The 72,089-nt window shown below is 41.7% G+C and overlaps 3 protein-coding genes and 1 long non-coding RNA gene across 4 annotated transcripts; all 4 read left to right on the plus strand.

Annotated features, from left to right (window-relative positions):
• Window positions 1–9,068: 9,068 nt before the first annotated feature.
• On the plus strand, window positions 9,069–25,925 carry LOC138795320 (olfactory receptor 2K2-like). The gene is made up of 4 exons (XM_069974310.1): window positions 9,069–9,333; window positions 12,758–12,869; window positions 21,596–21,627; window positions 25,183–25,925. Exons 1-4 carry the CDS (start codon window positions 9,069–9,071, stop codon window positions 25,923–25,925), a joined length of 1,152 nt encoding a protein of 383 aa, XP_069830411.1.
• An 8,316-nt stretch (window positions 25,926–34,241) lies between these two features.
• On the plus strand, window positions 34,242–35,195 carry LOC138795321 (olfactory receptor 2D2-like). Its single transcript, XM_069974311.1, has one exon. The coding sequence runs from the start codon at window positions 34,242–34,244 to the stop codon at window positions 35,193–35,195; it is 954 nt and encodes a 317-aa protein (XP_069830412.1).
• Window positions 35,196–43,366: 8,171 nt separating this feature from the next.
• On the plus strand, window positions 43,367–45,869 carry LOC138795146 (uncharacterized). The gene is made up of 3 exons (XR_011363587.1): window positions 43,367–43,523; window positions 43,911–44,034; window positions 44,640–45,869. It is a non-coding gene; the product is annotated as an uncharacterized lncRNA (long non-coding RNA).
• Window positions 45,870–48,343: 2,474 nt separating this feature from the next.
• LOC138795322 (olfactory receptor 2G3-like) lies at window positions 48,344–49,288 on the plus strand. Its single transcript, XM_069974312.1, has one exon. The coding sequence runs from the start codon at window positions 48,344–48,346 to the stop codon at window positions 49,286–49,288; it is 945 nt and encodes a 314-aa protein (XP_069830413.1).
• The last annotated feature ends 22,801 nt before the right edge of the window (window positions 49,289–72,089 follow it).

A 72,089-nucleotide genomic window follows, 5' to 3' on the forward strand; every position in this document is an offset into this window, starting at 1 on the left:
GAAAAATGTATTGCTATCCCCTTCATACCTTCACCTCCTCTGGCCCCTCAGATTTACATGGGGTGGAGTAATGATCCTTTGCCTTTAAAGGGAACCTAAAAGCTGTAATTCAAATTCCAAACAGCTGACATTGTTAGATAGCTGTTTGGGCTAGGAGACACATGATATCTTTTATATATCTGTCTGTACACCTAAAATGTAGAAAATAATTTTATCATATAGTGAAGGAAAAAAAAGTCAAAGAGACTTTCCCAAGCTCCTGAAGTGCACCAAGCTGTAACACCTCCGTTCTCCCCCTCTCATCTGAGCATGCTTGGAGCTATGCTCGCTCAGTTTCATTTCATAATTTTGCAAATCTGCATGGTCTTCACAAATATGATGCATTAAAGCAAAGACATGAACTACTGCAATTAAACGATGCAGTAATGCAATGCAACTGCAATGTGTGAAGACTGCCTAAGACTTCAGGTGTCAATTAAGTGGGAAGGGGGAGAGAGGGAGGTTCCAGCTAGCAGCTTGTCAAAAGACATTACTATTCTACTAACTGATGGTGACAAAAAACACCTTACCTTCATACATACATTTACTTTTGGAATTCTTGGTGCTGACACCTGGCAGCCCACTGATCAGCATTTGGCAGGATTGTTATGGCCAGATCTACTTTATTAATGGGACCAGAAGCCATGGGCTTTGTTCACTGTGTATTGGCTATGCCTAGTTATGGCCATCCGCCTTCCATTTACTTCAACAAGCTAGGTTATGACCACTATGGTGTGAATTAAACCAACTGCTTCCATTCTATTCACAGTGGCTATCTGGCTGCTCCAGACCTGCAGAAAGTCTGATTGGTGGGGATGCCAGGTGTAGACACACTGCTGATCAGCTATTCATGGTCTATCATAAATATATGCTGTCAATCAATTTTTCTCAGAAAACTTCTATAAACCACTACTTAGCAGTTAAAATTGGATGGTTACCTTCATTGCTCTGTTAGATTGTAGTCTACAGCCCAGGCTCCTCTCGAAATTTTAAAATGAAGAACCTTATTTTCTGCAGCAGTAGGAGAGCTTTTTCACATTCAAATTATTTTTTTCCCAACTTAGATATTTAAACATCTAAGGATCCAGTGAGGATCCAGAAAAACTCATATATTGTACTTGAACTGCTCCAGAAACCCAGAAACTCAGGAGACTCAAGATACTCAGCATCAACCCTAGGGATGTAGTATCAGAAACTGGCCGGAGGGCCAGGCCCTGTTTACAACACTCTCTGGCCTAGCAGGAACTGATCTGTAACAAGTCTAGGCTAATCTGAATCTGAGCACTTGTCTCTTCCCACCGTAGCATATAGGCTTTTAGGTGGCTTCCTATTGGTGGAAAAGAGCTTGGGGTAACTTAACACAGGATTGTTAAAATCTGGAGGGAAAATTTTAACAAGGCGGCGATAGGTCCAGAGGCAGGAGTGTAGCTGAGTATTTTCTCTAAATTGTTGCCCTATTACACAGAACAATTATTGGCCGTTATGGCCGATAATCGTCCCGTGTAACAGAAGGCAACGATTAGCCGACATGAACGATGTGGGCTGATCGTTGCAGTCTTTTGTCTTTTAACATGTTGAAAGACAAACGACTCATATCGTAATGATCTGCTGCCGTCGCTCTGTGGAATAGGAGCAATCACCTGGGCGGCCCCACTCCACCCCACCACCTGGATTCATCAGCTCGCTGCTGCCGCCATTACAATCGGGGAGCGGGGAGCGAGGAGCTTGCTCCTCCAGTCGCCCCATGGGATACAGCCTTTAGGAAATCCTTAACAGGCTAATATATACAAGAGTTGTCTCAGGTCACTAGTGTGTGGCTGATATATATACAGGTGTTACCGCTGTTGGGCCATCAGTGTGTGATTAATATATACAAATGTCTCAGGCCATTTGTCCGTGTATAATAAAATAAAAATGTTGGTTCATTTAGGCAGTGCGTGGCTAAAGTATTTAGGTGTTGCCGCAGTTGGACCAATAGTATGTGTCAAAAATATATATACAGGTGTTGCCGCAGTTGGACCAATAGTGCATGGCTAATATATACAAGAGTTGTCTCCGTTAGGTCATTAGTGTGCAGTTAATATATATACAGGTGTTGCCGCAGTTAGACCATCAGGGGGTGAAAACTATATACAAGTAGTCTTGAGCAAACACTTAAGCCCCTATTCAACGGGGCGATGCAGATGAGCAAGCGAGCGATGTCAGTGCTGTTTGCGCCTTGTTCCGCGCTCGCTGTCGCAGCTATTCCACGTGTCGGCAGCGAGCGGGTGAGTACGGGAGGGGGTGCGGGGAGCTTCAGGGGGGCTGCCCGGGTGATCACTAGATTGTCCAGTCAGCCCATAGAGGATAGCGGTGGTCTGCTGCCACCGCTCCTATTCCATGGAGCGACGGCAGCAGATTGCTGTTATCCCAGTCGCTTGTTTTTCAACATGTTTGAAAAACAAGTGACGCAACGATCAGCCGACATGAACGATATCGGCTGATCATTGCCCTCTATTCCACGGGACGATTATCGTCCGTAACGGCCGATATCGGCTGAATATGGCCCATAATCATTCCATGGAATAGGGCCTTTAAATTCCCAGCTATTCATTACTTGAGCATTTTTCAATGCCTGAGTGCCTGATCGAATAACAAGCCCTATTGAAATTATTGGATGACTCGAGCATTTAACCAGGTGCCACCTAACTGGCAGAGTGGAGGGTCCTTGGTTAATCTATAACATGTACTTCATCAAAATTTCTGTACAATTCTTCCCTTAAAGGAAAAGATACAGGTGCAAGCTTTTATGGCCTTCTTCCTCCCACACCTCAGGTTCTATTGCTAATAAAGGAGGTTCCAAAGGCAACACACCCAGCCAGGTGATGGAAGCAGCCCATCATCTGTGTGGCCCCCACATAGGGTGTACTCACCGGTTCAAGGTTGTGCCTATAGCCCGGGAGGTAGTCCCTCTTAAAAGGGCTACTCTGGTATGAGAAAATTGTATCTAAATGAAACTATCACCCCAAGATATATAACTTTGTAGTATAATGTTATTACCAATAGTCCTCACTTCAGTTGCTTTTTGGGGTTTTCATCACTGTCAGAAAATGGAAAATAGAAGGACTACAAAACTTGTGCTCACCCCCAGCTTCTCTCCCCCGTGTCAACATATCATTTTGGATGTGACAGGAGGCTTGGCTGGATTTAGCAAAAATTGATTTAAAAAATAAATAAATGTAGTGTGGACCCAGCTAAAGCCTCCCCCAGTCCATAGACAGTAGACAAGGTCTCTTCTGAGGGCTCATTCTGAGGATAGAATAAAGTTATGGGACAGGGATTTTTTTTTTTTTTGTGCGAATTTCTTCACCACTTCATGTCAAACGTCTTTCTTCCAAAATATAAAACTTAAAATGAATCCAATATGGTGGCATTTAAGTTGTCCACCTCATTGATGACATGGTCTAACTGGTTTCCTCTTCCCCAACAGTTTAAAGGGGTGTTTTTTTTCTTTCAAATCAACTGGCGCAAGAAAGTGTCAGAGATTTGTAATTTACTTATATTAAAAAAAACTCAAGTCTTGCCCGTAGTTCCTGTGGCCTGTGCTTTCAGTCCTGAGAACTGCTGTGTTCCTGCTGCCTGCGGTCCCAGCCGTGAATCCTGCTGTGCTCCAGCCTGCTTGCCTACCTTTCTCCAGCTGCACCGCCGTTAGCAAGCCTAGCCAGGGGTAGCTAGCCCATCCTGCCTTGCAGTGGGCACTAATGTAGACTAATGTAGCCCCTTAGACTCCGCTGCCTGGTGCGGCTTACGTCATCACTAACAATGGTACAGCGGACCCACGACTCTAGTCTTTAGAGTCACCACCAGGTTCTCGCACAAAATGTTTACAGCGCGTGCATAAGGCCCTCCTTTATGTGTTATGCAGGGTGTATGGGACTGCCCCTTTCTTTTAAATATGGGCCAGCTTTTAAGGTGTGTATGAGGATTTTTCCCCCCTTTTTGTTTTATATACAAGTAAATGTAGAGGAAAAAGTGCTTTCTTACTTTTTCCCCACTTTAAATTGGACTTTATCTTGGTTATCTTGGGATGGGTGCACAATATTGTCAGTCTGTAAAAGTGGCATAAATCAGGGAGTCTTTAATGCATCTATGCATGCTCGCCCTGCTGTGCCAGTTCAATTGCCGTGGTGTTTCCATCACTTTCTGAGGTGTACAGGTGCATCAGCTGAATAAGAAGCTCCTAAAAAAAGCTTAAGTCTCCCATTGACTTTAAATGGGTTATCAAGTGCTACAAAAATATGGCCACTTTCTTCCAGAGACAGCACCACTCTTGTCTCCAGTTTGGGTGCAGGTTTTGTAACTTAGTTCCATTCAAGTGAGTGGAGCTTAATTGCAAACCACACTTGAACTGGAGACAAGACACGGTTCATTTTGCATCTCATATTATCCCTCCAAAACTGTAATCTCTAAAAAAAGATTATTGAGCCCCTTTAAATAGATGATATATAGAGATGAGCAAGTAGCTTAATAGTCAAAAGCTCGAAATTCAATTCGAACAGACCGAGATGCTGGACTATTCAATCGAACATCAAACCCCATTAAAGTTTATGGGGAAAAAATGTTTGTGACTTGGTGGACTCCAAGTGGTCGAATTTAGGTTGCCAAGTCCACAATGAAACCTCAGAAATTGATGCACACACCACTGAGGTGCAACTGGGAGAGCAGGGGAAGCATGCCTGGGTGCATCTAATACGCCCAAGTCGCATCATTACACCACTATTACAGCCTCTCAAAAATACACTCCAAACACAATATAACCTCAAGGACTCTGTTCTCTCTTGGTTCTCTTCCTACCTCTCTGACCGCTCCTTCAGCGTATCCTTCTCTGGCTCTACTTCTTCTCTCTTACCTCTCTCTGTTGGGGTTCCCCAGGGGTCAGTCCTGGGTCCACTCCTCTTCTCCCTCTATACAGCCCACATCGGACAGACCATCAGCAGGTTTGGTTTCCAATACCATCTTTATGCTGATGATACCCAGTTATATACCTCCTCTCGTGACATCTCCCCTGCCTTCCTGCAAAATACTAGTGACTGTCTATCCGCTCTCTCTAACACTATGACCTCTCTGTTTCTCAAACTCAATCTCTCTAAAACTGAACTTCTGGTATTTCCTCCCTCTAAAAAACCTAAACCCGACATCTCACTCTCAGTCTGTGGTACTAGCATAACTCCTGTGCATCAGGCTTGATGTCTGGGGGTTATGCTAGACTCAAATCTATCCTTCACTCCCTATATCCAAGCCCTTACACGCTCCTGTCATCTTCATCTCAAAAACATCTCCAGAATCCGTCCATTTCTCACCACTGACACTGCTCAGACTCTGACTGTCGCCCTGATCCATTCCAGGCTTGACTATTGTAACTCCCTACTAATCGGTCTTCCCTTCTATAAGCTCTTCCCTCTCCAGTCTATCCTGAACACAGCAGCCAGACTCATCTTCCTCTCCAGCCGCTATACCGACGTCTCCCCCCTGTGCCAGTCACTACACTGGTTACCCATTAAATCCAGAATCCACTTCAAGCTCCTCACCCTTACCCATAAAGCTCTCCACAACTCTGCCCCTCCATACATCTCCTCCCTCATCTCCACCTATCATCCTTCCTGTGCTCTGCGCTCTGCAAATGATCTAACCTTTAGATCTTCCATTATCAGAACCTCTCATTCCGGCCTCCAAGACTTCTCTCGTGCTGCACCATTTCTCTGGAACGCCCTACCCAAACACATCAGACTCATACCCAATACCCACAGTTTCAAGCGTTCCCTGAAGACTCATCTCTTCAGGCTCGCCTATAACATTCCCTAAACTTGTTTCCCCCTTCTGTTGTTTACCCCGCTCTATCTCTGACGGTTCCTGCACTTTATATGTTGACTTGCAGTCAGATATTGGCGTGGTTACTGACTCATCCTGTATTTCTAACTATGTACAATGGCTTAACCATGGACAAATAAAGCACTTATGCCTTGTGCCAAACCAAATTACGAAACCCAGGTCTCGTCTATACTTTGCATTTTATGTATTTTTATCTATTATGATATTTTTATTTATTCTAATTTAACTGTGTATTATGTACCTCTGTACTGTATGCATAAAGAAAAAAAAGTGTTGCGGAATCCTATTATTATTATTATTATTATTATTATTATTATTAATAACAACCACTATGTTAAGTGGAAAAAACACCAGGAAACCTTCTTTCCTCCACATTAGCATGGACAGAAAGCCACATTTTATGCAAAAGGAACATTTTCATGCACTCTTTGAAATCACGTTGCCTTTGACAACCACATATGGCTTAGGCATGGGGAGGGGGGGAACAAATAGCACCTACCGCTAACTATCATTATGTGTGTGATGTGGTCTGACACGTCCTCATTAAATTTTGAAAGCCATCTGGCACTTTCATTTGCACTTCATTACACAAAAATAGAGATTGAGTATTTTTTGGCGAGCCCTCCAAAATTAGAGTTAGAGGCCCTTGGGGGTGAGCCCTCCAAAATTGATTTTGACAAGTTAGAGTTGAGACCAGCTAAAAATTTAGTTTGACAAGTTAGAGTTGAGCCCAGCAAAAAATTAAGTTTAACAAGTTAGAGTTGAGACCAGCAAAAATATTGAGTTTGACAAGTTAGAGTTGAGACCAGCAAATTATTAAGTTTGACAAGTTAGAGATGAGACCAGCAAAAAAAAAATTTATTTGAAAAGTTAAAGTTGAGACTAATAAAGAAAACTGAGTTTGACAAGTTAGAGTTGAGACCAGCAAAAAAAAAAAGAAAAATAGAGTTTGACAAGTTAGAGTTGAGACTAGCAAAAAAATGTATTTGGATGACATCGAGGTCCTACAAACATTAATTTTTAGGCCCTTGAGGTGGCCCCACAAACATTAAATTTTTAGGCCCTTTACTTGAGCCCAACAAACATTAATTTTCAGGCCATTGAGGTAACCCCAACAAACATTTTTTAGGCACTTGTGATGAGCCCTACAGAATTTGTGTTCAAAAGTCTTGTGGTGTTCCGCCTTTACAAATAAGTTCGAATGGCCCGTTAATTTGATGGTCGAGGAGGAGGAGGCAGAGAAGGAAAAAATTAACTAAACCATGCACTTCATACACTTTGTTAGGGTGATAGGAGTGCGTGGTTATTTACTGGTAAAGCCTGTAGAGGTGTGGAGGGACAGTTCCAGCCACGTGTTCAGTTTGGAGAACCAATAAGTGTAGGGCGCAGAAGGGTCGGGAAAGACAGGATTACGATCGGCCAGGTACCCCCACAACATCCGCCAATGCTTTTCCCTCCTGCTCACAACAGGCCCCGCAGTGGTGGAAGTTTCCAGAGGGAGTGCCATGAAAGTGTCCCACACCTTGGAAAGTGTTCCCCTGATAGCTGTGGAGCTGTTGGATGTTCTTAGACTCTGGGAGGAATTCTCCTCTCTGCCCCCAGTGATGTTAGGTGGAAAGATTTCCATCATGTTCTGCAGCAGTTCCCTTTGGTATTCAGAGAATCTATTGCTCCTCTCCTCTACCACAATAAAAAAGGAGACCTTATCTTTATACCAGGGATCGAGGATTGTGAAAATCTAGTAGCGTTTGCTCTCCATTATGTGGACTACACATTTGTGTCAGGACATGAAGCTAGCCATGTGTGCCAGACTGTGAATCTGCATCACTTAGCTGCTCTCCCCCTGGAAGGATCACTCTCCATTTTCTCCTCTTCTTCCTTCACCTCCTCCTCGCTTTATCTGTGTTAAAGCAAAGTGACGCACCCAACTTTCAATATTACCCTTGCAAGTGTAGCCGACACCTATCTTGAGGCCCTTAAGGTGAGCCCTCGAAAAAATTATATGTATGGCCCTTGAGATGAGCTCTCTAAAAAATATGTGTGAGTCTGTTGTTGTCTTCAGCAGATATGGCCCTTCATGTGTTGCTGCTTTCCACCGGTGGAGAAGCAAACTCTGGGTTAATCCAATGGCTGTTCATTATAATAAGCGTCAGCGTGTCAGCACTACAGTTGGCTGCGCTTATTGGTGATAATGCGCACCTGCTACCTTCGAAAGTGTAGCCAACAGCCTCCTCAATGTTCTTATCCTCCTTTTCCTCTTGCAATTGGCACAGAGAAGCTGGCAGGAGTGTGGTCTGACTGTTTAGCTTTGTTAAGTCTCCTCCTATCCTAGCCTCCACGCAAGGCATTCTCCCTTATGGTAATGAGGGAGATGCAGAGGAGTGGGATGGTTACGCTGACTATGGTGCCGTGGCAGCTGACCCTTTTGGTTGATTTAAGGCTGGATTAAGCCTTTTTGAGGCTAGAAGTAGCTACCGTAAACTTCCGAAAGTTGCGCCGCACTTTCACCAGTATCTCTGGCAGACCTGGTCCTAGCTGCAACGGTGACAGCCACATTTTTGTCTGCTGTAATATGGCGTCCATCACCTCTGGGACGCTGTGCTTCTTATCGCCCAAGCTGATGAGCTTCAGCATGGCCTGCAGATGTCTTTCCATGCCAGTGCTGAAGCGTTTCCAGCTAGCGACTGAAGGCGATGCTAGGACGGATGAGGAGGAGGAGATGTCATAACTTGTGCTAGCGATCTTGGTCGGGAGGAAGGTAGGCCGTCCCTGGTAGTGACCGGGTCCCAGTCTCCACAGCATTCACCCAGTGTGCCATCAGGGAGATGTACAATCCCTGGTCACAGTGGCATTCGTGGTCAAGGGGACCTTTGCACTAACCACGTAACTCAAGACTCACCCGATGTTACAGGAAACGCACTGGTGCAAGGCAGGAATGACACCCTGGGAAAAGTAGTGGCAGCTAGGGACGGAATAGCTAGGTGTGGCAGTCGCCATAAGGTTGCAGAAGGCCTGTGTCTCCACAAGCCTAAATGGCAACATCTCCAGGGCCAGCAGTTTGGAGATGTGGCAGTTTAAGGTTTGGGCATGTTGAGTGAGTTGAGACTTTCACCTGTGATCAAACGCCTGGGATATTGACAACTGATGGGAAGAGGCGCATGATGGTTCAGGTGAAGGAGCCGACGCAGGCAAAGGGGAGGCTAAAGAAGAAGGCTGGTGGTCTGGACTGCAGTGCCAGCACACAAAACAAGTTGTCCTGCGATTGCTCTCTCCCACTCAACCCAATGCTTGGCTTTCAAGTGACGCCACATGCTTGTGGCTTTCAGGTTGCTCTTCTCAGAGCCACTACTCAATTTGAAATGACAGACTGTGCAAACCGTGCTCAGTTAAAAAACCTCCACACCAAAGAGGAATGTGCCCTCAATGGTAGAGCTTTGCGCCACTGGCTGCTATGGGGAAGAGCTTCAGCCTTGATGGTTCTGGCCTGTTTTCTCTGAACCAACTGTCCTCTACCTCTTGCCATCCCTCTGCCTCCTGCTGCCATTTGCGGTGCTGCGCAGACCTCCACATCTCCACATGTCCACCACTGGACATCACCCCTGGCCAGGTCGGGTCGGTCAATTCCATGATGGCAACTGTGTCTCGTCATCATCGCTCATGATCTCAGATGCAGGTTGTCAGTTCACACCACCAAAATCACCAGGAGATTGCGGATGCTCCAGTGTTTGGGCATCACTATACACAAAATCCTCAGCTAGCTCCTGGGATTCTTGCTGTACGTTACAGGAGTCAAATTCTTGAAAAAGACCCCAAAACAGCTCCTGGGAGTGGCCAAGGGTGGGATCACTAGGTTGGTGACATTGGATTAAGTCAATTGGTTGAGGCGTTCAGATGTCTATGGGCAGACAGATAGACATTCAGTTTTATCATTTAAAATATTTAAATCTCGTATTCGCAGTGTTATATGTGATAGACTTCACTTTATATTTATTTATCTGTCAAGGTCGGTGACAATCCTGATGAATCAAATATATTAGTGCAGGTGGTGCACTTTCTTCTTCTCACTGTACAGTATATCTTTTGTTTTATTAATTATGATAAGACCCATCTGTGACAACCAGGAGAATACACCCCATAAATCCCATAGGTCCTGTCAGTAACTGTTCTCTATTAGACATTATCAGGATATAATTGATCCCCGGTGATTATCATGTTATATATATTTCTCTCTCCATTGTTTGGTGACTGAAGATCGCTGCTCATTCCCGTAGAATAAGGAGAGAAGATTTCCCTATAGAAAGACCTGTCCACCAGTCGGCACTCGAGGGATACGTCAATTCGGTAAGTCTCTGCACCTTCTTTCTGTGCGGTGTAATTCTATACCGTACAGTCTAGACTGACAGATTTACAGACAAGCAGGAATCCTGATCTCTAGAGGATTGTACTCCTCCACTATACAATTTAATTCATTCAAAAGAACAAAAATGTGATATATTTTGCATTGAACATACAGAGAGGGAGGAATATCTTGTAATAAAGTAAATGTCAGTGTCCCATAATCTGCAGCCTCCACCATCAATGGAGATTCAGGACTTGGGGGCAGAGTAAATTCCTTCCCGATATTATTGCTGATACATAAGGGGTTATATATGAGTAACATGTCCTCTTAGGAAAGTCCTCTGTGATTACAATAGGGTGACAAAAAATTTTAAATTTTTTTCAGATCTGTTTCTATTTTGTAACTGTAGTTATTTAATATTAACCCCTTAATGACCATGAGTGTACATGTACATCCCGGCAGGCTAGGCCTTAGAGCAAATGGGCCTACATGTACACCCCGGGGGTACCAAGGTACGAAGCAAGTTCAGGAGCTCATCTCGCTTCATAGCAGGGCCGATTGCATTGCCTGACCGCCAGAGGGCTCTTACCTTCTCCTGTGCAGTCAGGTTTTCACTCTTCTCATCAGAAGGTCACAGATTACACTGATCAATGATTTGCTATTGTGAATACCATCTAATGCACATGTGTAAAAGTCCCCTAGGGGGACTTAAAAAGTGTAAAGATAATAATAATAATAATAATAATAATAATAATAATAATAATAATAATAATAATAATAATAATAATAATAATTTTTAAAATATATGCCTAAACCCCTCCCATTCCCATTTGATATAATAATAATAATAATAATAATAATAATAATAATAATAATAATAATAATAATAATAATACATTTAATTAATTGATGAACGTTGTGAACAAGAAGCAGTAAAAAAAATTCCAGGATTGCTGATTTTTTATTAGATTTTATATATTTAAAAAAAAATCTAAAACGTGATCAATGCGTCCAACCTACAGAAACATGATAGTAACTAGAGCTCATGGCACAAAAATGATGCCCCATACAGCCTCATAGAGGATAAAATGATATTTTCATTTTAATATACCTATTTGCAAAAACAAAAAAGTTTTACTGTTAATGAAAATAATAAAACTTTAGAAAAACTGTATAGACTGCATATCGCTGTGTTCAGACTGAATAAAAATAGCCAGTTATTTTTACCGTTAAGTGCATTACGTAAATAAAGAACCCACCAAAAATTAACGGAATTGCATTTTCCCAATTTCACCATATAAATTAAATTTTGGGGGGTTCATTATTTATTTGATGGTAGATTGAAAGGAGCCATTACAAGTTAGAGATCATGACTAAGGTTGCATGCACGAAACGCATTGATCCTGTCAAACAACATGAGTTGCACTGCTAATTCTTATATAGATATTTAATGAAAACAATTTTGGCGTGCTGGAACCACTATCTACATGGTTCATCTTGTGAATGGCCATCCACCTAAAGATCCATGCACTCTCCTGAATGAATGGTACCTCCAGACAATCAGTGCAGGTGAGCTGACTCTTACACATTTAACTATTGTTTATTACAAATTATACCTATTCCTGAAAAAAAAAGCCCTAACATGGCCCTGTAGATGGAAAAATTGAAGAGTTATTTTGTTTAGAAGGTGAGGAGGAAAAAAAAAAAAAAATGGCGCAATCATTAAGGCCATTTTAGGTTGTGTCCTTCAGGGGTTTACATTAAAAAAAATTTAAAACTATATAATTTTTATTTTTTTTTTTACATTATTATGATGTCATCTTTTCTGAACTGTTTTATTGACATTAATAGGAAACATCACAGGCCATTCTCTGTGACCTTTCAAGAGGTCATTCCCAAATGAAGAGGGAGGCCGAGCTGTGAGCTTCATCTATTGTCTGCTCTATCTACTGGTTTCACATTTTACTGTAAATTCTGTACAGATAATTTTCCAGCAGCCTCCTCCTTATCACCACAGACAAAACAAGAAGTCTCGGCTTAGTTTTTGGCCTAGTGGGGAGAATCAAAATTTCAATATTTTATGACTATTTTATCATTAAGATAATAAAAAGGGAAATTAGAACAAACCACCAAAACTTGTTAAAACATGTTTTACATAAATATTGTAACAAAAGATTATGCAGGTCAGAAGTAATCAACAGCAGAAAGCTTTTCAGATTAGTATAGTTTATCTTTGGGAAGTAGTTACATACAGATGTGTCAAGTCTCATCTTTCACTTAGATAAGTTAAAGAAACAATTGTTTTATGACTTCCTCCACCATAAAAGTGCACCCAGCTGTAAGTATGGCCAGTGAAATGGTCAGTGGTGGGATAGATGTGAGCTATGGGAATTTCTAATTTTAATGTTACCATTTTTCTACACTTACGTAACATTTTTGCACAATAGTATATGGACTAGAGATATGAACATAATAATGTCTTTTAACTTCTTTAAATTGAATATCTTCCAGATATCTTCAAGATGGAGGGACAAAACCTGACTCTGGTCACTGAAGTTACTCTACTGGGATTTTCCAAGGATCTGAGTACAAATATAATGTTATTTGCCATATTCTTCCTCATGTATTTAGTATGTATTAATGCAAATTGTCTCATTTTCTATCTGGTTCTTAGTAACTCCATCTTACATATCCCAATGTATTATTTCATCAGCATTCTATCTGTTATGGACTTGTGTATGACATCATCAATTCTACCCAAATTGTTAGTAGACCTCATATCCGGCCAGAAGATCATCTCACTAGCGGCCTGTAAATTTCAGGTCTACACTTCTCTTTTGTTGGGAGGAACTGAGGGTTTCCTTTTAACCCTAATGGCTTATGATCGATATGTCGCCATCTGCCGTCCACTCCACTATACAATTCTGATGAGGTGGAGCAATTGCTATCGAATGACGGCTGTTGCGTGGATCATAAGCTTTATATTATATGTTGCTCCATATATTTACAATCCTCTCAGGTGCTATCCTCATCAGGTGAACCATTTTATGTGTGAGGGTGTAGTAATAAGACAACTGGCTTGTGCGGATACCCGATTAAGTGAACTATCGATTTTTACCTCTATGGCTTCTTTTCTTGCACTTTTTCTCACCTTTGTGCTCATCATAGTGTCATATATTTGTATTTTATCCTCAGTGCTCAAAATTAAGTCTGCGGGAAGATCTAAGGCCTTCTCCACCTGCAGCTCCCATGTTATAGTGGTGGCCTTATTTTACGGACCAATATTTGGCATGGTCTTTGTGTCAGCATCTCACTACTCAACTGGTGATGAAAAATATTTATCTCTTCTGACTTTCATTATTTGTCCAACACTGAACCCGCTAATATACTGTCTTAATAATAAAGACATTAAAGAGGCTCAGAGAAAAATTTTCCACAAATTTGGACCATTTTCCCCTGTCAAGAACAGATGATTATTGGATCTCACTTTTCCATTGTGTCCCCTTAATACATTTACCTCCTCTGGTCTCTGAGATTTACATGGGGTGGAGTAATGATCCTTTGCCTTAAATGCCTTAAGGACCCATGACGTATCGGTATGTTATGGAATCCTGTCCCTTAAGGACCCATGACGTACCTGTACACTATACTACACTATACCTGTACACTATTAAGTGAGCTCAGGAGCTGAGCCCACTTCATAGCAAGTGGGGACCGGCTGCCATATGCAGCCAGGTACCCACTGTTAATGACGGGCCGCCATGATCATATGACCGCCCGCAATTAACCCCTTGCAGCTCCTGTCACTTTCCGATCTGGACCCTCGCAGTGTGCTGCGGGGGTTCCGATCATTCTATCTGACTTCCTTCCAGCAGTCAGATCGGTGATCGATGTATAGAGTCTGACACAGGCAGGCTCTATGCATTGATCGCAGATAACACTAATCAATGCTATGCTATGGCATAGCAGTGATCAGTCTTAGAAATCCAATGTAAAAAATGTTGAAGTACCCCAAGGGGACATAAAAAGTGTAAAGTAAAAAAAAATTTAAGTTTAAAAAAAAAACCCTAGCCCCTCCACCAGTAAAAATTTAAATACCCCTTTTCCATTTTATAAAGACAACACATAAAAATAAAAATAAAAAAATTAATCGTCCGATGTATTAAAATAAAACAAATTAGAAAAGCAAAACATTAAAAAAACATTAGAAAAACCATATACACTGCATATTACTGTATGTAGACTGATCTATAAAATAAATAGAAAAACAGTAACTGCGGTCAGCTCCCAGTGATAATCATGCTTTCCTAGTTCACGTAGAAGAATAGAGCACGGGGGATGAAGCCCCTGGATTCCGGGGTGTCAATGGCAAGAAACGAAACTTGATTCCTCCAGCTCATATAAAATTCCACTTTATTAATTCCAAAAGTCTAAAAGTCATTTTAGACTTTTGGAATTAATAAAGTGGAATTTTATATGAGCTGGAGGAATCAAGTTTCGTTTCTTCCTATAAAATAAATATATCAAGTCAGTTTCACTGTAAAGTTGATTGTGTAAACATGGAACTCCCCCAAAATTTGCCGAATTGTGACACCCCCCCCCCCCCCCAATTCCATCCCATAAATAATATTTTGGGGGTTCTGTCTTATATGATATGGTAGGTTGAAAGGTACCATTACAAAATAAACCTGTTCCTGTACAACACAAGACCTCACATGGCCCTGTAGTTTAAAAACTTAATTTAAAGCGACTCTGTACCCACAATCTGCCCCCCCCCCCCATACCACTTGTACCTTTGGATAGCTGCTTTTAATCCAAGATCTGTCCTGGAGTCCGTTTGGCAGGTGATGCAATTATTGTCCTAAAAACAACTTTTAAACTTGCAGCCCTGTGCCCATCGGCCGTGGCCTAGAGTATATGTGCCCTAACTTTGCACCACCCCTCCATCCCTCCTCCCCACCCTCTTCATTATTAGGAATGCCATTGGAACATTTACTCCTGTCTGAACACTGGACAGGTGCTTAACGATCCCGCCCATGATCAGTATTCACACAGATGAGGAATAGGAGACAATCTGCCTGGAGCATTCCTAATGATGAGGAGGGCAAGGAGGAGGGACAGAGAGGGTGTGCCAGCCTAACGCATACACACTCTAAGCCCCGGCTGTTGGGCACGGGGCTGCCAGTTTAAAAGTTGTTTTTTAGGACAATAACCGCATCACCTGCCGAACGGACAGATCTTGGATTAAAAGCAGCTATCTGAAGGTACAAGCGGTTTGGGGGGGGGTGTCATATTTTGGGTACTAACGGAACCAGAAGCCATTACCTATGTTCACTCTGTGTTGGCTATGCCTGGTTATGGCCACCCGGTTCCCGTTCACATCGATAAGCTAAGTTATGACCACTATGGTGTGAATTAAACCAACTACTTCCATTCCATTCACAGTGGAGATCTGGCTGCTCCAGACCTGGAGAAAGTCTGATTGGTGGGGATGCCAGGTGTAGACACACTGCTAATCACCTATTCATGGCCTATTATAAATATATGCTGTCAATCAATTTTTCTCCTATAAACTCCTATAAACCACTACTTAGCAGTTAAAATTGGATGGTTACCTTCATTGCTCTGTTAGATTGTAGTCTATAACCCAGGCATCTCTGGGTGGCTAATATATACAGGTGTTGCCACAGTTGGGCCATCAGTGCATGGCTAATATGTACAAGTAGTCTTGAGCAAACACTTAACACTGGTGTTCATTAGTTGAGTTAAGCATTTTTCAATGCCTGAGTGCTTGAATCGCGCAACAACCCCCATTGGAATTAATAGGTGACTCAAGCATTTAACCAGGTGCCCCCTCATTGGCAGAGTGGAGGGTACCTGGTTAACCTATAACATGCATTTTATCAAAATGTCTGTACATTTGAAAGGATGTTTAAACGAAATATACAAAAATTAGAACAGAAACTGTAATAGGTTTCTGCAAGACAGATTAGAATACAGACCCTAAAGCTTCTTTCTCCCACACGTCAGGTTCTTTTGCTGATAACAGAGGTTCCAGACAGGTGATGGAAGCAGATTATCATCCCTGTGACCTCAATATAGGGTGTACTCCATCTCCTTACCCGGTTTTGCATGTAGCCCAGGAGGTAGTACCTCTTAACGGAGTGGAAACTCACAAAAAACGAACACCCATTTTTGTCATCCTTCACATAGCCATATGCTCTCACTTTATCAAATTCCAGGAATACAGCTTGTTTTAGTTCAAGACATTGTTCTTCTGGGTTCCTTCATTTCAGACATCTCTGCCCTATATTTTCCCTACAGTGGAAAGCTAAAAGAGATATGCAGGCGCCATAGGGTGAAATCCAGGAGAAAAGGGGGTGGGAAAAAAGAGCAATTAGAATTATGAAGCTGTATTCAGAGCACAACATCTAAAAACGCTCTCAGTGAAGAGAATGATGGAGGTCGGAGCAGCCACAGGTTTCTAGGTTACTAAGATTCTGAGCCACTAGGTCCCAACAGGAGATGCAGAGTGGTAGGGTGTCGAGTCCCCGCAGTTGACAGCGGTGGATGTTGATAAAACCTTGACAGGCTCTGGCCAACAACTGCGCCTGTCAAGGTTTCATCTACATCCTTCGCTACCAACTGCGGGGACTCGACACCCCACCACTCTGCAATATTCTCCCTGAACCAGCTCCTATACTTCTCAGGTGGACCGGAGGAAGTAGGTTCTGCCACAACAGGGGGTTTCTGGTCTCTCCGTCTGCGTTTTGGGCCTAAGAATTGTTGTTTTCCAAACTACCTATCTGGGAAATGAACACAGTATAGCTCAACGGCTTCTCTGGGACAGTTGCATGCTCAGTATGACTTGATGGCCTCTCCGGGACAGTTGCATGCTCATCATGGCTTGAAGGCCTCAATGGGACTGCTGCACACTCAGGAACACTTAATGGTCTTTTTGGGACAGACTGCATGCTCAGTATGGCTTGATGGCCTCTCTGGGACTTCTACAGTACATTCCAGTCACTTACTTAAATATCCTAATCCAATTTGGCTTCCCGGTATGATGGTGGTGGACTGTTTGGAACTGTCTGCTCAACCCAGCCAGACTCGATAGCCTCCCTGTAACAGGGCAGTGGGTCAGAGGAGCCGCTTTCAATATCTTCCTTCTCCCTAGGCCGACCCATAAGCCCTTGTGGACGCCTAGGCTGCTCATCCTCCTCAGGCCACCCCATAAGCACTCATGGAAGGACAGACTCCGTAAGAACCTCGCTCGCGATCACCTGCACCTCGCTGCTCAACTGCTGCAATATTGTGGTTTGGTTTCCATGCAGGCTGGAAACACAGGGGCAGAGATGCAGATCTACAGGGGCGGAAACACAGGGATGTAGATGCAACTTTTTATTGATGTTTAGAAGGCTTTTCATCCAGTTTTGTCGTCCAGCTTATTCATTCTCCCTGATGGCCTGGGTTGTCTTCAGTGGTGCTGCATCTGAATATTGTAAAGTTTATGTGTAATAAATTTCATTTAACTGGGGAACCACTAAGGCTGGGCTCACTCTATATTTTTTTCATCTGTTTTTAAAAAAAACAAAACAGCTACAAAATTAATTGAAAAATTGATTTATTTGTATGCATCTGTTCTGATCCGTTTTTTCCATTGACTTCCATTATTAAAAAAAATAAATAAATAAAATAATAATAGATCTAAAATGCATACTTTTTTAAGGGTAGACAAAAATGTGGTCACGTTTTGAGTATGTAAAAAAAAAGTGTTTTGATCTTTTTTTTTTTTTTTTATGCAAGTCAATAAAAAAACAAGTCAAAACAGATGCACATCAGTTTTTCTACCCATTTTCCTCCCTTTTATTTTATTTTTTGGCAAAAACAGATGAAAAAACCTAATGTGAACCCAGTCTAACCCACCTCACAGTCCATAGACAGTGGACTAGGTCGACTTTAAGGGCTCATTCTGAGGACAGGATAGTTGCTGTTGCTACATTCATAACATTTATGATCCTCCACTAGAGATGAGCCAGCAGTGAAATATTCGAAAGTTCGAAATTCGATTACAGTAGATCGCAATTCTCAACTATTCAATCGGATTTCAAACCCTATTAAAGTCTATGGGAAAAATGCTTGTGACTTGGTGATCCCGAAGTGATCGAATTAGGTTTCCAAGTCCACCATGACACCTCAGAAAATGATGCAACCACTCTGGAATGCAACTGGGACAGCAGGGGAAGCATGCGCCTGGGGCATCTAACACCCCAAAGTCGCAGCATTACGCAACTATCACAGCCTCTCAACAATACACTCCAAACACTCTCAGTATACAGCCATATACCCAATGGTTAATGTTACGCACAGAATGCAAAACAGTAGTACCAAATTATTATTATTATTATTATTATTATTATTATTATTATTATTATTATTATTATTTACACACTCTCAATATACAGCTTTATACCCTATATCTGAGGTTTTCACCAACTAGAGCCTATTCCTCACAGTGCACTCCAGCTGCCTATATGACACACTGATGTGCTGCTAGCCGATGTAATAGCTGTATATATATATATATATATATATGTTAGCAATCTCTGCTATCTATAATTTTACCTCTAACAAGGGCTTTAGGGGGTCCCTCCTGCCTAAAATCACCTAACACCTGACTGTCCCTGCTACACACTGTCTCCCTGTTTAACACCTGACTGTCCCTGCTACACACAGTCTCCCTGTCTAACACCTGACTGTCCCTGCTACACACTGTCTCCCTTTCTAATACCTGACTGTCCCTGCTACACACTGTCTCCCTGTCTAACACTTGACTGTTCCTGCTACATACTGTCTCTTTGTCTAATACCTGACTGTCCCTGCTACACACTGTCTCCCTCTCTAACACCTGGCTGTCCCTGCTACACTGTCTCCCTCTCTAGCTCATCTGATAAGGAATCTGAAATCCACCATTCTAATACTCTGAAGGTCACATGGCTTAGCCAGCCAATGAATGCAGATGCTTTTCTATCACTGCCTGTGTGCCTGCCTCCTCCCCACACACACACACACACACACACACACACACACACACACACCACCCCCACCTCCCATAGTAATTGGTTTAAAAAAAAAAAAAAAAAAAAACGGCAGGAAAGATGGGGGGGTGGGATAAAAAATTTTTACTGAATTTTTGGTAGGATACTTGAATAAAAAGAAGTATTTTGAAGAGTGTACTACTAGATCGAGCAGTTCTCGCTCATCTCTATCCACCTTTCAGTTCACCAGAGCCTGTTTCTCAGTAGCTTTTTTTGTTTAATTTAACAAGTAGAGTTATGTTTACAGGAATGGATGATTTTTTTGTGAATTTCTTTACCAATTGATGTCAAACCTCTTTCTTCCTTAATATAAACCGCAGACTGAATCTGAATCCAATATGGTGACATTCAAATTGTCCATCACGTTGATGACACTGTCTAATTTGTTTCCTCTTCCTCAACAGCTTAAAGGGGTTGTTCACAATTCTTTTTTTTCTATTAAATCAACCGGAAAGTACCAGAGACTTGTAATTTACTTCTATTAAAAAAATAAAAAAAAATATTGTCTTTCAGTACTTATCAGCTGCTATATGTCCTGCAGGAAGTGGTGTATTCTTTCCAGTCTGGACAGCAGAAGGGTTTTCTATGAGAACTGGACAATTCCTGACTTACAAATTATTTGGCACTTTCTGGCACCAGTTGATTTGAAAGATTTTTTTTTTTTTTTTTGTGAACAACCCCTTTAAGTCTAACAGTTTACTTACAGTTGATAAATTCTAAAACATTACTTACTTATGAAAAGAAAGAATATGACCCAGTGAGAAAAGCGATCAATTATCACCATCGAGGGAATATGCATCATAAATCATATATATATATTACATTGTATCATTAGAATGATCCCGAGAGTTTATAATGATGATATAACCTTAGGTTCTCCTCTCATTCTTTTGTTTGGCTCCACACGTTGCTGAACATTGCAGATTATTGCAGAATTTGTCTACCTATCCTTGTGCAGCCCCGGTCATGTGACCATCCAACAGTTTTAGCTTTTATCTATGTTATTCTACTGCACTCATCTAGAAGGATCCGAAGTGACGTATTCATCAGAGAATCCAAAAACAGATCTACACCTGCATTTTCACTGCTTCCAGTTATCAAATTTTAAATGGAAAATTACCAAAAAGCTCCAACTCTGATAAACAATTAAAAATGCAATTTCTTTTTGTTGTTCATAAATTTATTGCTGTGTTAATTTATAATTTCATCCTTTTGCTTACAGCTCTTCAGAGCTTTCCCGTATGACGTGTTTAGACACCTAGGTGATAGGGACATCATCATACTCAAAAATATCCAGAGTTTTTAACAGAAGATCATCACACACCATATAGGAGAATATGTATGTATTTATCAATAGTACTATCAAAGTTGTGTTGACTATATATATATATATATATATATATATATATATATATATATATATACACATTATATATATTATATTACAGCCCACAAACTGTAACCTCCATCATTGTTGTGTAACCTTAATGGAAATTCAACATTTTTATTTATAACTGTAGATAATCACAAACATTTTTATGTTCTGCATATAAGAAATGTTACTTATTATAAAAAGATATATAGTGTCAAAAGTTAACAGCACAAAAAAGTAAATGGTAAAAACATAAAAAAATAAAATATTGTCACATTTCCATGCACAAAAAAGTAATTAGTCTTTATTATAAGTTTCCTACCATTTAGCTGCTACTTAGAAAAAGGTGAGATAAGACTTTAGTTAGACAGGCTTTCTGCTTTCTCAAAGTTAAAGAAAGCAACGTAGAGGGTTTACACATCAGCTAAGAATGTGGAGAGGAGAAAGAGAAACCTTGGAGGACAGCTGGAGAATCACACAGGCTGCGTGCAAGTGTAGAGAAAATACAACTCATACAGCAACCTGTAAAGATGTAGAAGTAGGCAAACGTGAGCAAAATTTTTATTAAAGACCTTGTTTTACACCATAAAAATCAAGAATAAAAAAGGTGTCTGTAGCCGTTAAAGGGGTTATCCATCACTATGAATAACATTGGTTTTCTTCCAGAAACAGCACCACTCTTATCCTTAGTTTATGTGTGGTATTGCAGCTCAGTTTCATTGAAGTGAAGGGAGCCAAGCTGTAACGGGGAGCTCCTGTTTCTAGAAAAAGTACTATGATGCTTTCAAAAGAGTTCGCTTCATGGTATATTATAAAAAAAAATGAAGAAAAAACAATTTTTGTATAGTAGAATGTAAGAATTGTCCTTTTTTCTTATAGGTTAAATGATTTGAAAGGCAATGATGTAAAAAGTAAGTGCACCCATGTAAAGTTTTTTTTTTTGTAATGTCTTTAAGCTTCCACTAGTAAAACTTAAGGGCTTATTTGAATTACATTTTTCTAAATACTTGTTTCCCCGTTCCTGCTCCCATTGAATATGTACAGTAGTGTATTTACTGAAGGGCCCCTGGTCTTCACTAACAGGCAAAGTATATGGATGTCAAGAGGGGGAAGATACAATAATGTCTCTGGTCATGAGTGGAGGACGGAGACTTGTTTGTAATGTATGTAAAGAATATAAGTAGACTACTCTGGTGTGAGCAGCGAGGGGGAGATGTGTACCATCACTGTAGAAAATCTCCATGGACTCTCCGATAGTGAAATCTCAAAGAAATAACACATAATAAAGTAACCATGACCACCCTGGTTCTTCTGGTGATAACTTGTCTTTGTCCCATGGTAAATTCTTTTTTCCCCTCATCTGCACTTTGTTCCAGTCCTGATGTATGTGTAAAAATGTGATGTCAAAGAAGGCAAAAACTTCCTACAGATCCTAGGATGATATTCCAGGGTCTTTAGTCTTCTTTTTGTATTCAGTCTTGTGTTCTATACGTAGGCTGCATTTGACAGGATGCTTGCACTGGTAGGTTAGATGTTACATTTGGGAAGAAATTATATGAAAAATAGCTCTCAGACCACCTTGGGCTCTTCCTTTAAGTTAGTCCCTGTTAGGGACATCAACGGTTCCCTCAGAGTATGTTGTAGAGATAAGATAACAGGTGGATCTTCTAAAGATGAGGTCTTTTTCCAAGAGGTAAACTTTGCTTATAGACGAACATACCAAGCCTATATTCCTTGTTCCAAGAGGCGTCTGTTAGCTACATGGAATATCGTACTGTTATATACCATATTATAAAAAATGGTCGCTGGATAACAATGTGGTAGATCCACCTTAACATCTCTTACTCCAACTAGGGGCTTAACCCAATCCCTAAAGCCCCTATTAACCTGTCAGATCATCGCTCGCTTGCTGCGATTTAACCAATCACTTTGCACTATTACAAGTGTCCACAGCGAGAGGGTAAGAGAGGGGGCAGCGGGGGGGATTGGGGAGGTGGGAGGGTTCTCATAGGATATAGCAGAGCCCATAGGAGATAGCAGCACGGAGCGATGGTCAGCAGATCGTGATTATGGCTAAAAAAAATTGTTCAACATGTTGAAAGACAATGATCAGTTGACGTCATGCATGCTGATCATTGCCTTTTAATAGTAACTATTACACCAAGCAATTATCGGATGTGACAGACAATAACCGGCTGAATATGGTCAATAATGATTTGGTGTAATAGGGCCTTAACCCTTTGAGGACCAGGCCCAAAATGACCCAGTGGACCGCGCAAATTTTGATCTTATTGTTTTCGTTTTTCCCTCCTCCCCTTCTAAGAGCTCCAGCACTCTCAGTTTTTTATCTACAGGCCATGTAAGTGCTTGTTTGTTACAGGAATAGTTGTACTGTGTAATGGCGTCTTTCATTTTACCATAACATGTATGATGGAATCCCAAATATATTATTTATGAAGATATAAATAGGTGAAATCGTAAAAAAGAATGCAATATGGTAACGTTTGGGGGGTTCCTGTGTCTACGTAATGCACTATATGGTAACAGCGACATGATACAATTATTCTATAGGTCAGTCCGAACACAACCATATGCAGGTTACACAGATTCTCTAATGTTATATATGTATTTTTTTTTATGAAATCCTTTTTTTTGGCAATTAAATATTAATAAAATGGGTTTATTGTGACGCTTATAACGGTTTTATTTTTTCACCTACGGGGCTGTATGGGGTGTCATTTTTTCCGCCATGATCTCTAGTTTTTATTAATACCATATTTGTGAAGATCGGACGTTTTGATAACTTTTTATTGATTTTTTAAAATATATAATGTAACATAAAATCGGTAATCTGCGCACTTTTTCCCCTTTTCGTGTACGCCGTTCACCGATCACTATGACGCTTGTTATATTTTAATAGATCGGACAATTACGCATGCTATGGTATATTATATGTTTATTTATTTTTATATGTTTTATTTATATAATAGGATAGGGGGGGTTATTGGGGTAGTGTAATAGTGTTTTGAACTTTTTTTTTTTACACATTTGAAGTCCCTTTGGGGGACTTTTACATTAACTACTTTGATTTTTACACTGACCATTGCTATGCCATAGGCATAGTATTGATCAGTGTTATCGGCGATCTGCTCACTGAGCCTGCCTGTGCAGGCTCAGTGTAGCAGATCGCCGATCGGACCGCACGGAGGCAGGTGAGAGACCTCCAGCGGTCCGTTTCAACAATCGGGACCCCCGCAGTCACCCCCGTGTCATTACCGGTGAGGTCCCGGCTGCTCACTGCAGCCGGCCCGCACCTCCTATGAAGCGCGCTCCGCTTCGGAGCGCGTTTCATAGCGGGAGAAACACCCAGGACGTAGAGTTACGTCATCAGTCGTCTGGGGACAGACTTCCATGACGTAACCCTACGTCCAGGGTCGTCTAGGGGTTAAGGATATATGTCAAGTTAAAAATCTTTTCAAAAGAAAGACAGCTATTTTGGGGTTATTGCCCAAGAGGGAGAACTACAAGTCAGGTAGAGAAGCGCTCAGCCATGCACTTCTGCTGACTGGATCCAATAAACGTAGAAGTCTGAAAACCCAGGACTGATCTCTGTGATGTGTTAATTTGTTTTATTTATTTTTTATGGCAGGAAAAATTAAGTAATTGGTTTGACCATGTTGCTCTTTGCCCCAACAAAATACTTTGTAAATTACTCAAATATTTCCAAATTCTCCGATTTTTCAAAGTCACCATGGGTCATGTCATTCCACTAGCCAAGGAATTTCCTACTTTCTCACTTGGAATAACACATATCATCATTCTAACAATATTTTTTTTTAAAGTTATGCTCTCCAGTGTTATATTTAGCCCATTTAGCCTATTTTTTCCACCTCTCTACAGCTTAGGTCTCTTCATTTTCTGTGGGCGGGTCTCAATGCAACCATGTGACCAGATAACAGCTGTATTTCTCAGGCTACCTTGCAGTCTGGCTCTTAGTAACACCCTAAGTACTTTAGCTGGTGTCTTCTGTTTCCCTCTACTGAACTATAAACAAAGTAGTCCCTCACCCACAGGTCCAGCCATCTCACTAATTCATAGTGGGGTTGGATCTAAAATGTTTCCCCAGCATTTTATCCTTCTCATTTATTGCTTGTGCTCCATTTACTTCATGTTTCTATAAGCCTGTATATGTACAGAGACAAAATGATAGCACTACATATACTGTAGATCCATTGTCTCTGAATGTCTTACAGGATTTGTCAAGATGGAAGCAAATAACCGGACTCTGGCTACTGAACTTGTTCTACTGGGTTTTTCCAGTGATCTAACTACAAACATGATGTTATTTGTGATATTTCTGATTATTTATTTAGTGTCTATTACTGCAAATTGCCTCATTTTGAGCCTCTTCATTCTAAATATAAATTTACATGTTCCTATGTACTTTTTTCTTTGTATTTTATCAGTTTTGGACTTGTTTATTGCTTCAGCTATTTTACCCAAATTGTTGGTAGACCTCATATCCGGCCAGAGGACCATCTCACTCGCCGCCTGTTCGGCACAGTTCTATATTATTCTTCTTACAGGAGGATTTGAATGCCTCCTTCTTGCCCTAATGGGTTATGACCGATATGTGGCCATCTGCCGTCCACTCCACTATCCGATTCTGATGCGATGGAGCAATTGCTATAGAATAACAGCTTTTGTATGGATTTTGAGCTTTATTATATTTATTCTTCCACCCGTTGGAAAACCCGCCAGATTGTGCTATCCCAACACGATAAACCACTTCATGTGTGAGGCTCTAGCGATCACCCAACTGGCTTGCGAGGATATCAATTCTAGTCAAGTTATCATTGTCGTCACTAGTTTCCTTGCCCTTTTTCTTCCATTTTTGTTCATCCTGGTAACATATATTTGTATACTGTTCTCAGTATTAAATATGAGGTCTGCAAAACGGTCTAAGGCCTTCTCCACCTGCACCTCCCATATTACGGTGGTGGTCTTATTTTACGGGACATCGGTTCTTTTGTACTTTCGGCCATCGTCTAAGTACTCCACAAATTACGGGAAATATTTCTCTCTTCTGACTAACGTTATCTGCCCAACACTGAACCCGCTCATTTACTGCCTTAATAATAAAGACATTAAAGAAGCTCAAAGAAAACTCTTCTCTAAATTTGAACATTCATTTTTCCTGAAGAACTGATGATCATTGGAAAAGTCTTCTATAACCAAGAGCTTTTAGGAGAAGATTGGACAATGAGGCTTATGATACTTTATTAAAGTGTTAATAGTAATTCCATCCTCTGCAGTAGGCATTTTTTCCCAGTGGGTAGATAGGTTCTCACCAGTAGGTAGTCGCTGTGCAGAAGAAAGGTGTCCCCTAAGCAGTAGAAAAGTGTTTCTAATAGTTAGCTGCCCCGTTTAGGTAGATAGGTGCCCCCAAGGGTATTTGCCCAAAGAAGGTAGACAGGGCCCCCAGTAGATAGGTGTACCCTAACTCAAATAGGTGGCCCCTAGAAGGTACATAGTTTTCCCCCAGTTTAGATCGGTGCTACCACCCTCCCTAGACGTACATAGGTTTCTCCCTTCAGCCAAAAAAATTTAAAAAGTTGGGGGCGGCAAGATCAAATACCTAGTAGAATATATATCACATTACGGCACAACCCCGAAATGAACGTACATTATGCCAGTGCATGTAAATATTATTGGGGATAGACCCAGGGATTACCAGCCAACTAACATATGCAAAACCTACAATGAAATGCTGCAAATGAGATAAATTCTATCTTTATTAATATAAACTATAAGTATACAATCAAACAGATGAACTAGAACTGCGAGTGGCATACACTTGGGAGCCAAGGATGCTGGCATAGGATTGTAGATGAAGCATATATAAAGTGCCATAGTGCAAAACAATCAGTCATATACAGCATATATACATGTAAATGCAAAATACATGCCACAAAAAACATTATTCCTGCTACTTATTATAATGCGCAAAGACGAGCGTTTCTCAAGAAAAAAAAAAAGACATGATTGGTATAAACTCATTTACTAATAATAATGTCAAAAATATAATATTAGAAATTATGGCCAATAGATTTCTAGTGATACACTGATCCAGGGATTATTCTGATCGCCATTGGAGTCTGGAAGGAATTTTCTCCCTGTGATGGGGCAATTGTCATCTGCCTCATGAGGATCTTTGCCTTCCTCTGGATCACAGTAGGCTTTCTGTAGGTTGCACTTGTGCTCTTGTCTTTTTTCAATCTTATTAACTATGTTACTATGTTAGAAGTCAGTATACATTTAGATAAAAGTGTATAAGCCCACACATCAGAGTTGATTTGTGAGGGTCCCTAACCTAAAAGGTGTAGTGTTAGCCGGCAACCACCATTGCCACAACACCAACACACATAGAGAGAGTTAGTTAGTAGTCCAACCACACCACTGTGGCCAGAACAAGCCCCCTGGCTGTGGAGCACCTGACCTCACGGACATCGCACCACCCAGCCCAATCTTACAGACAACGCACCACCTCTCAGACAACATGCCACCCGACCCCACAGACATTGCACCACCCCACCTTATCCTACAGACAATGCACCACCTCTCAGATAACATGCCACCTGACCCCACGGACATCGCACCACCCCACCTTATCCTACAGACAATGCACCACCTCTTAGACACCGTACCACCCCAAATCACAGACAACACATCACAGGAACAATGCAGCCAAAGGGGAGCTGGATATTGACCCTTATGCAGTCAGGAATGGAGATCCATGTGTGGTTTTATAATCTTAATGCATACCGACTCTGAATGTTAGATTTGATCGGACCAAGAAGAACTGGATCACAGTATAGCATGTGGATGTGCGGCCATGTCTTTCCCCCCAATGAATTACATTTATAACTTAGTACTTATTACTTATTGGAAAACACAACCTGTGACAAATGGGAATGCACATAATCCCTTCTGTACGGTAAATATATCTCCTCTACATCTGACGTTATACGGTTATAATTGATCCCAAGAGAAAAATTGTGGTTATATATAAAGTACCTACAATTGCCCTTTCAGTGCTTGGCTACACTGCAGCTTATTCACGTCACCCATATAATAAGAATGGAGGATCTTCCCAGAAGAACGACCTATCCACCAGTCAGCAGTCGAGAGATGTAACCAGTTTTGGTGTCTTTCTTCCTATCTTGTAATTCTATCTTGTTTCTTCTTAATTGACGTCTTTACAGATGTAGCATTGACCCCAATGCCCCGAGAGACTTTACTCCCCTATCATCCAGCTCTTTCTTAAGACCAAGGAAAACAAAAAAGACCAAAAAATCCATGAAAATATTTTCTTTATCCCTCTATTAAGATCTCATCCACATCCCGATGCCTTCCACGCCTTGTCCCATGACAATAATTCTTGTCCCTTGAGTAATCTCATAATCGAATAAATAATGCAACAGGAGAAATTATTTTTTGCTTTGAACAAAGAAGAAAAAAAAAATATTTAGTAGCCACCACTTTTTTTCAGAGCCATCAATGGAAATTCGGGATCTGGGTTTTCAGTAACATCTTTCATTTGTGGATTTTAGTCTAATGTCAACTTTAAATTTTCTAGAATGTTCATTGATGTAAAAAGAAGCCCCTTCCTATTATTCCTCTGTTATCTACTAATACCTGTTGGTCATATATGAGCACATTGTCCTCTCAGAAATGGTAAGTTGACAGTTAACACCTTGAGTTAGCTTTGTTATCCTAAGGCTGGGTTCACACTATGTTTTTGCAATCCGTTTTTTTTTTTTAGTTTTTTTTTTCATCCGTACTTTGCATAAAAAAAAAACACGGATGCATTTGTGTGCGTCCGTATTGATCCGTTTTTCTATTGACTTCCATTATAAAAAAAACGGATGAAAACAGATCAGGTTTTTTTTTATGTGCGCTAAAACATAGTAAACCTTATTTTTGTGTCTATTAATAAAAAAAACAAAAACCTTTTGATACGTTTTTTTTATAATGGAAGTCAATGGAAAAATGGATTAAAAGGGATGCACACAAGAATGTATCACACTACGGATTGCAAAAACGTAGTGTGAGCACAGCCTTACTGGGGTAAATCTACTGAAAGTTTTGTGTCTTCCCCTTCCCCCCTTACCAAGCTTGCCTAAAGGAACTTTAAGTTAAAAACTTTTATTATTTTATTATTATATAACTATTTTTTATAATAGCTCAGGGCCTTCGAAATTTAAAAAAGGTCCCATACAGATCTATGTGATTCCATGGTTACAGAATGGTTCAATCTATGAATTATTGGGGGAAACAGTATTGACATTTTTTATTATATCATAAGTTCCTCAATATAAAAATTTGGTTCTAAGTAGAATATGATGAATTACCGTGTTTTTCTCTGGATTCTCTTGGTCTCTTTAGGGTTTGTACTCTTGGTTTAATATCCTTTTATTATCATGCTGTTTTGTATTTTCTTATTAAAGGGGAAGTCCGGGCAAAATAATTTTAAGATATGTTATTGCCCAACAACAGTTATGAAAATTTTTACTACACACTTATTATGGGAGATGCACCTATAGAGCTTTTTCTCTGCACTTACTACAGCATGGCGTGTTCAGGTCTCTGTAAAATTGGTGATGTCACGTCACATAAACTGCCGACTCCTGCTGCTCCAGTCTGCACCACCACTGCAGCAGGAGTCGGCAGTTTATGTGACGTGATGTCACCAACTTCACAGAGACCGGAACACGCCATGCTGTAGTAAGTGCAGAGAAAAAGCTCTATAGGTGTGTTTCCCATAATAAGTGTGTAGTAGTAATTTTCATAACTTTTGTTGGACAATAACATTTCTTAAAGTGTCACTGTCGTGAATTTTTTTTTTGCAGAAATCAATAGTCCAGGCGATTTTAAGAAACTTTGTAATTGGGTTTATTATCCGAAAAATGCATTTTTATCATGAAAAAGCAGTTTGAAGCTCTCCCCTCTGTCTTCATTGTTCTCCTATGGAGAGAGCTAAAGAAAAGACCAAAACAGGACAACAAAGAGTTAATCTACAAATCCCTCACGGGATATCTCCTGTGACAGTCACCAGTGACCAGTGTCTGAGCTCGGATTACAGCTGTCACCCAGCTCCGTGCCTGTAATCCTCTGTTATCTGCTTTCTGCTGCCGGCTAACTCCCTCCTTCCTCCTCCCCCCTCCCCTCTCCATAGAGCAGACAGGGGACGTCTCCTGCAACAAGTCACAATTTTCAGATTTTTCAGAGTGGATGAAAAAGAGGAAGGAGGGGGGGACCTGGGAAAAGGCTTTTTACATGCAGATAATGGCAGATTTGGCTAATAAACCCAATTACAAAGTTTCTTAAAATCGCCTGGACTATTGATTTCTGCAAAAAAAAAAAAAAAATACGACAGTGACTCTTTAACCCTTAGACGACCCAGGGCGTAACTGTACGCCCTGGGTGTTTCTCACGCTATGAAGCGTGCTCCGGAGCGGAGCACGCTTCATAGCAGGTGGGGGCCGGCTGCAATCAGCAGCCGGGACCTCACCGGTAATGACACGCTGCAGCGATCGCGCTGCCGCGTGTCATTAACTCCTTAAACGCCGCGATCGCGGCGCGACCGCGGCGTTTAAGTGTAAGTGACAGGGGGAGTCCCCTGTCACTTACCGATCGGGACCCCCGCAGTGTGACTGCGGGGGTCCCGATCGGTAAAACGGGCCGCCGGAGCTCTCTCACCTGCCTCCGTGCGGTCCGATCGGCGCTCTGGTCACTGAGCCTGCACAGGCAGGCTCAATGAGCAGAGCGCCGATAACACTGATCAATGCTGTGCCTATGGCATAGCAATGATCAGTGTAAAAATCCAAGTAGTGAATGTAAAAGTCCCCCAAAGGGACTTCAAATGTGTAAAAAAAAAAAAAGTTAAAAACACCAACACACAACCCCAAACCCCTCCCCCAATAAAAGTTGAAATCACCCCCCTTTCCCATTATATAAATAAAACATATAAAAATAAATAAATAGATAAACATATAATATACCGTAGCGTGCGTAATTGTCCGATCTATTAAAATATAACAAGCGTCATTGCGAACGGTAAACGGCGTACACGAAAAGAGGGGAAAAAGTGCGCGGATTACCGATTTTATGTTACATTATATATATAAAAAAATTAATAAAAAGTGATCAAAACATCCGATCTTCACAAATATGGTATTAATAAAAACTAGAGATCATGGCGGAAAAAATGACACCCCATACAGCCCCGTAGGTGAAAAAATAAAACCGTTATAGGCGTCACAATAGTCCCATTTTATTTATAATTAATTGCCAAAAAAAAGGATTTCATTTTAAAAAAAATATATAACATTAGAGAATCTGCGTGAACCTGCATATGGTTGTGTTCGTACTGACCTATAGAGTAATAGTATCATGTCGCTGTTACCATATAGTGCATTATGTAGACACAGGAACCCCCCAAACGTTACCATATTGCATTCTTTCTTACGATTTCACCTATTTATATCTTCATAAATAATATATTTGGGATTCCGTCATACATGTTATGGTAAAATGAAAGACGCCATTACAAAGTACAACTATTCCTGTAACAAATAAGCCCTTACATGGCCCTGTAGATAGAAAACTGAGAGTGCTGGAGCTCTTAGAAGGGGAGGAGGGAAAAACGGAAACACTAAGATCAAAATTTGCGCGGTCCACTGGGTCATTTTGGGCCTGGTCCTCAAAGGGTTAAAGAGTCACTGTTGTATTTTTTTTTTTGTTGTTGTTGTTATTGTTGCAGAAATCAATAGTCCAGGCGATTTTAAGAAACTTTGTATTTGGGTTTATTAGCCAAATATTCCATTATCTGCATTTAAAAAGCCTTTTTTCAGGTCCCCCCCCCCCCCTCCTTCCTCTTTTCCATCCACTGCAAAAAATCTGAAAATTGTGACTTGTTGCATGAGTCACACTCTGTCTGTTCCTATAGAGAGGGGAGGGGGGAGCAGAAGGAGGGAGTTAGACGGCAGCAGAAGCAGATAACAGAGGATTACAGGCACTGAGCTGGGTGACAGCTGTAATCAGAGCTCAGAGAGGTCAGTGGTGACTGTCAGAGGAGATAGAGGGTGATGTATTTGTAGATTAACTCTTTGTTGTCCTGTTTTGGTCTTTTATTTAGCTCTCTCCATAGGAGAACAATGAAGACAGGGGGGAGAGCTTCAAACTGCTTTTTCATGATAAAAATGCATTTTTCAGCTAATAAACCCAATGACAAAGTTTCTTAAAATCGTCTGTACTATTGATTTCTGCAAAAAAAATTCACGACAGTGACACTTTAAAATTATTTTGCCCGGACTTCCCCTTTAAGAAAACAATCAGATTAAGGCCATGTTCACACGGCCATGATTAATACTTGAAAAAAACATAAGACAGCACTCTATAGCATAATTCAGACAGGGCTGAAGTGGTGAAAGTAAGCACATAGACCTCTCACCTAAGTAGGTTGTGTCGGTGTGAGGCACAACTCTTACTGATAGCATGTGAATGAACCGCAGCCACTCCCGACTAATCCCCACAGGGATTAAAGACAGTCAGTATCCTCCTCCACTCCAAGGTGGGTAAAACAGGGCAGGTCCGAGGGGTAATAGTGATATAAAATATCATAAAATTTATTTAAAGAATTATGCAAGTGACACAATGCGTTTCAAGACCGGTCCGGTCTCTTTATCAAGTGTCTATTTAAAACTTAATTTACAATGTGTTGCAGCTAGAGGGAATGATTAACCCCTTAGCGTCCCATGACGTTTCTGATACGTCATGGGGACGCAGGGGGAGTTCGGAGAGGGGTCGCGCCAGGACCCCGCTCTGAACGCCTCTATTAGCTGGCGTGGGTCCCGTGCCCGCATCGGCTAATTAAGCATCTAAATGCGATCGCGATGAGATCCATTCTTCTGGCCGGGACGGGACTCAGCGTCGCGATGATGCTGATCCCGGCCTGGCAATACATTGCACTTGTCTGCAGCAGGCCAAAGCAATGTATCACTGATCTCATGGATCTTTGCTGTGTATATACAAGTCCCCCATGGGGACTTCAGTTAATGTAAAAAAAAAAATGTTGCATTTTTGGTCGCATTGAATCCAGAAAAAATTTCATAAAAAGCGATCAAAAAGTCACAATACCGACAGTACCGATAGAAAGAACAGATCATGGCGCAAAAACTGACACCTGACACAACCCCATAGACCAAAGGATAAAAGCGCTATAAGCCTGGAGCGATTTTAAGGAACATATATTTGTTAACAATGGTTTGAATTTTTTACAGGCCATCTGATATAAGAAAAGTCATACATGTTATATATCGTTGTAATCGTAACAACTTGAGGAACATGCATAACAAGTCAGTTTTACCCCAGGGTGAACGGTGTAAACACAAAAATCCCTGAAATGAAAACAAATTCCTTTTTTTTCAATTTGACAGCGCAAATTATTTTTTTTCCGGTTTCGCAGCATATTTAATGGGAAAATAAAATCTCTCATTGCAAAGTACAATTGGTGTCGCAAAAAATAAAGGCTCATGTGGGTCTCTAGGTGAAAAAATGCAAATGCTATGGCCTTTTAAACATAAAGTGGAAAAAACAAAAGCGCAAAAAAGAAAATTGGCTTTGACCTTAAGGGGTTAATACTTGTGTTGCAGCTAGAAGGAATCGCTAGCGGCCCCGCAAACAACTGACATGTTAGTCATTGAATAGCAACCGCAGAGAACCTATCAGCTCACACAATGGCCGCACGCTCCATTGTATGCAGCGGGGAATTCGGATTCGGGTGCACACTGATGCCGGGCCAGGATGATCTTTAGTAACACCGGCCATTCTGCGAAGCGGCCGGGTCACAGAATGGCCGGTGTTATACGTTGTGTAAACATGGCCAAAAAATGAATGTCCTTTTTTTAATAGGAGGGGGGGGGGAATCAGCCAGTCACTAGGCACACCAGTAATTGGCATAGCCGGTAGGTCCTGTTTCTAAGAGCTTGCAGGTAGTTCTTTTTGAATTGCCAAGCCCAATGCAGGGTGCATCTCCACTCGAAAAAAGGTAGTTTGGAAGCCAAAGGTCTCGGGCCTGCTATGGAGAACTGAAGGTTTGCAGGTTAGTAATAGTTCACATTTCTACAGTCTTTCCCTTTTTCTCTCTACACCTATTCTTAGGGACTGAACTAGGAAGATTTAAGACTCCACAGGAGATGTTGGGCCCCAGGAAATCTTGGGCTTGAGGCCTAATGCTGGCAAGATATTTTATGCTCCTCTCTCTTCCGTATTACAACTTCTCTATGTGGGCTACAGCAGTCCCCTCCCACTGACCAGAATGCTCCAATGTAAAGTGTATGGGCCTATATGAAGGGTCTAGGGACAAAAATGGGCTCCATCTTTGCCAGTTATATTGTTTCAATAAACATATGTATCAGGTCTTTAAATTCCTTAACCTGAATGTCTTGCGGGATTCATCAAGATGGATGTAAAGAACCGAACTCTGGCTACTGAATTTATTCTTCTGGGATTTTCCAAGGATCTGAAGACAAACATTCTGTTATTTGTGATATTTTTCTTCATTTATTTAGTGTCTGTCAATGCAAATTGCCTGATTTTCTGCCTGATTGTTATAAACAAAAATTTGCATATTCCAATGTATTATTTCCTCTGCATTTTATCCATTATGGACTTGTTTATCACTTCATCATCCATTCCCAAATTGTTAGAAGACCTTATATCCAGTCAGAGGATCATTTCCCTCGCCGCCTGTACAGCACAATTCTACATTACTCTTCTGATGGCAGGAACCGAGTGTCTACTTCTTGCCCTAATGGCTTATGATCGATACGTCGCCATCTGCCGTCCGCTCCACTATCCGGTCCTGATGAGGTGGAGTAATTGCTATCGCATGACGGCTTCTGTGTGGATCTTGAGCTTTATGATATTTATTCTTCCATACATTGAAAAACCCATCAAGTTGTGCTATCCCAACCAGGTAAACCACTTCATGTGTGAGGCTCTAGTTGTCCACCAACTGGCTTGTGAGGATACCCATGCCAGTGACATTTTGATTGCCATCTCTATTGCTTGTTTTCTTGCACTTTTTGTTCCTTTTTTGCTTATCATAGTATCATATGCTTCCATTTTAGCCTCAGTATTAAAAATGAGGTCGGCAGGAAGATCTAAGGCTTTTTCCACGTGTAGCTCCCATGTCATGGTGGTGGTCTTATTTTATGGAACATCGGTTATCATGTACTTAGGAGCATCATCTAAGTACTCAGAAAATTACGGGAAATATTTCACTCTTCTGACTAACGTTATCTGCCCAACACTGAACCCCCTCATTTACTGCCTTAATAATAAAGATGTTAAAGAAGCTCAGAAAAAAATTTTCTCCAAATTGTGGCCTAGATTTTCTTTCAAGACCAAATGAATATCGAAAAAAGTCATCTTTTACTGTTGTTGGCACCTTAATGCTGCAATAATAGTGTGTAATTCCAATCGATAGGGGATAGTGCAATAATTCTAGAGTGGGAAGTAGTAGAGGGTAGTAAGTACTACAAAATAGTACTGAGTGGTAACAATACAATACAAGAAAATGGAATGTCAAAGTACAAAAAACTCCCTAAAAATAACTTTTTGGACAATATACGGAATGAATTTAGAGCAAGATTTCTATCTTTGCAAATCATACCAAGCTTTGTAGTAGAGTACAGTCTATGGGCAAATTTAGTCTACTTGGCAAATGAGGTTCAATGTGGATAAATGTAAAGTTATGCACCTTGGTTTTAACCCACATGCATCATATGGGGGAATAATATCCTGCAGCATCATATGTCCTAGGGGGAGTATGAGGGGGCACTGCCTCTGCCTGGAGAGACAAGAGGGCACTGCCTCCGCCTGGAGAGACAAGGGGGCACTGCCTCCCACCTGGAGAGACAAGGGGCACTGCCTCCACCTGGAGAGACAAGGGGGCACTGCCTCCGCCTGGACAGATGACGGGGCACTGCCTTCACCTGGAGAGACAAGGGGCACTGCCTCCACCTGGAGAGACAAGGGGGCACTGCCTCCCACCTGGAGAGACAAGGGGGCACTGCCTCCCACCTGGAGAGACAAGGGGGCACTGCCTCCCACCTGGAGAGACAAGGGGCACTGCCTCTGCCTGGAGAGACAAGGGGTACTGCCTCCGCCTGGACAGATGACGGGGCATTGCCTTCACCTGGAGAGACAAGGGGCACTGCCTCCACCTGGAGAGACAAGGGGGCACTGCCTCCCACCTGGAGAGACAAGGGGCACTGCCTCTGCCTGGAGAGACAAGGGGTACTGCCTCCGCCTGGACAGATGACGGGGCATTGCCTTCACCTGGAGAGACAAGGGGCACTGCCTCCACCTGGAGAGACAAGGGGGCACTGCCTCCCACCTGGGGAGACAAGGGGCACTGCCTCTGATGTCTCCACCATGAGAACATTGATCTTTGGAACAGTCAACCCAAGATATGGTCAAAGCAAAAACAGTGGTGGCTTCACTACAGGAGAGACAGGTTCTTCTCAAAAACAAAATAACATTAATGCATGTGTATAGAACCTACCCATCACCCACTCCCCTTTCCTTCATTCCTCCATCCCCTACTTAGTTGAACTTCATTGACATGTATATTATTTCAACCATAGTAACTAGTGGGCAGCATGGTGGCTCAGTGGCTAGCTCTGTAGCCTTGCGGCGCTGGGTTCAAATCCCCAAGGGCAACATCTGAAAAGAGTTTGTATGCCCTCTCCATGTTTGCGAGGGTTTACTCCGGTTTCCTCCCACACCCAAAACATGCATTAGGTTGTAACACTCAGGGCCCACTGTCTGTCTTGTGCCTTGTCTACGGGTTGTCGTGACAGCATGAATGAGCCACATGATCTTTATGGGCCGTATAACAGAGATGGTAAATTATACACTATGCGATTTGTGGGCAGATGGGGGGGGGGATAGTTTAGAAAGCAGTGGCAAATTCAGAACAGCTTTTGTTTTTCCAACCTATTGAGCCCTTGATGGGAAAAAAAGGTAAAGTTGTATTTTGGGAGAAATGTTCTATGTTCTGTGAGAAATGACTACCTTATGGTTCTACAGTAGTTCACCTTGTCTTTGTGCTATGCTAAAATTATACTTTTCCAATATAAATGATTTCATTAATACCATTAGACATTTTGGGCAGATCATCCATGTCTGAGGGTGCTAGTACAAATAAGATCTCGATATCAATAGTCTCCGTCCTCAACCTAAAATAGATGAGTGGTCAAAATCTTAAACTTCTACTGGACAGCAGGTTGGCTCCAAGTTAGGAGAAGAGTTAGTTGATATAGGTGCAGCACGAGAGAAGTCTTACCGTCCCACATAGAAGGTGTCAGCTAATATGTAAGAGGGAAAAGTTTTTTTAATACAGATTAACAATGATAATAAAACTATATTATTATTTTCACAATTTTTACCATTTCTAGAGGGAATCTAACCCAATGAGAAAAACAAACTATGTCAAACAAGGGAATATAAATCATAAATCCCTTTTGTCGTATTCTTCTCTTTTATATGATATCATTGTAATTGATCCCTGGAGTTTATCAGGTTTATATAATCTTTATATAATCTCTCTTTGTGCTTTGTCCTGTTATGTTTCACACGTTGCTGAATGTTACGGAGTGATTCTTGGATGGACCTTTTCACGTTCCTCGTACAGCCCAGCCAAGACTTCCATTCCCCGTATGCTGTGTAATTCTCTCTCATACATTCCAGGAGAATTGTTTGGTTCATTATTATTGAAATCCTGATGTCATCGCTTCAACAGCTTCATTGTTCCTATGATAACACTTCATGTTCTGCTCTCAGGCACTTGGGTCATTGAGACATCGCCACATGCATTGATGCCCATTGTGCTCTACAGAAGATCATGCCCATGGTAATGACGTGTATATGTGTATTTATTTGTAACTGGCATTGTTCAGACATAAAAAACATGTATACCCCCCTCCTTATACTAGAAATAGTATTTTGTAACAATGTCCTCTTAAGTTGTGGCCACCACAGAGCACCATCAATGGGAAATCAACACTTCTACCATAGTTCACTAAAGCCTTTTCTTTTCCTATTGTACGACTTAAATTTCTCCAGACTGAGTGTAGACCTGTCCTGATATTATTCATCTCGTATTGCTGATACCTGTTGGTGGCGCTCTAGTGATAAGGACACAAGGGGTCACCTACAAGAATGACCTCCTCCCATAAACTTCTTCTCTGGCAAATAAGTTGACATAAAAGAGTTTCTTGGGGGTTGGAAAATCCTACAATAAGTGAACAAATTTGAACCTGCTGAAATAGATATACCGCCATAGCTTTAGGGATTTTTTTAAGTCGTCCCCACACTCTACCGTCATGGAGTGTAACACTGTTGTGTCTCTCGCTGTCTGTGCGGAGGCGTGCCAGGGGCCCAGCAATCATTCCTACAATTCACAGCACAAACTACACAACAGCTTTCCTACAATGTACATGTCATACGGTCTTACATGATGTACAGCGTCCTGATACCCATGTCCTAGCTGCTGCACTTAGAAGTTGTCGTGTGGCTGAGGAATCTCAGGGTATCGTGTATTCATAAATTCACCATCCCTGTCATATTGTTATTTCTGCCTGGAGAAGTATTTGCATCCAGCCTATCTGCCTCTCGCTATGTCATATGAGGATGAAAAGTTTAGGTCTAGTTTATGTCTACTTGAAAAATCTGCTGTTAAACGGTTAACTTAGCGTCCTATTAGACGGACCAATGGCGGCCCGATCAAAAATGTAAACGAGCCCCAATCTGCTAAATCGGCGCTCTATTTGCTATTTACCTAATCTGCTCGATCGGCGCTCGTTTAGGGAGCCTATTAAAAAGCTCCATGATTGTTTAGCAAGGGCTGCATGGACATCGTTAGTGATGTCTGTGCAGCCCTGGCCCTAAACTGTTAATACATTACCTTTGCTTGTTTTACGGCACCGCGGTCAGTGATTAGCTGAGCGGCCTGTCAGCTTAGAGACCGCTTCAAAGTTACAGCCATGGCGCTGGAAAGAGAGCAAAGGGAAGGAGAAGACCAAGAGCATGGAGAAGTAATGTATACAGTTTATTCAATTGTTAGTCATAGACCATACATCACTATTACACGTAGCAATGCGCGGTTGGTGGCCAATGATTTTAGGTCTGGACCTTAAGACACGATCAGACGATGTTGTCTCTATTACACAGAGAGATAATCGACTGAAATCGGCCACGATCATGGCTCCATGTAATAGGGCACTTAGCCCTTCCTCTGTCAGAGTATCTACATCCGGGTTCACTAAAGTCTAACCTGAATCATCCCTGGGTGATCACGATGATCATGGCTTCGCTGCTGGTATGATGTGAGCTCAGCACTCCTCCCTTCTCATGTGTGACTTGATGGTTACACGTCTATGTCTGTAAATCTCTTATTCTGTCTATGTATGTACCCCCACAATTGTAAGGTGCTGCAGAATATGTTGGCACTATGTAAATAAAAATTATTAACTACTATTATTTTGCTCTGTATATATACGTGTAGAAAGTGTAGAAAGGCAGTGGGTGCCATGGTTAATGGTAGGTATGTGTCACCAAAGTGGCTGGAAAACCCACTAGGATTGTGCCAGTGACATTATGTTTCCGAGCAGTTGTATTGCTGTAGTTCGGGTCCGGGGTTTTTTATGACCAGAGAGCCTCGGTGAGAAAGGCCGATCCCATACTCCAGACCAGGTCTTACCAACCATTTAAAAGGCAGTTAGTCCAGAGAATGGTGGGTGTGGGGTGATACGGAACCTGAAGCGTAAACACAAACAGAGCTGTGAGGCTGAGTAAGCCGACGGTGAGATGGTGTTAATAGGACTATGTTCACACAGTTAAATGTTTGACTGAAACCTAGGCCAGTGGACTAATAGTTACCTGGGGAGCAGGAATGGTGTTGTCTTCCCTCAACCTCAATTGCTTTACGTATGTCCTGGAAGACATAGGAGACAGCTACTATATTAATAAACAATACAAAACAACCAACGAAAGAAAGCCATGTCACATATGTAAGGGTGGCACTCCCACAAAAGAATAAATAAATAATAAGATATATTAGATAGATAAATTAATAAATGAAAATAGATAAATGCATAAATGATATAAGCTGCATGTAAAGGTGGCAAAGTATGACAAATTTTATTAGTACACGAAAGTCACAAAGTGCAAAACATACAAATTAAAAACAATTAAAACCACAACATACAAAAGTCCATGTTAGATAGACATGGAACTAGGACAAACTGACAAGTATCCATATAATTCACCCCCTATGTGAAATAATACTGACTCAAACCCTGAAAGGGATGTATATGTGTCAAAGTGAGAGCAGTGATGTCTGTATAAAGAACAGAGCTCGATGGACACAGAACAACCCGGGTAGATGAAAATGCAAAAGCTGTGAAGAGATTGTATGAGTCAAGTAAGAAGATTAAATATCACCAGAGGGGGAGTTCATGTCAGGGTCCAAAAAACCCCACGCGTTCCGTCTCCGTCACGAGACTTTCTCAAGTCATTGTACCTTTACCCTTGAGAAAGTCTCGTGACGGAGACGGAACGCGTGGGGTTTTTTGGACCCTGACATGAACTCCCCCTCTGGTGATATTTAATCTTCTTACTTGACTCATACAATCTCTTCACAGCTTTTGCATTTTCATCTACCCGGGTTGTTCTGTGTCCATCGAGCTCTGTTATTTATACAGACATCACTGCTCACACTTTGACACATATACATCCCTTTCAGGGTTTGAGTCAGTATTATTTCACATAGGGGGTGAATTATATGGATACTTGTCAGTTTGTCCTAGTTCCATGTCTATCTAACATGGACTTTTGTATGTTGTGGTTTTAATTGTTTTTAATTTGTATGTTTTGCACTTTGTGACTTTCGTGTACTAATAAAATTTGTCATACTTTGCCACCTTTACATGCAGCTTATATCATTTATGCATTTATCTATTTTCATTTATTAATTTATCTATCTAATATATCTTATTATTTATTTATTCTTTTGTGGGAGTGCCACCCTTACATATGTGACATGGCTTTCTTTCGTTGGTTGTTTTGTATGAATTTATTCATGCCATTTTGGGTTGAGCACCCCATTTTATAGATCTAAGTAGTGCCTTGCCCCCCATTTGTTGTTTTTGGTCTGACTTTTTCACCCCCTGTCTTTTTGGGGTGGTGTTTCTTGGGCAATTGAGCACACATTTATCGTATATTCTCTAAAATATCTATATATCATTATCATGGCATTTGATTTAGATGCCAGAGATGCGGTTTGGAGCAGTCAGGTTGGCAGTGTTTTTGGCGGAACAGAATCAGGCTCTGTACCGGCGGACTTTAAAACTTGTTCTGATGAACTGATGGACTTACATAAAACATATACTAGGGTGTGGTGGAACCTTAAAAGCTTACAGGAATATGAGAGACTAGACATCATTCCACGTGGTTTGCGAGTTAAGATTTTTCCTGCCTGGGAAGTAGATGCGGATTTCAGGGCCAAATGGGAAAAGGGGCTCTTGAAAAGCTCTAATATTATTCTAAGAATGCTAATTGAACATGATGAACAACTAGTCCAACAAGTGAAACAGGATATCCGGATGGGGGAACAAAAGCTTGTGGGATTTGATGAGACATTGACCAGTAACTTCCAAAAGAAACTTAAAGACACTATAGAAACGTTTGAGAAGGAAGTTATGCAAAAGAAAAAAGTTAAATTTCAGAGAGACAAAAAAGACTATGAGAGTGGTAGGATTTTCAAGTGGACACATAGGGGCAATGCACGTAGAAGGGGAGGAATTACAACTCCAACTACGGATCACATTACAGATACTACAGATATTGCCTCTAGTGATTTTTTATCCACGGACACAAGCGACATGGACACAAAACAAGGAGGGGTAGAGGTAAATCGAAAAAAACGTCCTTACAAAGGCCGGGGTCGATCACCGGTCCAATACCGGACCAAGAGACCATCTCACCGATAATCCCTGACATGGCCACGTCCACCACCCCCCCAGCTCCGGATTTGCAGATAATAAACCTGTCTAGGTACCAATTGACGGATATGGAACGGTCAGTACTAGTGAGGGGTCTTACTTTTGCTCCTACACAGTTACTCAATAAATTTGAGCTTACAAAAGATATTTATATGTTTTGTAGACAACTGGCGTTCAAACTATTATACCATCAACCATCTTTAATTGACACGGCTTCAGTGGAAGACCAGCAAGTATTAAGAGACCTACTTGGCCTATTGGATGAAAATGCCCAAGATACAGGTAGGCGATTGTTCACTTCCCGATTACCCTCACGAGCTACCCCTTCCTTTAAGCTGTTCCCAAGTATTAATATCTTTTTTGAGACCATGATGCGGGATATTGATAAGCTTAAATTGGATAGGAACAAGCAACAGAACCTCTCAGCACCGGAAAGACAGGCATTGAAGTCTTTGGAGAACAACAGGGAATTTGTAATAAAGGAAGCCGATAAAGGCGGTAATATTGTCCTATGGCCAACTGATATGTATGTGACAGAGGCGAAACGACAGCTTGGCAACACAAGATTCTATGTGCCGCTACCTTCAGACCCTACCCCAATTTTTAAGAGGAAGTTGGACACCCTTCTAGATAGTGCCTTACAGAGGGAAATTATTGTTAAAAGAGAGCACAAATTCATTTCTGTTGATAACCCGGTTATTCCCACATTTTACATGTTACCCAAAGTCCACAAGTCTCTGCAGAATCCCCCGGGTAGGCCAATTGTGTCGGGGATAGGGGGGCTATGCGAACAAGCCAGTACATATGTGGATTTCTTCTTACAGCCTCTAGTTACACGACTACCATCATATGTGAGGGATTCTATGCATCTAATTGAACGCTTGGAAGATCTGGAGGTCCCCACCGATACCTGGCTGGTTACGTTGGATGTCGAATCCCTTTATACGATCATTGAGCACCAACAAGGGGTGAGTGCGGTTGCTTCCTTTTTTGATGCGTCTAATCCACGGGAGGAAGAACATAATGTTTTTCTTTTGGAACTACTTCATTTTATCTTAAATCAAAATTACTTCATCTTTGACAACATCTTTTACAGACAAGTGTCCGGCACAGCCATGGGGGCACGTTGTGCGCCCTCCTACGCCAACCTATTTTTAGGTTGGTGGGAGCGGACACACGTATACCCCATGAGCGACTTCCAGGACCGGGCACTGAAGTGGTTCCGTTATATTGATGATATCTTGCTCTTGTGGACTGGCACTAAGGAGGAGTGTGATGCTTTTGTGGCCACACTTAATACAAATGGGTGCAATGTACTCCTTACTTCCTCTCTTTCACAGGAAAGAGTCTGTTTCCTGGACTTGGAGTTGAGGATTATCAACAATAGGATTGTCACTTCCCTCTACCGTAAAGAAACGGCCACCAATAGTCTTTTACAATACCAAAGCTTCCACCCACGTCACCTACGAGATGGAATTCCCGTAGGACAATTCCTACGAGTACGGAGGAACTGTTCCCTCAATACAGATTTTGACAGGAATGCCAAGGACTTGACATCCCGCTTCATAAATAGAGGCTATCCAAGGGGAGTAATCTCTCGTGCTTATCGGAGAGCAAGACATACAGAGAGGGAACAACTATTCATCCCCAAAATTCGCCCAGTTGAAAATAAGGTAAGACTTATTACACCATTTAACAACCAATGGCAGGACATCTATAACGTATTACAGAAAAATTGGAACATTCTCCTCACGGACACAAGGTTGTTATCCCATATCACACCAACGCCCTCGATTACGGCCAGAAGGGCGAGGAATCTCAAGGACCTACTTACTAAAAGTCATTTTGTAAGACCCCCTACTACAGTGGGGAGGGGCCTACGTACCACTGGCAGCTATCCTTGTGGCAGCTGCAATATCTGTCCTCTTATGATTACAGCAGGGGAATTTACCAATCCGGTGGACGGACGGAACATAACCTTGCGAGAGTATATTAACTGTCGCACACGGAATGTGGTGTATGCTCTCTTATGTTCTTGTCCTCTGATCTATGTTGGACAGACATCTCAGGAACTGAGGAAGAGGATTCAACATCATACTTCCACCATTCGTAAAGCCGCGAGGTCCAGGGTTTTGCTTCCAGATACGACGTCGGTGGCCGAACACTTTTGGAGACATCATAATGGTAAGTATGACTGTATGAGAATCATTGGACTGGAACGGGTACAGTTGGGTATCAGAGGGGGCAATATCACGCAGAAATTATTGCAGTGTGAATCCAAATGGATTTACAAATTACACAGTCTGAAGCCTACTGGCTTGAATGAGGAATTGTTGTACACTGGATATTATAAGTGATATTGTTTTATATGTCTGGACATCTTTATTTATTTATTTTGGGTCCATAACTTAAGCATCCTGAGACTTTTTCCCTTCTAATCGGATGTCTTTGTCCTATTTTCTTTTTTCTTTCTTTTCTTTCACTTCTTCACTTTCTCCCCCTCCCTTTTCTTTTCCCTCCTCCTTTAACACCATTACACACATATACACACTTTTTTTTTTTTTTTTCCTCCTTCCTTTTCACATACACATACACATTCACATACACTGTTTCCTTACTTCTTCCCCTTCCCCCTTTTTTCTTCTGCTTCTTTCCTCCCTTTTTCCATTTATACACACATACACACCTACATCATTTATAGTCCCTCTCCTATTTATACTTCACACCCTCATTGGTTTGCTCACCTTTCACATGTGTGCATTATTTAATTTTACACTTATCTTTTGCAGTGGCTTTGCTTCTCATTCTCTTGCATCACACTTCACTGAGTCATCCGTATTTGAAGCCAGAGCGAGCATGCATATTCATATATGTCTTCAAAGTTCGACGAATCAGTGAACATGAACATCGTCCAGAAACAACTTAGACATATTTGTGTGACCCCCTGAAACTTCCCTTTGGAGTCCGATGGGACCCGTATACCCTCTACATTTGGACCCGTACTTATTGGTCGGGCGAAGGTTACCCACCACTGGTTTATGAAAGTCGTTCCTGTGTTGTCCCCTCCCCCCTCTCTCTGAGAAGACACTTATATCAAATTGCAGAATTGATGCTAACTATTGTAGACTTTTGTGGTTAGTTTTATGTTTTTTGGCCTGGTTCTGTAATTTTACCTAATTTATTGGAAACATATGTATATAAAAAATCTCTCTGCTCTAATACTTATTGGGTATACTATTTGACACACTGTAAATACTGTCATTACTGACTGCGCGACATCTCTGACTCCATATAGTTTGTTTAATTAATTAGTTGCATGTGTACTGGACATTTGAGATACATACATAAATACATAGATACTGTACACGTTAGTTATCATACATTTCTTGGGTGTTGGCCAGCTTCCCGTGGATCTTGATCTGTGCTCCCATCTATCGGCGGTGTTCGTGTTAAGGGATATGTTCCGCATAAGGTTTATGTAGGATGGATTGGGGCATTGTCCTTCTGTCTCTATCCACACATTGCATTGCCACAAATGATATATGCATGAGGGATTGGAGCATCGTTCTTCCGTCTTTACCCATATATTGCATTACTTGTGGTCGCAATGTCAGTGTTGGTATGTTCTCTCATATTCTTGATGGCTAGTCGGCGTATTTTTTGTTAGTGTACAATTGGTGGCGTATTATATATGTGGTTTTGTGACGTCCTATATTGTTTTGTATGAGGATTTATTGGTTTTTCATGGGATTTCCTTTACAAACCCCTTTCTGGACATTTGATTATTAACTGGGTGTATGCTTCGTGTATAGTATTCAATGGTGTAAGCGCATAACATTAAATAGGGTAAATATATTATAAATAGGGTAAATATATTATAGGAAGGATTTATGCTATTGGAATATGAATTAGCACACTGGGTTATTATTATGTGGTTTAATTATCATTATTTATCTATTTCTATATTTATTCATGGATGTATATATTTATTCATGGATTCATTTGCATGTGGTTATTAGTGCAGCACTATATTTAGGTATATTATATATTTACACTTATTATCAATTATTTATATATTTATATATTTTATATAGATATATTTTTTATTCTTCTTTTTAGTATTCACTGTATTGGTTCTTTTTCTTTCAAACTATGGTTCTATTCTTACCTACACAGTGTGCTACACGTATTGTATGTGGTTATAATGTTAGTGCTTATATTTTAATTGCTTTCTATGTTTAGTTGGCATATATTTTGTTTATGGTTGTTTAAATCGGCGGCGTATTATATTTGTGGTTTTGCAGCGTCCTGTATTGTTTTGTGTGGGGTCTGTTCTGTTGTTTGTCTATATAAAAAAGCTCTATTTGAATACTTGAATATTTATTGAGTGAATACAGTATGCATAATACCCGATGGTGTAAATGCAAAACAATGAGTGGGCAAGATATATTATAGGCAGGATATAAATATTATTCGAATATGAATTAGTACACTGGGGTATTTATATGTGGTCTAATTATCACTGTATATATTGGTTACATATGGGTATATGCATATTTGTCTATTTATGGGTTTATTTGGATGTGGTTATTGGTGTAGGATTTCATTATTATTATTTTTATTTATATATTTTTTATTTTTATATTTATTTTTATATTTATATTTATTTTTATACACTATGTACTACCATCAATATCTTATATTTATATATTTATTATAATTTATTATATATATATATTCTTTTTTGCACTGTATTTAATAGTTATTATTTATTGCTTTATATTCTTATATTACTCATTGTGTTGACTTTATTCTCTATAAAATTAGGTTTTAAACTTTTGGGTATAAATCTGTGAAATTTACTCTTTAAAACACCAGTGTATTATTTAGAATGTATATGTTTTGTATTGATACGCACTAAGTTTGAATCATGCCGGGGGGCGTTAATCATGCTGTTATTGCCGAACCATACGTACCTTGAGACTGGAGGCCGGTGTCTCCACTGTGCGCATGTGCGCTGTGGATTTGGGACGCGACGGCGTTGATAATATTGTTATGTCCATTCTTATTTTGTATCAATAAAGTTGAATCCCATACGTCATTGATTACATCATAGGAGGGCGGTGTTGTTATTACGGGCATGCGCAGTGGATATGTGGTGACGCCGCGGCCATGTTGTGGGCACAGGTCGAGATCTACACCTTATGGGAGGCTGGGTCACTCACCTACGGACATGGTAATTAATTTACATGGATTAAAAGTGCTATATATATGTCTAACAAGTCATTGTACCTTTACCCTTAAGAAAGTCTCGTGACGGAGACGGAACGCGTGGGGTTTTTTGGACCCTGACATGAACTCCCCCTCTGGTGATATTTAATCTTCTTACTTGACTCATACAATCTCTTCACAGCTTTTGCATTTTCATCTACCCGGGTTGTTCTGTGTCCATCGAGCTCTGTTATTTATACAGACATCACTGCTCACACTTTGACACATATACATCCCTTTCAGGGTTTGAGTCAGTATTATTTCACATAGGGGGTGAATTATATGGATACTTGTCAGTTTGTCCTAGTTCCATGTCTATCTAACATGGACTTTTGTATGTTGTGGTTTTAATTGTTTTTAATTTGTATGTTTTGCACTTTGTGACTTTCGTGTACTAATAAAATTTGTCATACTTTGCCACCTTTACATGCAGCTTATATCATTTATGCATTTATCTATTTTCATTTATTAATTTATCTATCTAATATATCTTATTATTTATTTATTCTTTTGTGGGAGTGCCACCCTTACATATGTGACATGGCTTTCTTTCGTTGGTTGTTTTGTATGAATTTATTCATGCCATTTTGGGTTGAGCACCCCATTTTATAGATCTAAGTAGTGCCTTGCCCCCCATTTGTTGTTTTTGATATTAATAAACAATAATCCAAGATGCAGTCCCAGCACTACTTCAAGGAGTATGAACAGTGGACTTCACGTAAATACGCTACTCAGCTCAGCTAGACCTAAACATAGCAGCTCTACATGCAATCTTCCGGAAGTGCTCAGCATAGATAAGTTCACAGCACACTTGTATAGTAAAATAAAGGTGCGGCACTCACAGAATGAAGATAAAAAAAGACCTTTATTCCATGTTAGGTCTGAGAGTGGGAACTCGGGCATGAGTCTCCACTCTCAGACCCAACATGGAATATACTGTAGGTCTTTTTCATCTTCAATTGGTGAGTGCCGTATCTTGATTCTACTATATAACTATATTGAGAAACCACATAGAATGACCAATAGCTGCACAATGTTGCCTAAAACATCTTCCATCATTCCTTCCTTTTATCCAAGTTATTGTCCCTATAAAAGACCAACCATCTCCTCTTAGTAGGACAGGACCATACAATCTACAAAACTACAACTGAACATTTTTACATTTTTTTTCTTTCTTTGTAGCGACGCCATTATTATTATAATCCCTAAGGAACACTTCATCATGAATGTGAAGAACCGGACAATTGCCACCGAATTCATTCTTCTAGGATTCTCAACCAATCTAAGTATAAACATTCTGCTCTTTGTCCTTTTTTTGGCCAATTATATTGTTACCCTCGGTGGGAATGTTCTCATCATGTGGCTGATTCTGATTAACCCTCAGTTACACATCCCTATGTACTTTTTTCTCTGTATTTTATCCTTCCTGGACTTGTGCACATCATCATCTGTGGTGCCCAGACTCCTAGTTGACTTCTTCTCCACTCGAAGGTCCATATCTCTTGGGGCTTGTGCTCTTCAATTCTACACTGTGCTTCTTATGTCAGGTACTGAAAGTCTTCTCCTAGCCCTCATGGCTTATGACCGCTATGTTGCCATCTGCCGACCCCTCCACTATCCAGTCCTGATGAGGTGGAGAACCTGTTATTCTCTAACAGCCTTGATGTGGACAGTGAGCTTTATGGTCTTCATTATTCCTGCCCTCTCCATGCCATTAGACTTGTGTTATCCAAACCGGATCAACCATTTCATGTGTGAATCCCTCGCTGTCATGCAGTTGGCTTGTGATGACATTTTTGCAAATGAAGTTGTGATGTTTATGACTTGTCTCATTGCCCTTTTTTTCCCCTTTGCTTTCGTTATTGTCTCTTATGCTTGTATTATATCCTCTGTACTAAAGATTCACTCTACGGGAAGGTCTAAGGCTTTCTCCACTTGCACATCTCATATCACCGTGGTGGCTTTATCTTATGGGACATCAATGATCATGTACTTTAGTCCATCATCTCAATACTCCACAAACCATGGAAAATACTTATCATTATTTTCTTTTATTATCTGTCCATCACTGAACCCTCTGATTTATACCTTAAATAACAAGGATGTTAAAGTAACTATTAAAAAGTATTTTCTGTTGCCAAGTAGAGGATGGAAGATGCCCATGTAGTCGTATGAGAACATAGATGTCCAGTTATGTTAAGGCAATATCTATTAGGTAAACTAACAAAAAACTAAGGCGGCACTCCAATATATGTGAATTAAGTGGTTTATTTATTCACCCAACAATGTTTCAATCTTCCCAATGAGATCTTTTTCAAGCAACAAAAGAGATCTTATTGAAAAGATTGAAACATTGCACATGTTGGGTAAATAAACAAATCACTTTATTCAAATATATTGGAGCTATGTCTTCGTTTTTACTATCCTGAAGTTTGAACTGGGGTGTGGTCTCCATGAGGTTGAGCACCCACCAGATCACAGTCTCGTGCAGGGGGGTGGGTCGGCAGAAGGCTGCAAGCACAGGGGTTGGGGCAGGCCAGTGGCTGTCTGGGCGGGGGATGGAGCCAGTGGCTATCCGGGGGTGGGGGTCCTGTGTGGGCCGGCAGCTGTCTCGGGTCAGACTGGGGGCTGGTGGGGGCCACCGGCTGTGCAAGGTCAGGGTGGGTTCTGGTGCAGGTTGGTGACTGTCCATTGGAGGTTAGGCAGAACACGCTTTGCCGGGGTGGACCCCATAGCAGCTGCGTGACAAGGTGCCACGAGAGCATGTCACAATAAAGATGACATGTCTGAGGAGGAGAAGATTAAAGCAGCTCTAGTTAGTAGACTAGAGAGGTTCCCGCAGCAGCGTACACCCTCTGGCTGCTCCCCATGACACACACATCTGTACCCTTCTATAGGGTATGTGCACACTGCGGAATCCATGCGAATACCTTCCAGCGAATTCGGTGCATGCTTCCACCTGAAGTTCCACCCGTCCTATAGGCTCCATTTTATGCACAGGCAAATTCTGCCATCTGCCAAAAGAATTAACATGTCAATTCTTTAGATGGATGGTGGAATCTGCCTGAGCATAGAATGGAGCCTATGGGATGGATGGAACTTCAAGCGGGAGTGCTCAAGGAATCTACTGGAAGTTATCCACGAGGATTCCTTAGCGTACACATACCCTTACACAGCAGAGCAGGAGGGTTGCCTGCCTCATCCCGACTGGTGGCACCACTCACACTGGGAGACTCCTCGCAGAGAAGCTACCTAAGATAAGAGTGCAGCTACCTAAGATACAGTGGTCATGTTTTGACCAGCCAGCTTCCAGTTCTGGATTGGTTAACACAGAGTTCGAGCTCCACACTAGTCAGTAGCCAAACTCATAGCCAAAATTTGATGGGATCCATCAACTACCTGTTCTATGCCCTACTGGGTCAGAGAGAGTGCTGCTGGAGTCACCACCTTTCTGTCCTAGGCCCTGTGGGATCACTGAGAGAGCTGGTACAACTACTTACTGATTCCTGCAGTAATCCTCCCTAAGGGTTTGTTTGCACAATAATTAACTCCTTCACGTCAGAAATACGTAGATATACGTTCCTGCTGCACATACCAAATGCACGTTCCTGACACTGAAGGGGTTTGATGTGTGCGGGACCGCTGCAGTGAGAGCAGTTCCGCACACATCAGTGTCCCGGTGCCAGAGGTAATGAGAGGCAGCTGCGTCTCATTACCCCCTTAAACGCAGCGTTCTATAGCGATCACAGCGTTTAAGGTACTCAGTGACAGAGCATCTGTCACTGAGTGATCGGGACCAGCATGCTGCGGGGATCCCGATCGCATGTACCGACGGATGGGGGTAATCCACTTAACTCCTGTCGGTTCGGTGATCTGTGCATAGAGTCTGCTCTCAGGCAGGCTCTCTATATAGATCACCGATACCACTGATCTATGCTATGCTATACATGCAAATCTAATAATCGCATGTTTTAATGTTTAAAAAAAAGTGTAGTAAAAAATAGTTTTTAAAAGTATTAAAAAACTCTTATACCCCCCATAAAAGTTCAATATACCGCCTTGACCATTATAAAAATATAAAAAAAAAAAAAGAAATAAACATATTAAATATTGTAGCGTGCGGAATTATCCGATCTATTAAGATATTACATTATTCTTCTCGCACGGTGAGCGACGTAAACAAACAACAAAAAAAACCTCTAGGACTGCAGACTTTCTAAAATAATATATCAGAAAAAAATTAATAAAACCAATATGATATTAATAAAAACTAGAGATCATAGCGCAAAAAATGACACCTTAACCAGCCCTGTAGGTGGAAAAATAACAGCGCTATGGCTCTTAGAAGACGGGAGGAACATTGGATTAATTTGACCTGGACTTTTGTGCATCAAAGGGCTCGGTCTTGAAGGGGTTAGAAAAAAAACTTTTTAGCATGGTTTTTGATGCACTTTCGGTGCATTTTCTACAAATCTTCTATACCCTGCTAAAACCCTAAAGAGGAACAACTACCAACAAGGGCTCCTACTGCCTGTCTATGTCTGGGGTGACTGAACATTCTACAAATATTCTTAGGAAGTCCATCAGCTGTCCAGGACTGTGCCCTGTGCCCTGTGCTCTGTGCCCTGTGCCCTGTGCCCTGTGCTCTGTGCCCTGTGCTCTGTGCCCTGTGCCCTGTGCTCTGTGCTCTGTGCCCTGTGCTCTGTGCCCTGTGCTCTGTGCCCTGTGTCCTGTGCCCTGTGCCCTGTGCCCTGTGCTCTGTGCCCTGTGCCCTGTGCTCTGTGCTCTGTGCCCTGTGCCCTGTGCTCTGTGCCCTGTGCTCTGTGCTCTGTGCCCTGTGCTCTGTGCCCTGTGCCCTGTGCTCTGTGCCCTGTGCTCTGTGCCCTGTGCCCTGTGCCCTGTGCTCTGTGCCCTGTGTCCTGTGCTCTGTGCCCTGTGCTCTGTGACTGTGCATATCAGTTAAGTGCACTTAAAGCCAAAGTAACTGATACCGATAACTGATACTGGTGATACTTGATGGCTCGGGCGATCACAAGGGATTAGCTCATCCTAACTGTACAAGTCCGGGGCCCATATTCATAGATCTGGCACTCTATGATCTCTTCCGGCAATAGGTGGTATTCTCCAAACCATGAGCATGGGTATTCTTCTATAAAATCTTAAGTCTTAAAGAGGTTCTCCACTTTAAAATAACTTGTCCCCTATATACAGGATAGGGGACAAGTAAGAAATAGCAGGGGTCTGACTTCTGTACCTTCCAGCGATCTCTAGATCAGCCCCTGGCTTCATTGTTTTGAATACAGCTGTGGGTACGGCACGTGACCCAGGGCTCTATTCCTTCTCTATAGATGGCGGACACAGCTAAGTCCCCAGAAGATGTATTTAAAGTATACAAGTGCAAAAATTAGAACAAAAAAATGTAAGAGGTAAGCGGGCACTCTCTGCTCTCCGCAGGGGCACCTGGTAAAATGCTCGGTCTCCCATTGATTTGATAGGGTCTGTTACTCGAGTTGAGCACTTAAGTACTGAGAAATGCTCCACTCAAGTAACAAGCACTTAAACTTACTGGTGCTCGCTCATCACTACTCCTTAGTTGACCACTTGGATATCTTTTTGGTTGACTTGATGAGAACACAACTACGACTACTTCTCCACCTTTACTGCATTGTTTAAAATCCTTTGACACAACTCCATTCTTCTCATACAGATCTTACCCAATCTGTGGCTCTTCTGTATTAGGGATACCATCATCGACGCTACCTGTGCTATAAGACTTGTAACATGTCATAGAGACGTGGGAGAGGACCACACTTAGTGCCGTCTTCTCCCGGCTTATTCTCACGATCAGTATGGGTATGAACTCTATGATGTGTCAAAAGTTGTTGTTTTTTTTTTTTATTATGAAAGTGACACTTTAAAGTGATCCTGTCACCAGCCCCCCTCCCCAGTAGGTATGCACTAATTTCAGCAGCATTTGGTAGCTCATAATAAAACGTGTGGCCAAATATATTTGTCTCTGTCTTTATTTTGTCAAAATATAAACTTTTATGGGCCAGGTAAAGTGTCATGGAGGAGGGGCAGGGTGAAGGAGGGAGTGTTTGGCAGTAATAGACCGAGACCGGTAGGTGAAAACAGAGAACCCCAAGCTCTCCTCCTCCTCCTCCATGCCTTGTGTCTGCGGGGGAGGGCATCCTTGTCAGCCATGGACTGATGCTGGACGGGGGCACAAGGCTCATATCTATTCACCTCAATCACATCTCCCCGACAAGTAAAAGCTCATATTTTAACTACATGAAGACAGATGACACATATACAAAGGTATAAGGAAGATTCCAGCACCATAAAAGTCCATAACGAATTCTTTATTGCGGCAAACGTAAAAAAACAATAAAACCTGACAGTAGCTAGGTGATAGCTGACGCGTTTCGATCTTACAGATCTTAATCGTAGCATAGGTGTATACAATGTTATCCAACTTATATAGGTAATACAGGTACATAGCAACACCCTCTTTCTGATTACGCCCACCCACAAAGGGAGGGGGAACTGTTTAACCCTTGCAGTATATACTCGCATAAATGATTAAAAAACACACAATACCAATGGTACAAAGCATATCATAAATGCATATACAAATTTCAAAGGAAAAAATAAAAACAGAAAAAAAGAGAAAGAAAAACAAGGAAAAATGCATCATAGGGACATGCAAATGAAAAAAAAAATATATATATATAAGGAAAATATATGTGTGTGTACAAATCAATATTGATACATTAAATCATAACGGTGATTCAGACCCGCAGGATGTCTGGTTTTTAAAGTGAAAATCCAAAAAGCTTCTCGGCTTAGAAGCATCTTCCGTCTGTCTCCACCACGGGGGGGCTGAAAAACATGTTCAATGCCAGTGCAAGAAAAACTGTGTAGATCACCCTGGTGGACAGAGGAAAAATGTTTTTCAGCCCCCCCGTGGTGGAGACAGACGGAAGATGCTTCTAAGCCGAGAAGCTTTTTGGATTTTCACTTTATAAACCAGACATCCTGCGGGTCTGAATCACCGTTATGATTTAATGTATCAATATTGATTTGTACACACACATATATTTTCCTTATATATATATTTTTTTTTTTTTCATTTGCATGTCCCTATGATGCATTTTTCCTTGTTTTTCTTTCTCTTTTTTTCTGTTTTTATTTTTTTCCTTTGAAATTTGTATATGCATTTATGATATGCTTTGTACCATTGGTATTGTGTGTTTTTTAATCATTTATGCGAGTATATACTGCAAGGGTTAAACAGTTCCCCCTCCCTTTGTGGGTGGGCGTAATCAGAAAGAGGGTGTTGCTATGTACCTGTATTACCTATATAAGTTGGATAACATTGTATACACCTATGCTACGATTAAGATCTGTAAGATCGAAACGCGTCAGCTATCACCTAGCTACTGTCAGGTTTTATTGTTTTTTTACGTTTGCCGCAATAAAGAATTCGTTATGGACTTTTATGGTGCTGGAATCTTCCTTATGCTGCTTTAAACCGGTGAGGCTCACACCTCCGTGCACCTGAGGAGGAGGAATTGTATGCAGGTGTGGTGAGCTGGACTGCCTATACCTTGTTTGCTGGAGCTTTTCCTACCGTGCTCCCTCACGACTGCTACTCCTCGAGTCCTAAAAACACTTTTGCGGCATCGTAACAGTGGACCACTTGGCCCTCCGAAGTATGGAGGCATTGCCCATACCAACAGTGGCCCCGACGTCATATGTAAGTCTCAAGCCTATAGATGATAATAATGAACGTCTGAATATGATGGCGGAGATTTTTACTATGCAAGATAAACCTGACTCTATGCTTGTGGATACTATGCATCAGTTGGAAAAACTCCTCGTGAAGGAAAGTAAAGTGTGGTGGGATCTATCAAGCCTAAAGAAGTACGTGGACAAAAATATGATACCACGGGGGCTAAGAATAAAGAAATTCCCGACCACTGTTATATCTGAACCATTCATGACTGGCTGGTATGAGATTCTCTCGGACAGTTCTATGAGACTCATGCGCCATATCATTCACCACGAGGAGTTACTCCTAAAGGACTTGCAAACTGAAATAAAAGACCTGCAAATCACATTACAAAATAAAGCAGACGCAAAAGATTTTAAAGAATTGGACTCTAGAATTAAAGATAACATCAACAAACTCCAAACTGAAATTGTCTCCATTAAAAAACACAAGTTTGCACGAGATACAGAGGATTACCGCACAGAGACCGTATATTCCTGGAATCGCAAAAAAGACGCATCTGCGGCTTTAAGATCCATACTAAAAAAGAAAAATCGAGCCATCAAACGGTCTTCTGGTCGAGTCAGCTTTGCAGACACAGATGACGAATTATCTGACATCACATCCGCAGGCGAATCGGATGACAACTCTACAGCTCTTGAGAGTTCTACCAACATGGAGGAAGACAACAGAAAAAAGAAAACCAATCAGAAAACCAAAGGAAAGAAAAACAACGTATCAAAAAACGCCAGCGGCGGGCAGGCAGAAAGCACCGCAGGAGGACCACGATATCCCCAACGACAGGGGAAGAGACGTTAAAGGTGGTCAATCTTTCTGGGAACACCTTGACCTCGGCACAACTACAGGTACTGTCAAAAGGTCTATCATTCACCCCCACCATGCGGTTTAATCTATTTAACACCATTTTAGATGTGAATAAGTTTGTTAGACAACTGACTGTAAAAAGGCATTTTGCCCTAATTGAGAAACGCAATAGTGAGGATAGTCGGGTGAATGTGGCCACTGATGTTGCCGATGTTGCCGGGGGGCTTCCCACACAAACTAATATGTCTAATTTTTCTCAAACTGTGGATAATAATGAATACCAATCTCTGTTCTTTTCTGATTAAAAAATTGTGTCACATTTACAACACCTACATGCTTCAAATAATGCATCTAGTGAAATAGCAATGTCTACTCAGTTTTCTATAAAAAATCCTGACTTCTATCCCCTGAATTCTAGGGTTCCTGCACTAGATGTGTTTCAGGAGAGCATGGAACGAGACCTCACCGATTTGCAGTTGGGGTCCCGCCCCCTGCTCTCCAACCTTGCACCAGAGCAACGACAGGCCCTCCGGGAATTAGAATCCAACCCCAATGTGGTTATCCGCCCGGCGGACAAAGGAGGCGCTGTTGTTGTCCTGGATGCAGGTTTATACAAAAAACTTAACATGGAAATGTTAGCCGACACAAACACCTACCGTCAGTTGACATCTAATCCTACCACTGCAACACGCACCATCTTGACAGGACTTATCACACATGGCAGCAACTTAGGTGTTTTCACTGAGAACCAAAAATTACACATGATACCGGATCACCCCAGGACCCCGATTTTTCATTCTTTTCCTAAAATTCATAAAGATTCATTTCCTCCACCTATGCGACCCATTGTGGCTGGCATAGGTTCTTTGAATGAGAACTTGGGGTCCTGGGTTGATTCTCTGCTTCAACCACTTATACCAAATATCCCTGGTTACATTAAAGATACAAAACATATTTTAAATCTTGTAAGTGGCATAAAGTGGCAAACCAACTTTTGCTGGGTATCTTGTGATGTATCATCACTTTATACGTGCATACCACATGATTTAGGCTTGAAGGCATTGCATTGGTTCCTACAAGAACATAGCTCATATACCACAGAGTTACGTGAATACATCATATTAGTTGTGGAATATCTGCTAACACATAATTTCTTTTCCTTTGACAACAGTTATTATTTACAGACGTCCGGTGCCAGTATGGGCGTGAAATTCTCTCCGTCATATGCAATTATTTTTATGGCCTGGTGGGAAAATATTTATCTTTTTCAAACGGATTCCTCCATTCTACAGTCGGTGGTGTGGTATGGCCGCTACATCGATGACCTCATATTCATTTGGTCTGGCGATGTAGCGGCCATACCCACCTTAGGAGATTATCTCAACACAAACACTTTTAATTTAAGGTTTACATTACAGTGGGATAAAATTAGTATCTCCTTCCTTGATCTTATATTGACAGGGAATACCACTGACCAAAAGGTAGAAACAGTTACTTATCGCAAACCCACATCAGGTAACACTATCTTGTATGCAAAATCATGCCACCCACCACACACAATCAAATCGGTACCTGTGGGAGAGCTCACAAGAGCAAAAAGAAACTGCTCAGACCCAAACAAATGGCCACAACAAAAAAAGCAAGTACTGAATCGCCTCAGTGAACGAGGCTACAGTGGATGGATGCTGGATCGGGCTGAAAAGAAAGTGTCTGCCCGTTCTCGGGAGACACTCCTAATGCCCAAAACACCCAATTGTAACCCTCCATCCAGCACCTCCACTGTGGCATTGGTCACCCCCTACAGTATAGATTTCAATGATGTCAAACGTATTTTTTATAAAAACTTACAAATTCTCCATCATGATGAAATATTGCATGACATCCTGACTTCTGGGGTATCTATCATACCCAGTAGGGGCAGGACGTTGGGGCAATGTCTGTCACCCAGTATGTTTTTAAGCCGAAGACAAAATAACAGAACTTGGCTACATACTACTGGTAACTTCAAATGCGGACATAACATCTGTATAACATGTCACCACATGCAGATTGAAAAAAGATTTAAATCTATGGTAACGGGAATCACTTTCCCAATCAGAAGTTTTATCAACTGCAATACCACTTTTGTAGTGTACCTGATCACCTGTAGTACTTGCCAGCTACAATACGTAGGCTGTACCACGGGCGCATTAAAAATACGCATGCGCAGACATATGTCAGATAGCAACAATGTGAATGCAGTCAATACCTCTGCGGTTTCTAAGCATTTTTCCTCTGTCCACCAGGGTGATCTACACAGTTTTTCTTGCACTGGCATTGAACATGTTTTTCAGCCCCCCCGTGGTGGAGACAGACGGAAGATGCTTCTAAGCCGAGAAGCTTTTTGGATTTTCACTTTATAAACCAGACATCCTGCGGGTCTGAATCACCGTTATGATTTAATGTATCAATATTGATTTGTACACACACATATATTTTCCTTATATATATATTTTTTTTTTTTCATTTGCATGTCCCTATGATGCATTTTTCCTTGTTTTTCTTTCTCTTTTTTTCTGTTTTTATTTTTTTCCTTTGAAATTTGTATATGCATTTATGATATGCTTTGTACCATTGGTATTGTGTGTTTTTTAATCATTTATGCGAGTATATACTGCAAGGGTTAAACAGTTCCCCCTCCCTTTGTGGGTTGGCGTAATCAGAAAGAGGGTGTTGCTATGTACCTGTATTACCTATATAAGTTGGATAACATTGTATACACCTATGCTACGATTAAGATCTGTAAGATCGAAACGCGTCAGCTATCACCTAGCTACTGTCAGGTTTTATTGTTTTTTTACGTTTGCCGCAATAAAGAATTCGTTATGGAATTTTATGGTGCTGGAATCTTCCTTATGCTGCTTTAAACCGGTGAGGCTCACACCTCCGTGCACCTGAGGAGGAGGAATTGTATGCAGGTGTGGTGAGCTGGACTGCCTATACCTTATATACAAAGGTATCAGCTATATGTTTTAAATGTGAACAATCAGCAGGTTAGACGAATCTAGCCTACTGATACCCTCTACTGCACGTAGGATGCAGAGGAGGAAGGTTTGTCTCTTACCTTCATCCTTGATGCTGTTCCAGTGCAGTTAGTAGTTTGCTACATGGTCTGGTAAGACCGTTAGGAGCACTGCCCCCCCCCCTATAAAACCTATCCAGCCCGCCCCCATAGAACCTATCCAGCCCGCCCCCATAGAACCTATCCAGCCCGCCCCAATAGAACCTATTCAGCCAGCCCCCATAGAACCTATCCAGCCCATCCCCATAGAAAATATCCAGCCCATCCCCATAGAACCTATCCAGCCCTCCCCCATAGAACCTATCCAGCCCGCCCCCATAGAACCTATCCAGCCCATCCCCATAGAACCTATCCAGCCCATCCCCATAGAACCTATCCAGCCCTCCCCCATAGAACCTATCCAGCCCTCCCCATAGAACCTATCCAGCCCTCCCCCATAGAACCTATCCAGCCCTCCCCATAGAACCTATCCAGCCCATCCCCATAGAACCTATCCAGCCCATCCCCATAGAACCTATCCAGCCCTCCCCATAGAACCTATCCAGCCTGCCCCCATAGAACCTATCCAGCCCATCCCCATAGAACCTATCCAGCCCATCCCCATAGAACCTATCCAGCCCATCCCCATAGAACCTATCCAGCCCTCCCCCATAGAACCTATCCAGCCCATCCCCATAGAACCTATCCAGCCCATCCCCATAGAACCTATCCAGCCCGTCCCCATAGAACCTATCTAGCCCTCCCCCATAGACCCTATCCAGCCCGTCCCCATAGAACCTATCCAGCCCTCCCCCATAGAACCTATCAAGCCCATCCCCATAGAACCTATCCAGCCCATCCCCATAGAACCTATCCAGCCCTCCCCCATAGAACCTATCCAGCCCTCCCCCATAGAACCTATCCAGCCCTCCCCCATAGAACCTATCCATCCCATCCCCATAGAACCTATCCAGCCCTCCCCCATAGAACCTATCCAGCCCGTCCCCGTAGAACCTATCCGGCCCTCCCCCATAGACCCTATCCAGCCCGTCCCCATAGAACCTATCTAGCCCTCCCCCATAGAATCTATCCAGCCCTCCCTCATAGACCATATCCAGCCTACCCCCATAGAACCTATCCAGCCCTCCCCCATAGAATCTATCCAGCCCTCCCTCATAGAACCTATCCAGCCCTCCCCCATAGAACCTATCCAGCCCATCCCCATAGAACCTATCCAGCCCTCCCCCATAGAACCTATCCAGCCCGTCCCCGTAGAACCTATCCAGCCCTCCCCCATAGACCCTATCTAGCCCGTCCCCATAGAACCTATCCAGCCCTCCCCCATAGAATCTATCCAGCCCTCCCTCATAGACCATATCCAGCCTACCCCCATAGAACCTATCCAGCCCTCCCCCATAGAATCTATCCAGCCCTCCCTCATAGACCCTATCCAGCCTACCCCCATAGAACCTATCCAGCCCTCCCCCATAGAGACGATTTGGCCCGCCTCTCTCTAATTATAATCAATGGAGCGTGACCCCCTTACGGCCGCTGACAGGCTGAGCGGGCTGCACATGTCATGACCTAGGTCCCGGCTCAGACCAGGAAGCAGCTGAGGGACCAGAGCGGACGTATGCAGCCACCAGCACTTGTTAAAAAATAGCTTTGCCCGGACTTCTCCTTTAACAGTGCTCCTCTCAGCTGAGAAGTGATGCAATTGTATCCAGTGTAGACAATGCTCTGTGAGCTCTACAGCCTGGACCCCAGACTGATACATTGTACATATAGTCCTGTCTATAGACAATGCTCTGTGAGCTCTACAGCCTGGACCCCAGATACATTGTACATAGCTAGTCCTGTCTATAGACAATGCTCTGTGAGCTCTACAGCCTGGACCCCAGACTGATACAGTACATGGCACATAGCCAGTCCTCATGGTTTGTATATTGTATATACATGTACAATCTAATAAGAAAACCCAGGCAGTGACCACCAGGGAAGAGCGGGCGCTGCCAGTCACCTGGATTCCCTCTCCTCTTGTTATATAGAATGTAGTTACATCACATTGTTTCTGTAATTGATCTCAGGAGCTTCTGATTGTTATAAAGCTTCTCTGCTCTGTGTCAGCTCTTCTATTCCCTTACACTTCCCTAGCTTCTCTGACACACACACACACACACACACACACACACACACACACACACACACACACACACACATATAATTTCTTTATACAGGGTCCTGTAGAGGACAGCTCATCCTATTTTATGTTTCCTTTGTACCTTTCGGTTACACGCTGCCGCCAATAACCATCTGATCATCTTTTAAGCATCTCAGCTACAATCCTTCCTCTTCCTATGAGATGTAGCAGAGCTGATTGTGTCATTGCTGGATCCTCTCCCCATGATAGCTCAGTAATATAACTCTCATCAGATTTAGCTGCAGTCCAGTGCGGAGCTCCAGGTAACACATTATTATATACGTCCCATCACAACCGCAGCTCTGCTATACTATCAGTGAGGAGACATTTACCTAAAGCGAAGGACACGTTCTGGTAATGTTTAACCCTCTCACATCCTCTGTCCAGGTGGGAAGGAGGAAAGGTTCTTTAGGGTTTATGAAGGAAGTCACCTTGTAAGTTCCAGGCAGGGGGCACGTTCTGTTGGGTGGGGTACGCTTGGCTCTCGGGGTCCTGTGTAACACAACGCATAGACGTCTGCAGAGCTGATTGTTCAGGAACAGTAACACTATAATACACTGACAAAGGATTCCTGGAATCACTAAACTGAAGACAGTGATCAGAGAAAGATGCGCACAATCCGAGGTGCAACGTGAGGAGTGTGCTCCTGACCTGTCCGGTGTGCTCCTGACCTGTCCGGTGTGCTCCTGACCTGTCCGGTGTGCTCCTGACCTGTCCGGTGTGCTCCTGACCTGTCCGGTGTGTTCCTGACCTGTCCGGTGTGCTCCTGACCTGTCCGGTGTGTTCCTGAATTGTCTGGTGTGTTCCTGTCCTGTCTGGTGTTTTCCTGACTTGTCCGGTGTGTTCCTGACCTGTACGATGTGTTCCTAACCTGTTTGCCATGCTCCTAACCTGTCCGTAGTGCTCCTGAGCTGTCTGGTGTGTTCCTAACCTGTCCGTAGTGCTCCTGAGCTGTCTGGTGTGTTCCTAACCTGTTCAGTGTGATCCTGACCTGTCTGGTGTGTCCCTGTCCTGTCTGGTGTGTCCCTGTCCTGTCTTGTGTGCTTCTGACCTGTCTGGTATATTCCTGACATGTCTGGTGTATTCCTGACCTGTCCAGTGGCTCTTTACCTGTCTAGTATGTTCCTTGGTTTGATCACTGATATTCTCTAAGAAGCCTCCGAGGCCTCCCAGAACATCCAGACTTCTGAAGCTGACTGATCACACTTGTAATTGAACCCTTACCTTGTGTCCAATACTGGACTAATTGAGAGGTGCACACCGTGCGGCAGCTCTAAGTGAGGTGATATTCGCCCCCCTCCCCCTAGTGTTAGGACTGTAACTATTCTGTGTGAATTTGTAAAAGGTTTTCTTCGGAAGTTAGGTCTTTGTGTGTGGATTGTTTGCTTTTTTTTTTTTTTTTTTTTTTTTACCTTTTTGTTAGCTGATTTTTTTATCCTTTGGGGCAACACTAAAGAACAGAGACAATGAGCTGCTAGAACAAAGAAATGAAAAGGATTTCCACCAATCATCTCCTTCCATTTTATTTTCTTATTTTGCAGTGAAAACTGAAAAGTATTTAATGAAAATCTTAATGATATGAAATCTATGAGTTCATGGAGATCAGCGATACCCCCTCCCCTCCTCCTCCATGCTATCCTTTGTCTGGCTGTGAGATAACTGGCTGCAGCAGGAGCCTCCCCCTTCAGAAAAGGTCTTGAAGTCCCACCCTCTTGGCTTAGCCCCACCCCCTCAACCAGTGTGAAGCTTACAGTGGAATAGACTGGTATGAAATGAACCTCTCCAAGATAAAGTTCTGAATACTGACAAAGTCCTGTGGTCTCGGCTTCATCTTCCTTACAGTTATCATTGGTAAATGTGCAACATAAAAGGTGTTTTTATCATTTACACTCTTCTTCTTCATTTATACTCCTTATATTGTCTCACGTGTATACGATATTGCTTCCTCTTGTTCTGCTTCATCGGATCGGACTAGCTGCCTGACCACCATCCCGGGACCTTCATGAAGCACACGTAGATGTCTGACTGTTCTTCTGAGGACTAGGCGTGCAGTCACTCTTATACCGGGGCCGGGACCATGACTACAAGAAACAGGACAATCGCCACCGAATTCCTCCTCCTGGGATTCTCTAATGACGTAAACATTAATGTGTTGCTCTTTTTCCTGTTTTTGGCCATTTACCTGGTAATTCTCAGCGGGAACGGTCTCATCATGTGTCTGATACTGAGTAACCCCCAGCTTCATATCCCCATGTACTTTTTTCTTTGTATTTTAGCATTTTTGGACTTTTGTATTTCAACCACTGTGGTGCCCAGAATGCTGGACGACCTGATCACTTCTCAAAGGATCATATCAATCGGAGCTTGTGCCGTCCAGTTCTACACCGTACTCTTAATGGGAGGAACTGAAAGTCTTCTCCTCGCCCTCATGGCCTATGACCGATATGTGGCCATCTGCCGGCCGCTCCATTACCCAGTTCTGATGAGGTGGAGCATCTGTCATTGGCTAACAGCCCTGGTTTGGATAGTGAGTTTTATGGTCTTCATCATTCCAGCCTTAGCAATGCCAATAGACCTGTGCTACCCAAACCATATCAACCATTTCATGTGTGAGGTCTTTTCCGTGACACTTTTGGCTTGTGAAACGAATATCCTAGGAGAAGTTGTCATGTTTATTACTTGTTTTATCGCTCTGTTGCTCCCCTTTGTGTTTATTGTTATCTCTTATGCTTTTATTATATCATCTGTGCTTAAGATTCCCTCCACAGGAAGGTCTAAGGCCTTCTCCACATGCACCTCCCATATCAGTGTGGTGGTTCTATCTTACGGGGCAGGAATGCTCATGTATTTTGGGCCAACCTCAAATTATACGACGGATCACGGAAAATATTTATCGTTGTTTTCCTATATTATCTGTCCGTCACTGAACCCCATTATTTATAGCCTTAATAACCAGGACGTTAAGAAAACAGGTCGGGAAATCATTTTGAAAAATGTTTTTTCCAAGTAGACTACTGAAACTTGTTTACTGAAGTTATCATCCCTTCTTACACGTGATGGTGTCTCTGCGGTGTTTTGGTTGATCTCCCTGAAGTCAACCAGCGTCCTTTTGCATGCACTTACTAGGCATTACTCCACACTGATGAGGGGCAAATACCCCGAAACAGTTGTCTGTGGATGGATATCTTGCTTGGGTAGTTTCCTTGATTGGAGATATTGCTTGGCTTGGTTGTTCCTTCCCGGAGGAAGGTCTGGATAGTTCACTGATGTGAAGACATGTGATGGTGTCTCTGCAGTGTTCTTTTGCATATCATCCCTTCCTAACCCTATAAAGACACGGCCAGCTTGGGCCTTACGATTCGTTACCTTTCGTTCTAATCGGACCCTTTCTCGCTGTTTGCGGCAATGCCCTTGTGACGCTTAAACTTTGCCATCTGATTCTGAGACTGTTATTTTGTGTTGTATTGTTCTTTATGCTGGTGACAAATTATTACTAGTACATTCAATGGTTATTTGTAAACAAAACAACAAAAAATTGTGATTTTTTTTTTTATGTTCAATTTTTAAAAAAAAAAATGTTACTAAACAAATATGAGCATCTTTTCCTAATAAAATAATAAATCTTTATTTATAAAGAAATTCATGTTACAATACATTTCATTCAAAAGAAGGAGAAAGATGTCCACAATACAACATGTAGGACAAGAGCACATAAGGTAGATCAAATCAAATATTTTGTCTCATACAAATAAACACTGTTTTAAATAAGTAAACATACTGTACACCTACACTGCGCTGTAAACCAAATCCCTAAACACTATAGGGGTGTTACAACCATACATAAGTAACTAAGTTTTGCCTCTGGCTCAGCAGATTGGCCTCTATATCATCCCCCTCCCCGGCCGTACAATAAAAATGACCCAAGCCCGGAGTACCCCTTTAAAGGGAATCTGTCAGCTCATGGGCCCTACCTGAGGTGGTGATGGTGCGCTGTAGCTGGCAGTCCCCTAGTAAACATGGTGGCTTTTGGTACTTTGTCCATGCAGTGGATTATGCACAATCCCATGTCTCCTACTGTACTGTAGGGGAGTTATTTGTGCCGCACTCTGGCCGCCTCTTATATTTTCTGCTGGAACAGTTTTTGACCATCATACGCATTTGCACTGCCCTTGAAATCCCACATCCTACACTAACAGAAGTTAGTGTAAAGTGAGAATCCTATTTTTTTGTACAAATATATGTCAATTCAGTGCATCATAATCAACACCCCACTTGAGAAGCCACTGGAGAAGCAACCCATAAATTTAGGCTTTATTTAAAAATTTCTGGTTATTTTTATATTTTTGCTCCCCCTTTTCTTAAGCCTTCCATAACCTCAGCCTTCTTCAAAACAGGACTTGCCTGATCAGCCAATTACTGGCCGCAGCCCTATCCCTCTCCATCCAATAATTTTCTGAGAGAGCATAAGCCATGATAATCATCAATAAATAATCAATAAGCCATAATAATCATCAAAAGATAATCAGTAAATCATCAATAAAATGATCACTTATCAATAATGATGAGTGAACTGGTTTGATTGAACTTGAATAGAAAAGGGTAGAAGGCAGCAATTACAACCAAAATGTGGGTTAACAATAGGGCGAGCTTCATTTCAAATTTTACATTTTTGTTGAATTTTGAAGCAGTGTAAAATGGCAACAAGTGATTAATACCAAGATTGAAGTGGTGTTACCTTCTGCAATGTGAAGAGTGGCTAGGAGGGCAGCGGGAAGAATGCAGAGCATATGATGTGGTGATGACGAGGTCCTAGACCCCACACGGACTTAAGCCCAGAAGAGTGTGGTGGAAGAGGTGGTGGACATTAAGGTCCAGCCACCGAGTGACCAGTAACCAGTTGGCTGGTACAGGCCACTTCTCCCTGAGCACACCAAAGCCAGTCTGTAAAATAAAGTAAAAAGAGGTTAACAACAGGGATAGGAATAGGTAACAACCGGGGTGTGGTTAGGTAACTACTGGGGTATGGAAAGGTAAGAACTGGGGTATGGTTAGGTAACTACTGGGGTAAGGATAGGTAACAACTGGGGTAGGGATAGGTAACTCCTGGGGTAAGGATAGGTAACTACTGGAGTATAGGTAACAACTGGGGTAGGGGTAGGTAACTACTGGGGTAAGGATAGGTAACTACTGGGGTATGGAAAGGTAAGAACTGGCGTATGGTTAGGTAACTACTGGGGTATAGGTAACAACTGGGGTAGGGGTAGGTAACTACTGGAGTAAGGATAGGTAACTACTGAAGTATGGTTAGGAAACTACTGGGGTAAGGATAGGTAACTACTGGGGTAGGGATAGGTAACAACTGGGGTATGGTTAGGTAACTACTGGGTTAAGGATAGGTAACAACTGGGGTATGGTTAGGTAACTACTGGGGTAAGGATAAGTAACAACTAGGGTAGGGATAGGTAACTACTAGGGTAAGTATAGGTAACTACTGGGGTGTGGTTAGGTAACTACTGGGGTATGGTTAGGTAAGAACTGGGGTATGGTTAGGTAACTACTGGGGTAAGGATAAGTAACAACTTGGGTAAGGATAGGTAACTACTAATGATGAGCGAACATCCCGATGTTCAGTTCGGATCCCGAACACGAACATAAAATAAAATGATCATGAATTGTTTGAGCTCGACAAACATTCACGAACAAATAACGAACATACAGTAGAAGCATACGTTTCAGTCTATGCATATGCGTACAGATTATGAGGTGCAAAGCGTAAATTACGCAGTGGCGTACGTTTGCAAGTTCGAATATGTTTAAAAATGATCATTATAACCATTCCGATGGTCTAATAAATTGTCCGTGATTGGCGAACACAAACAATTAGCTTCATTTTCATACAAACATACGAACATGTTCACTCATCACTAGTAACTACTGGGGTAGGGATGGCTAATAACTGGGGTAGGGATATGTAATAACTGGGGTAGGGATAGCTAACAACTGGGGTAGGGATAGGTAACAACTGGGGTAGGAATATGTAAAAACAGGGGTAGGGATAGGTTATTACTGGGGTAGGGATAGATTATTACTGGGGTAGGGATAGATAGTAGGGATAGGTAACTACTGGGGTAGGGATAGGTAACCACTGGGGTAGGGATAGATAATAACTGGGGTAGGGATAGGTAATTACTGGGGTAGGGATAGGTAATAACTGGGGTAGGGATAGGTAATTACTGGGGTAAGAATAGGTAACAACTGGGGTATGGTTAGGTAACTACTGAGGTAGGGATAGATAATAACTGGGGTAGGGATAAGTTATTACTGGGGTAGGGATAGATTATTACTGGGGTAGGGATAGGTAACCACTGGGGTAGGGATAGATAATAACTGGGGTAGGGATAGGTAACAACTGGGGTATGGTTAGGTAACTACTGAAGTAGGGATAGATAATAACTGAGGTAGCGATAGGTAATTACTGTGATAGGGATAGGTAACTACTGGGGAAGGAAAGTACTAAAAGTTAATATATAAATAAAACACACTCCTTTCATAGGTTATGTTCATAGGTAATGCCAAAACCATTCCGCTTGATTCCTCTTTCGAGCCATCTTGTTTTTCAAACATTTGCTCTCCAGCTTTAATATTAATTGGGTCTTCTAAATGGGCATCGCTGACATGGGAGGAGGCAATACAGTGGTGTATACTCTCCAGTCTTCCAGTGCTTATCTGCTGCTGTATGTCCTGCAGGAAGTGGTGTATTCTTTCCAGTCTGACACAGTGCTCTCTGCTGCCACCTCTGTCCTTGTCAGGAACTGTCCAGAGCAGCAGCAAATCCCCATAGAAAACCTCTCCTGCTCTGGACAGTTCCTGACATGGACAGATGTGGCAGCAGAGAGCACTGTATCAGACTGAAGAAAACACAGCATGTCCTGCAAGACCTACAGCAGCTGATAAGTACTGGAAGACTGGAGATTTTTAAATAGAAGTAAATGAAAAATCTTTATTATGCAGAGTTCCCCTTTAATGCTTGAGACAACACCTGATCTGCACATGAGCTCTTATGGAGATTTCTATTTAGGAGGGTGAGTAATTCTGGGGCTGCAATGGTTATTAAATGTTCTGAGAAGAGATTTTACCTTTGGAGAAACCACTTGGTATATTAGTTGTGTTGTCCGTGTTACGTGACTTTTTTATTTTTTGTAAGCAGCTCTAAGCTTAAATCTTTAGCAAATAAACCTCTTATTGGAACATTTCTTAAACATAAGATAATAAAACATTTAATTCTCATTTGTTTCCATGAATAAAGAAATGACATATTCTCCACTGAATAAATAATAATAATAAAATAACTATAATAATTAGTGAAGAATATTCCGTCATTTTCACCTCACGGTCTAAATCCTTGGGTATTAATTAACCTCAAGAGTTTCCCTCATCTTATATAGACTGGGAAAGTAACTACCGGCAGTAAATGATGACGGTCACTGTACTTACTCCGACATAACACAGAATTAGAAATCTATTCTCCTTATCGTCAGTTCTATGGACTCTATGGATTGCATAGTTCACTTTCTCTGGCGCCCCCTGATGAAGCCCTGTTTGATTTTTTGAGTGGGAAACACGTTGGGGCTCTGTGTTTTCAGATGGAGCTAGGAGTGTATAGAGTTAATTTATCCGGCATATCAAGAACCTTGTTTCTCTTTTGTGTTGTGTCGGCATGAACATTCTAATATTCAACACTGAAAAAAGTGAGGCCTGAAGACATCGGATTGTGAGTACTGATTTTACTATATTCAGCCGCTGCTTTGTTTCAATGGCATCAGTCTGCCGAGGAATTGAATGACTAGTGAGTACACCGATCCACACTATCAGTGATGAGTGTCTGATGAGTCTGGTTCCAACTTAAATGGTTCTGTGGTCTCCTGTTTCAATGGGGCTATAGATACATAAGTACTGTTAGAGGGAAAACCTCTTTAACTCCTTCAAGACCGAGCCCTTTGATGCACAAAAGTCCGGTTCAAAGTAATGCAATGTTCCTCCCACCTTCTAAGAGCCATAGCGCTTTTATTTTTCCACCCACAGGGCTGATTGAGGTGTCATTTTTTTGCGCCATGATCTCTAGTTTTTATTAATATCATACTGGTGTAGCAGAAAAATTTTGATTGCTCTTTATGAATAAAATCAGCACTCCTTGTGCATTTTTTTGTTTTTTTCCATTTACACCGTTCACCGTGCGGGAAAAATAATGTTATATTTTAATAGATCAGACAATTCTGCACGCTACAATATGTAATATGTTTATTTATTTATATTTATATTTTTATAATGGGTAAGGGGGTATTTTAAACTTTTATTGGGAAGGGGTTTATAAGGGTTTTTTTAATACTTTTAAAAACTTTTTTTTTTCACAGTGTAACATATGCAATTGCTAGATTGCATATACTGATCTATGCTATGCCATAGCATAGCATAGATCAGTGTTATCGGAGATCTATGTATACAGCCTGCCTGAGAGCAGACTCTACACATAGATTGACGATCCAACAGGACGGAGGTAAGGAGCTTTCCCTCGCCTGCCGTCACATGCAATCAGGACCCCCGCAGCATGGCTGGGGGGGTCCCGATCACTCAATGACAGATGCTTGATCTGTCAGTAAGCACCTTAAACAACCCAATCGCTGTAGATTGCGGCGTTTAAGGGGTTAATGAGAGTTGGCTGCGGGATCGCAGCTGATTCTCATTATCTGCGGCCCCAGAGACTGATGTGAGCGGGATCACTCTCACTGCAGCGCTCCCGCTCTCATCAATAACCCCGTCAGTTACAGGAATGTATATATACATTCCTACTGCAAGGGGTATGTGCAGTAGGAACGTATATAAACATGTTACTGACGCAAAGGGGTTAATATAATTATATCCATGAGGTCGTTATACAAGTTAGAATTAGACATGATTTGCCTACTTCCCCTGATATGCTGCTCTTTACCTCCCATTGTTGAAAGCTCATTGTCTAGGTTGTCAAAAAAAACTGTCTTCTAAAAGCAGTGGCCTGGTCTTGTGTACATATAGACTTAATGTAGATGCATAGAAATATACATAGTGTATATATACTGTAGATCAATATGAATACTATGGCTATATATACAGTACTATGGCTGATTTTCCATTTATATATGACAGTTTGAACACTGCTGACTGGCATTGTCAATTGCTTGGATATCAGAACAAAGTGAAGGTTCTGGAGTGGCCATCTCAGTCTCCTGACCTCAATATCATTGAGCCACTCTGGGAACATCTCAAGCGCAATACCAATAGAAAAACAACTGAACCTCTAACATATTATAACATATAAATTTTATTGTTAAAATTGCTAAAAAATGACAAAATAATGAATAAATACACAATGAACCATGGCTGACAAGAAATATTAAAAACGACAAACATACAATGAGGGGGCTGCTGCAGATGGACACAAATGGATAAATAAATAAATAAATAAATAAATAAATGGTGGACTAAGGTGCTAAATATAATACCAAGAAAACCATAAGTAAATAGTATATGCTAAGCAAACCAAAGGAGTGCAATAAATAATTCATAAATAATAACTAATAAAGGGGGTTACTAAAGTGTCCTACCATAAATAATGAAGGTCAAAGTGTCCACCGGCGGCCCCCACCCCAACGCACGTTTCGGCGTAGCCTTTTTCAAGGAGCTTTCCCTCGCCTGCCGTCACATGCAATCAGGACCCCCGCAGCATGGCTGGGGGGGTCCCGATCACTCAATGACAGATGCTTGATCTGTCAGTAAGCACCTTAAACAACCCAATCGCTGTAGATTGCGGCGTTTAAGGGGTTAATGAGAGTTGGCTGCGGGATCGCAGCTGATTCTCATTATCTGCGGCCCCAGAGACTGATGTGAGCGGGATCACTCTCACTGCAGCGCTCCCGCTCTCATCAATAACCCCGTCAGTTACAGGAATGTATATATACATTCCTACTGCAAGGGGTATGTGCAGTAGGAACGTATATAAACATGTTACTGACGCAAAGGGGTTAATATAATTATATCCATGAGGTCGTTATACAAGTTAGAATTAGACATGATTTGCCTACTTCCCCTGATATGCTGCTCTTTACCTCCCATTGTTGAAAGCTCATTGTCTAGGTTGCCAAAAAAAACTGTCTTCTAAAAGCAGTGGCCTGGTCTTGTGTACATATAGACTTAATGTAGATGCATAGAAATATACATAGTGTATATATACTGTAGATCAATATGAATACTATGGCTATATATACAGTACTATGGCTGATTTTCTATTTATATATGACAGTTTGAACACTGCTGACTGGCATTGTCAATTGCTTGGATATCAGAACAAAGTGAAGGTTCTGGAGTGGCCATCTCAGTCTCCTGACCTCAATATCATTGAGCCACTCTGGGGAAATCTCAAGCACAGTTCATGCAGGACAGCCCAGGAAATGACAGAGGTTTTTTGCCAAGAAGAATAGGCGGCTTTACCATCTGAGAAAATAAAGAGCCTCAACCACAACTACCACAAAAGACTTCAAGCTGTCATTGATGTGAGTGGGAGCAATACAAAGTATTAAGAACTGGGGTATATAAACTTTTGATGAGGGTCATTTGGCGGTTTTTGGTTGTCATTATAATTTACATAGTAGTTTGACAATAAATGGCTTCATCCGACCACTAACCAGGAGTGGAAAAAAAGTTTTATTGTTATCATTCATATTCTCTGGGGGGGTTGGGGGGGGAAGGACAAGAAAGCAAAAATTCTGCCGGTGTTTGTAAACTTTGGAGCACAACTGTACATCAGCCAAACCATTGTTTTTAGCGCAGAGCAGTGGACGGTAACCTAGACAGCAAGCTGTCACCAATAGAGGGGAGGGAGCAGCAAATCAGGAGAAAGAGGTAAATTTACTAAATGAATGTATTTGCAAAAATGTTTAACTTTAAGTCCTACAAGTATAGCTGCATTAGTTGAAATGGAAATATTCCTTTCCCTTATGTCCTAAGCAGCAGCACATAATGGGGGGAAGATTATATCTTACTGTAGGACAAATGGAAACAAGCAAATGAAGCTAGCCTATAAGCTCGTGCTGACCTAG

This window comes from Dendropsophus ebraccatus, chromosome 6 (assembly GCF_027789765.1).
Source record: "Dendropsophus ebraccatus isolate aDenEbr1 chromosome 6, aDenEbr1.pat, whole genome shotgun sequence".
In the NCBI taxonomy this organism is placed as follows: Eukaryota; Metazoa; Chordata; class Amphibia; order Anura; family Hylidae; genus Dendropsophus; species Dendropsophus ebraccatus.

Excerpts from the sequence above, each read along its gene's own strand:
- LOC138795320 (XM_069974310.1), top strand. The coding sequence starts at position 9,069 with ATGGTTCAGGTGAAGGAGCCGACGCAGGCAAAGGGGAGGCTAAAGAAG. Across the intron at positions 12,870-21,595 it reads TTTGCCATATTCTTCCTCAT|GTTAAATGATTTGAAAGGCA; the intron begins GTATTTAGTATG and ends TTTTTCTTATAG. Across the intron at positions 21,628-25,182 it reads GAAAGGCAATGATGTAAAAA|TTTTGGACTTGTTTATTGCT; the intron begins GTAAGTGCACCC and ends GTATTTTATCAG.
- LOC138795322 (XM_069974312.1), top strand. The coding sequence starts at position 48,344 with ATGAATGTGAAGAACCGGACAATTGCCACCGAATTCATTCTTCTAGGA.
- LOC138795321 (XM_069974311.1), top strand. The coding sequence starts at position 34,242 with ATGGATGTAAAGAACCGAACTCTGGCTACTGAATTTATTCTTCTGGGA.